The sequence below is a fragment of the Magnolia sinica genome, chromosome 18, assembly GCF_029962835.1.
Source record: "Magnolia sinica isolate HGM2019 chromosome 18, MsV1, whole genome shotgun sequence".
Classification (NCBI taxonomy): domain Eukaryota; kingdom Viridiplantae; phylum Streptophyta; class Magnoliopsida; order Magnoliales; family Magnoliaceae; genus Magnolia; species Magnolia sinica.
The window spans coordinates 17241537-17313625 of record NC_080590.1 but is presented as its reverse complement, the minus strand read 5'-3'; the positions used below and the strand labels follow the sequence as shown (position 1 = coordinate 17313625).

General features: G+C 40.4%; 3 protein-coding genes across 3 annotated transcripts; all 3 read left to right on the top strand.

The window, feature by feature from the left end:
• The first annotated feature begins 23452 nt into the window (after positions 1–23452).
• Positions 23453–24286, top strand: LOC131232548 (dehydration-responsive element-binding protein 1B-like). The gene has a single exon (XM_058228851.1). The coding sequence runs from the start codon at positions 23517–23519 to the stop codon at positions 24192–24194; it is 678 nt and encodes a 225-aa protein (XP_058084834.1). The 5' UTR covers positions 23453–23516; the 3' UTR covers positions 24195–24286.
• Positions 24287–48665: 24379 nt separating this feature from the next.
• LOC131232551 (dehydration-responsive element-binding protein 1B-like) lies at positions 48666–58966 on the top strand. Its single transcript, XM_058228854.1, has 2 exons — positions 48666–49465; positions 58382–58966. The coding sequence occupies exon 1, from the start codon at positions 48698–48700 to the stop codon at positions 49364–49366; it is 669 nt and encodes a 222-aa protein (XP_058084837.1). The 5' UTR covers positions 48666–48697; the 3' UTR covers positions 49367–49465; positions 58382–58966.
• Positions 57558–58966, top strand: LOC131232550 (dehydration-responsive element-binding protein 1C-like). The gene has a single exon (XM_058228852.1). The coding sequence runs from the start codon at positions 57618–57620 to the stop codon at positions 58284–58286; it is 669 nt and encodes a 222-aa protein (XP_058084835.1). The 5' UTR covers positions 57558–57617; the 3' UTR covers positions 58287–58966.
• Positions 58967–72089: the final 13123 nt, after the last annotated feature.

Below are 72089 nucleotides of genomic sequence, written 5' to 3'. Positions count from 1 at the left end.
TGAACCGATTGTCGATTAGCGATCGAGGTCAATTATCTTGACCAATTGTCGATTAACGATCAAGGCCGTTTATCGTGACCGATTTGCCGATTCTGATTATCGATCGATCCGATTGTCGTGACTGATTTGCCGACCCTGATTATCGATCGATCCTGATTGTCATGACCGATTTGTCGATTCTGATTATCGATCGATCCGATTGTCCTGACCGATTTTTCGATCCTGATTATCGATCGATCCTGATTGTCATGACCGATTTGTCGATTCTGATTATCGATCGATCCGATTGTCGTGACCGATTTCCCGATCCTGATTATCGATCGATCCGATTGTCGTGACTAATTTGCCGACCCTGATTATCGATCTATCCTGATTGTCATGATCGATTTACCGATTCTGATTATCGATCGATTCGATTGTCGTGACCGATTTACCGATTCTAATTATCGATCGATCTGATTGTCGTGACCGATTTGCCGATTCTGATTATCGATCGATCCGATTGTCGTGACTGATTTGTCGACTCTGATTATCGATCGATCCCGATTGTCGTGACCGATTTGCCGATTCTGATTATCGATCGATCCGATTGTCGTGACCGATTTACCGATTCTGATTATCAATCGATCCGATTGTCGTGATCGATTTGCCGATTCTGATTATCGATCGATCCGATTGTCGTGACCGATTTATCGATACTGATTAGCGATCGAGGCTAATTATCGTGACCGATTTATCGATTTTGATTATCGATCGATCCCGATTATCGAGGCCAAGTTTTATAGCCGATTTCGATTGTCAAGGTCGATTGTTTAGGCCGACTCCGATTGTTGAGGCCGATTCCAAGTGTCAATTCCGATTGTCGAGACCTATATGATGTATATCCGAACCGTAGTGGAGGCCTACTGCGATGTATTCATAGCCCATGGGCAAGGCCCATTGTGGTGTATTTGTGGCCTATGGGCAAGGCCATTGTGATATGTATTAGGCCCATGTTGTGTGACGCATTTGATGTATTCGTGACCCATGTGTAGGGCTCACATTTCATGTATTTGAAGCCCATGAGCAGGGCCTACTTATTGTGTATATGTGGCCCTTGAGTAAGGCCCATGGTGTTATATATTAGGTCATTGTATGAAGCCATCAGTCTACTATATATTAGGTTTTATGTGGGTCATTCCTTAAGGGTAATGCTGGTTAAATGTCCACATTGTCGAGATCGATTGTCGATGCCGGTTCTTGATACCGATTATGAGTATATGATAACATAGTATCATGATACATGCCCATACGCATCATCTGCATGTTTGTTATGAGATGTAATTGACCATTGCATATCCTGTATGGTAAGTTGTTCATGAGGCTTCCTGATAGGCGGAGTGCCCGACATGAGAGCACGACATGTGCAAGATTGATGCATGATTGGACTGTGTGACTCATGCATCTCGCATTTATGTGACATGACCACCGTACGCCCTAGCGACATCAGGGCCATAACCTCCACAGGTATTTTGTGGATGGCCAGATGGGATACCGAAAATCTGTCCTACATGGGATGCTATAGATATCCCTGGGTGAAAGTCCCTAAACCCTCTTGGTTCCAGAGGTTGCTCCAACGTCTAGACCGAGTGGATGCATGAGCGTATGAGGGCCATATACCGTTAGGCCGCGTCTCCCACTGTGTCGTGGTCGGTTGGAAGGGGGTACGGCCTTACCTGCCCGAGAGGAGGGGGCAATGCTAGGCTGAGTCTGACCAGCTCGAGGAATGGGTCGGCTATCGACGAGCCGAGCCCGATACTAGTAGGCGGATAGTGAGGTCTCTTCCACTCACCTTGTTGCGCGCGATGGGGCGGCAATCTGGTTTGGAGTGTAATAGACCCCGGTGATTTCCCATAGAGGAACCGTACTGATATGTGGACCTATTGAGCAGGCGTTGCATACTCATTCATTCATTCATTCACTATCCACTCGGGCTGGTGGTGCGCAACTATCTGTTACGTGTACATTCGCATGTCTAAGATTTCGGTTGGGCGCGCGACTAACCTGAGATCAGGGGTTTACCACATTGAGTCTGACTATCCAAATTTAGGTATGGGACTGGTTTGGATAGAAGTCCCTTGTGATGGACCCCGTGACCTACGATACTACGTACTATCATCCCGACTTCACACTCCAGTATGGTCATTCCATTCGCACCGCATGTCGCATTACATTCGCAACATATGGTAACTGGGGTTACTATGTTTATGCATTTATACGGCCTAGATACGACTGACAGTATTCGTGGACTCATCAGGATTTGCATATTGCATTTGCATCATCGGCATCTGATATTTGGCTTGCTATCTCCGCATTGCATAGCTGATCTGCATTGCTTCATCAGTATATGATATTGTTTTGATTATATTTCTGTATCGTATATTCTGGATAAGGCTGATGGTATTTATGGCCCTATCAGTAGGTTTTTGCATTACTCTAACATCATATCTTATCAGTATTTCTATTTATTCCATTACCTGATTCATGACATTGTATTGCATACTTGGCACTTACATTGTACACACACTTTCACCACCCTCTAAGCTTTTTATAAGCTTATGCACGATAGATGCGTGCAGGTGTTATTAGGTTGCAGCAGCGTTGAACTTGGAGCGTGCAATTGTCTTTTGGAGCTTTAATTTCGATATATGTATCCCTTTTAGCATTGTACTCAAATGATTATATTAGTGGATATGTGATGATGATGTTGTCTTTGTGAATTGGGTAATCTTGTGGTTATGCTTATTATGAGTTAAATGAACAAAAAAAAAATCCTCCTTGTAGCATCCCAAGATCGGAATCTGGCGTATAGACGTTAAGAGCCGAGAATGGGGTACTACGGAGGCTGTCGGCACCTAACTCGGCGATCGTGATTCTTGTGAATCCGATTACCGTGTTTGGGGCGTGATAGGTGGCATTAAGGTATGGTGGTGTACTTGACTTGAGTTGATGTGACATGTCGTAGAGATTCTCTTGAAATTCGCAACGCGCGGCGTTTCTTTGGAATGAACGCAGGCCCACATCTCCTGGCCTGGGTATTGGATCGATGTACGAGTCGTGGCGTTGGAACCGCAGTGATGGCGTGGTCGCTAAGGTATAAGTTTCGGATCGAGCCAACTTTAGTATGTAGGACTCAGCTTAGGATCGAGCATAAACGTTGGATATAGGTCGAGGGTTACAGGAATTCGACCGGGAGGATCGCAGAATCCTACGGAACGGTACGGTCTCGGATACGGGTCTTACAACTTACCAATGTAAAAGACCCGCTTCAATCATGGTATCACGATCCGCTAAGACTCATGAGCCGGGCATGGTGGTATGGGACACTGTAATCAAGCTGTTAGCCTATGCTGGGGTGACGAGCCTCCCCATAGTGACCAGTGAGTAACCCAAACTCGTCAGCTAAATATGGTGGTATAGGACACTGTATTCGAGATATCGACCTATGCTGAGGTGACGAGCCTCCTCGTAGTGACCTCGAGTATAAACTCTTGAATTTGCCTACCCATTATTTTTCATTAGGGGTGATGCCCTACAACTTGCCTATCGTATGTGGTTAATTAGCATTGACTATCCTAGATGGATCCTCCGATTTGGGTAAATGATATAAAGGGAGGTACCTTAGCTTTCCAAATCTGCTGTATGAATAAGCCTAATTAAGTACTTGGCTAACACGACCATGCACTACAATGCATATGCTTTGGCGAGCAAGTGCACATTTAGGGAGTTTGCCATGCCCGAATGGTTGATGAAGTCGCTTGAGGGAGCTTCGTACGAGGGCACGCATCATTACTGCATATTACCCCTGCATTAATAAGAGTAGTTAGGAAATGCTTGTTATACTGTTTTATCATTACTGCTTGATTGAATTGATAACATGTTAACCTTTACCTTATATTTCCATTGAGTTGATCACTCACTCCCACTCTGGGACGGTGTTTTAAAGCACCAACTAGACTCTGGTTTAGATGTAGGTGATGACGGAGTCTATGCAGCTGAGCTGGACTTTTTCGGCTATGAGGAGTTTCGTCACCGGGGCTATAGGGATATGGATTAGATGACATTACACTTTATCATTTTGTGAATTGATTAGTCAGACATTTACATTTTTAACATTTTGTATATTTTGAGACAGACGATGTATATATTCAGCCTGGTAATATAATCATACTCTGGAGGTTGTGAAACACGTACATACTTTATATATTTATCTTAGTCTTCAGTTTGCTTAACTATATTAACTCTGGAGTATGATATGCTGATTTAGTATAATCCCTCTCATGTTTAATGCACTAATATGGACAACATTTAAACATCATTATCTATGTTGCATAAGTGATGCGTTGGATCTCAGGAGTTGAGCTTTGCTCGACCCTCGAAATCCGGGGTATTACAATAACTATCTCGATTACTCTTATAATGGATTTGTGGTAATCTTTAAAAATGATATCTACCACCCTTAAAAAAAGTTCTAATTTGAACATTTTACCAAATATGCTTACTTAAAACAACAATTTTTTGAATATAATTTTATCCAAAGTATTTATTTAAAACAAGATTTGGAGCATAAAGAGCTTATTAGAATAGCTCATATTTAAAACCTCTTATTATATTTAGAATAGATATGCCAAAACAAACCCTATGTCTAATTTGGCGCGTCTACATGTATGTGTGAAAACAATTATGTTACGGAGAACAATATCCATTACTTCAATTCTGTTCCAATTTATAGCCAAAGCCTTCAATTTCATTGTACATCCCTGACTAGAGTGAAGACCTTTGTCTCCTCATATATTCATTCGACGGCTGTGTTTTAGATGGTGTATACGAGGGATGGTCTTGTGTCTGTTCCTTTGAAGTAGTTCATTTAATATGTATATATAAGGTCGAGCGCATAGAACCATAACATACGGTCGAGTCGTGTCTTAGTGTGAGCCGTTGGATGATAAAATTTTCAAAATATACAGTGGAAATGTCATCCCAAAAAAAAGGGGCAAAACTAGATAAATCGGAGTTATGCAATCCTGGGGTGCACTGCCGTCACCAATTGTGTGAGGTCTTCCATGATATATGTGTTATATCCATACTGTCTATCTATTTTGAGATATCATTTTAAGGCTTTACTGTAAAACTCAGGCAGATCCAAACCTCAAGTGGACCACGGCATATAAAGTGGGGACAATGATGCCCACTGTTAAAACCTTTCTGCAGCCCATCGTAATGTTTATTTTACATCCAACCTATCCATAACGTCACATAGAACTGGATGAAGGGACCAAACAAATATCATCTTGATCCCAAACTTTTGTGGCCCCAAGAAGTTTTCAATGGTAAGCGTTCAATCCCTACTACTTTCTATATTATGGTCCACTTGGGCTTTGGATCTGCTTAATTTTTGTGCTAATGTCCTAAAATGATTTTTTTTAATGGATGGACAGTGTAGATATAATACTTATATCATGGTGGGGCCACGGAACTTAGCAATGGAACACGGTCGGTGGCGTGTGGCACACCAGCCTTTCCGCTTCCCACGCAGAAGGGGACGTGGATTAGATACTAACAGGTTGAGTAGCGAGTCAACTATTGAAGTGACGTCACCAAGTTACGTGGGTTCCACTATGATGTATGTGTTAACCATACCGTCCATCCATTTTTAGATATCATTTTAGGGCATGGGCCAAAGAATGAGGCAATTAAAAACCTATAGTGGACCCCACCACAGAAAATAGTGGGGAGAGTGATTCCCACCGTTGAAACTATCCTAAGGCCCACCATAATGTTTGTTTGAAATCCAACCTGTTCAAAAGTTTAAAAAAAAGACATGAAATAAGAGAAAACATAAATATCAGCTTGATCTAAAACTTTTGTGGCCTCTAGAAGTTTTTAATGGTGGGCATCACTGTCCCACTATTTTCTATGTTGGGATCCACTAGAGCTTTGGATTTAACTCATTCTATGGATATTGTCCTAAAATGATCTCTCCAGATGGATGGAAAGTGTGGATGGTGGGGCCCATGGAGCTTAGTGACGTCACTTCCGTAGCTAGTCTCCCTACTCAACCTGTCAGTAGCTAATCCGCACCCCGCAGAAGGGAGCAGATTAGGTGCAGCCTCCGCCTAACCTAGGAGAATGCGTCCCTCATCGTAGGGCCCAACTTGATCTACATATTGTGTACCCACATGGCCCATCTATTTTGGAAGACAATTTTGGGTCCTCATTCCAAAAATAAAGAAAATCCAATTCTAAAGTGAACCATACTATCCAAAACAGTGGTGATTGAATAATCACCTCGCAGATAGCCTGTCCTCTGGATTGTATGGGAAGGAATTTTTATCTACACAAATAGGTGAGCCCATTATAATATTTATGAGAAATCCACCACGTTCATTCATTTTTTTTGTCATGTTAGGACGTGGGAAAAATAATGAGGTATATCTATAAATCAACCAGGCCACACAACAAGAAAATGTGAGCAGTTAAATGCCTACTGTTGAAACCTTCCTAAGGTCTACCATTATTCTTACATGCCATCTATACTGTTCACAGGGTCATTCTTACTAGGATGAACTGAAAATATAAAAATATTAGCTCAATCCAAAACTTCTGTAACCCACTAACGTTCACTAGTAGACATCCATTCGTCACTATTTCCTGTCGTGAAGCCTACGTGATTTTCGGATCTGCCCCACTTTTTGTCTCATGCCCTAACGTGAAATAAAAAAATTAAAAAAAAAAGATGGATGGTGTGGATTTCTCACAACATGATGGTGGGCCCTAACTAACTTCCTATGACAATAAGCTTCCCCGAGAGGTTGTCGTATCTTCCCGCGCATTTTGAATATTTATCATCCAACGGCCTCATCCAACGGCTCACCACTAAGACACGACTCGACCGTAAGTTATGGTTCTATGCGCTCGACCTTATAGTGTGTGTGTGTGTGTGTGTGTGTGTGTGTGTGTGTGTGTGTGTCTAACAACCTTTTTTTTTTTTTATAAACGGTGGGACCTACATCCCAGCATTTCCTATGGTGTGGCCCACTAGAGCACCGAATCTATCTCATTTTTTGGCACATGCCCCAACTTTAATAGGCAAAACTGATGAACGGTGTGGATTTCTCACGTCATTCCTGTGGAGCCCACTCTCTAAATAAAAAAATAAAAAAAAACAAGAGTGACATGCTGATGCACGTCACACCACAAACCAATCCACTTCCTCTCCACGACTCTCTCTCTCTCTCTCTCTCTCTCTCTCTCTCTCTAAGATGGGAATGCAGCTGCTGGCGCTAGCCAAACTCAAGCTACTAAGATCGGCGGCCCATGGGCCAGGGCTCGTACTATGTTCAATATTGGGGCTCTTCATCATCAAGATCCCTTTGGGTTCAACCATCTCCAGATCTTATGCCGACGTGGCATCATCCTCCATGTTTTTTTTTCCTTCCGAATGAGTTAGATCATCTTCCAAGGCCATGACCTCAGCAATGGCCGTAGGTGGGAGAGATTGATGAGGCTTGTTCGTGAGAGGGCCACCCATGAAATTTGACGGTCCTCCATCGATCGGTCAGATGAGGCTAGCCTGCATGAAGTCTCCATGATCGCTCTTTAGTCCATCGTAAATCTTATCCGATCGGACCAATTCTATCATACAAATCCATTTTTGTTCGTGATCATTACATTGAATCAAAGTTGTAGCAGACTTTGTTGTCTTGAGAATAATCCTACAAAAATTTATATCTATATCAGAGTATTTTATCATCACACCAGGTAGGTGATTTTCCCAATTGAAAAGACTGCATTATTATATATTTTCATTTCATTAATTATTTTTTTCGTATTGTTGATTTAAGACATTTAATTTTGGTTTTACATGATGTAGAATGCATTTATTCGATTTCTAATATGTGGAATAAATTCATTTGATTATTGTTAAATGCTTTTAATTATATTATAGGTGCTCTGCCCTGAAAGGACAATTATGTTATTTTGATACGGGTGCTCTACCCAGAGTTATCCCCGAAATGATCAGCACGGTACAGGTGCTCTGCCCAGGGTCATTCCCAAAATGATCGGCACGGGTGCTCTATCCTGGGCGATTCCCTAAAAGGACCAACACACATGAGTGCTCTGCCCTGGGTATTTACCCTAAAAGTTTATTCACTAGGTGCTCTACAGAGGGTCATTCCCTAAAAGGATCAACATTAGTGCTCTGTCGAGGATCATTCCCTAAAAGGATCAACACACATGGGTGCTTTGCCCTGGATTGAAACAAAAAAGATTTTAGATGACTGCATTATCTTATTTTGTTGTTATGAAAAAAATAAATTGTTATTGTTGTCATGTGAAATGCCAATTCAATACTTGTAATTGTTCCTATTTATTTTATTAAGTTTTATTTGTGTTAACGTAGAATTTTCAATTTTGGGAAGGATGTGACCCTATGAGTCGCCCTGCTCACACCCGTATAGACTGTTTTGCAGGGTTTGTATATGAATAACCCATTGGGCAAGATTGATGATTTTTTCTATTGTTCTATTTGAATATTTCTTAAAATTCAATACATTTTGTTATTATTTTTTTATGTAATTATAGGTTCAAGATTTGATTAGTGAACGTTATTTAATAACAATAATTATTATCCTTTTATTTGCTTTGATTTCATTGAAAATGCATGAAATAATGTGGGTTGCGATGTATATTTTATTTAAATACAACTCACAGTCCTGGAATTCGGGTTCGGGCCTAGCCAACTCGGGTACCGAATTTCAGGGCGTGACAAATTGGTATCAGAGCCTAGGTTTTAGATTCTCATGAGGACCTTTGATATATGTTACACTAATGGTTAGATTAAGCCTAGGCTAGAATCAATTTGAGGACCTATGATAGAGATTGAATTAGAGATCTAAATATAAGATTTTTTGCTTTTGTGAGAAAAATAAAATATGAACTTAAAAAAAGAAAAAAAAAAACCTATGTATCTGTATGACATCAAATATGATATTAATTAGGCTTAATATTGAACTAACAGCCCAAAACTAGTCCCTAAGAAATTTTTAAGAATTTTTTGCCTAGTACGGTGAGTTGGACCACAATAGTAAGTATAAAACACTTGAATTATAAAAAACATAACTAATTAATTATAAATCCATTTAAGGCGATTCAAAATCTCAGTTGTAGATTAACAAGTGTAGTTTTATAGAAAAATAATACAAAAATATAAATCTAAGTTTCTCGTATACCGATTTTAATTTATATGTATACTAGTTAGAAATCGTTTACTTCTGGGTAGACCTAATTATCCGAATTTTAGGATTTTTTTTTTATAAACTTTGGATTTAGCTGAAATTTTATAGAGATATAATAGACTAATAGATGCATCATTTTAAAAAGTTTTAGACCAATTCGATACTTGCAAATATCAGAAACATTAGTAGGAACAATATCCTCATAATCTGAATTTTTTGCACTACAACCTTAGTACATATCACCGCTCTTATTCTCTTGATCTTCATGTGTAAGTCTTTTAAACCATCTAATCTTCCTTGCAATCCTAAAAAGAATCTTTAATGTACGTATAATTTTTTTAAAAAAAATCCTTGTCTAATCAATGGTAGATTATATCTGAGCGATACGAGTCACAACACTCTATCATGAACGCTTGACCCGATGCCTTTAGAGTGGATCACTTGCAAATAGAGTAGATAGAACCTAAAGTATTTTTAGGTTGCTTTGTTTATACCGACCATGATCACACTTCTACATCGCTACTATTAAAACCTATTACAACTGTGGATATGAATACCATGTTATATGTCTATGCACGACCCCTTCCTCTTTGCCAACTGTAAAATCAAGGACTACCTAAGCAAGTTTATAGCCCACCTCCACAGAATGAGCTGCCATCCATGCACCAACGATCTCCACTATACTCTTCAGCGTAACCATCATCTCAAGATCACTTTCACCATATTTTCAAAAGTGCCGTGGTCATAATCGAGGTCACAACAATAAGGTCATCCACAAGACATTTTAGGGCCACCTCAACAACCACATTAACAAGTTAGACCACTCAACATCAACATACAAGCCTAAGGAGCCATGCGTCATGACCTCATACTCATAAATACACCCAACCACGACACCACTTTTAGACAATATAATTCAACTTTACAGGGACACACCTCGACAATACGACGATCCATCTCAAGGTTATGATGACTCATCACCACCATAGAACAACATGATGCAAGAGTGTGATGCCACTATATTACAATGCAAAGACTCAACGCACCAATAATAAATAAAAACAAATAATAATAATTTCTACAATTAGGCACCAAGATTCAATCTGGAGCAAGATCACACCAACCGTCATACAACAGATCAAGTGATTAGGCAGTGGACATTACCAACCCCGCACTAGGAGCCACAACATTCAAAGTTAAATGCAACATTCAGATTCACAACCATAACACTTAAAGACTCAACCGTAGGAACAGGTTCTCCATAGCCATACCGAGTATCTCAACAACAACCTTCGTTGTACACGTTGAATCCATACCAAGGACCACGTCGATAATCTCAATAATTACTTGAACCATATCAACAACGACAACAATAACAACATCATAGGTCTTCACGACACTCACATCAGCATAAGGATAAACTGCCACACCACCAGAGACTAAGCAAATTTCAACACACGGGTATGTCAGCCACCGTTTGAGGGAATGTCATTGCTAGAGGACGCGCCAACACCGACCGCACCATCTACAATGAGATTCGAGTGTTGTCGATAGTGTAGTAAATTACGAAGATGAAATTTGTTAAGGGGGGTAGAATGTAACAACCCATTTTTTTATAAACGGTGGGACCTAAATCCCAGCATTTCCTATGGTGTAGCTCACTAGAGCACCAGATCTATCTCATTTTTCGGCACATGCCCCAACTTTGATAGGCAAAACTAATGAACGGTGTGGATTTATCATGTCATTCCTGTGGAGCCCACTCTCTAAATAAAAAAAATAAAAAAATAAAAAAACAAAAGAGTGACATGCTGATGCACGTGACACCACAAACCAATCCACTTCCTCTCCATGACTCTCTCTCTCTCTCTCTCTCTCTCTCTCTCTCTCTCTCTCTCTCTCTAAGATGGGAATGCAGCTGCTGGCGCCAGCCAAACTCAAGCTACTGGGATCGGATCGGCGGCTCATGGGCCAGGGCTCATACGCAGTTCAATATTGGGGCTCTTCATCATTAAGATCCTTTTGGGTTCAACCATCTTCAGATCTTATGCCGACATGGCATCATCCTCCACATTTTTTTTTCTTCCGACTGAGTTAGATCACCTTCCAAGGCCATGACCTCAGCAATGGCCGCAAGTGGGAGAGATTGATGAGGCTTGTCTGTGAGAGGGCCACCCACGAAATTTGACGATCCTCCATCGATCGGTCAAATGAGGCTAGCCTACATGAAGTCTCCATGATCTCTCTTTAGTCCATCGTAAATCTTATCCGATCGGACCAATTCTATCATACAAATCCATTTTTGTTTGTGATCATTACATTGAATCAGAGTTGTAGTAGACTTTGTTGTCTTGAGAATAATCCTACGAAAATTTATATCTATATCAGAGTATTTTATCATCACACCAGGTAGGTGATTTTTCCGATTGAAAAGACTACATTATTATATACTTTCATTTCATTAATTATTTTTTTTTGTATTGCTGATTTAAGACATTTAATTTTGGTTTTACATGATGTACAATGCATTTATTCGATTTCTAAGATGTGGAATAAATTTATTTGATTATTGTTAAATGCTTTTAATTATATTATGGGTGCTCTACCTTGAAAGGACCATTATATTATTTTGATACGGCTGCTCTGCCTAAAGTCATTCTCGAAATGATCAGCACGGTACGAGTGCTCTGCCCAGGGTCATTCCTGAAATAATCGGCATGGTTGCTCTGCCCTGGGCGATTCCCTAAAAGGATCAACACACATGAGTACTCTGCCCTGGGCGATTCCCTAAAAGGATCAACACACATGAGTGATCTGCCCTGGGTATTTTACCCTAAAAGTTTATTCACCAGGTGCTCTGTCGAGGGTTATTCCCTAAAAGGATCAACAATGGTTCTTTGCCGAGGGTCATTTCCTAAAAGGATCAACACACACGGGTGCTCTGCTCTGGATTGAACCAAAAAGAATTTTAGATGACTGCATTGTCTTATTTTATTGTTATGAAAAAAATAAATTGTTATTGTTGTTATGTAAAATGCCGATTCAATACTCGTAATTATTCCTATTTATTTTATTGAGTTTTATTTGTGTTAACATAGAATTTTTAATTTTGGGAAGGATGTGACCCTATGAGCCGTCACGCTCACACCCGTATAGACTGTTTTGCAGGGTTTGTATACGAAGAACCGATTGGCTAAGATTGATGATTTTTCTTATTGTTCTATTTGAAGATTTCTTAAATTTCAATACATTTTGTTATTATTATTGTTTTAATGTAATTAAAGGTTCAAGATTTAATTAGTGAACGTTATTTAATAACTATTATCTTTTTATTTGCTTTGATTGCCTTGAAAATGCATGAAATAATATGGGTTGCGATGTATATTTTATTTAAATACAACTCACAGTCCTAGAATTGGGGTTCGGGCCTAGCCAACTCAGGTACCGAATTTCGGGGCGTGACAGTGTGTGTGCGCGCGCGCATGTGTGTATATATATGTATATGTTGTATCTAAGAATCCTTATACCAAAAACCTGTTTAAAACATGGTTCAAAAATGGTGCATCATTATTTATAATCAAGCACCTGCTGACCGGTCTTGTATGCACGTATAAGATAAGCACTCCGAGTATCTTCTTTTCTCCCACGTGAAATTAACTTTTACACTTTAAAAAAATAGCAGCATAGTTTTTTTAATTCATTCTTTTATGAAATACTCAAACAAATAGAGTGTGTCCTATTTTTTTCTACACAGGTGGGCATGGTCTATTTCAAAATCAACCACAGTACCCACCAGTGATCAATAAGAATCTTTTTGTTGAATTTCAACCTTTTACCGCTCTTTGTGCCACTATGCTAAGCAATTAGGTGAGGCCTTAGGTGATGTGACAATATTTCAGTAGGCAAAGTGTAATTGTCAAAGATCATATGGTAGGAAGCATGTTTCCAAGTTCTCATCATTTTCAAAGTGGTTCATTCACGTATACCCGATGAGGATTTTGGAATATATCCATCTGTCGCGAGGATCCACCAATTAGCACGTATACCGCAGGGGAACACGACATCACCTATTACGTGGTACAATGCTCCCCAGCTATCACTTCCCCCTTCTCTGAAGGGAAACGGATAGGCTACTGACCCTACCACTAGCCAATGGCTAGTGGTCGGTGTTATGTGGGTCCCATGATGTACGTGTTTCATCCATGCCGTCCACCCATTCCTCCGGATCATTTTATATTATGAACCCAAAAATGAGTTTGTTTGAAATCTCAGGTGGACCACACAGTATTGATTGAATTCCCACCATTAAAAACTTTTCAGGGGCCACAAAAGTTTTGGATCAAGCATTTTTCCCTTCATCCAATTCTGTATGACCTAATCAACAGGTTAGATGTGAAATAACCATTACAGTGGGCCCTATGAGTTTTTTAACTGTGGACATTCAATCACTACTGATTTTCCATGGTGTGGTCCATGTGAGATCTAGATATAACTCATTTTTTAGATCAAGCCCTAAAATTATCTTTCAAAATGGATGGACGACGTGGATAAAACACATACATCATGGTAGGGTCCACATAGCACAGACCACTAGCCACGTTGCTGACGGCAGCGTCACTAACCAAACCGCGTCCTCTGTGAAGCTGCTGGGCGTCCATATGGCGTGGTATTGCAGATGCAACAGGAAGCGGCTTGGCTGGTGTACCACGGACCACCGACGTCGGTACGTGTCGTGTGAAGACCGACGGTTTACCGCTCCTGGAGCTACGGTTCAAAGGAGATCAAAATTAGATAAGTCCCACGATGATGTATTTATTATATTCACACCGATATCCATCTGGATCGTTAAAATATTTGTAGGGATTGTTATAATGTTTATTTTCCATTTAACCCTGTTTCACATAGACATGGATGAAGATGAAAAACAAATATTATATTGATCCAAAACTTCTGTAAGCTTTAAAAGTGTTTCAATGGCAGACGTTCAATCCTCCGCTGCTTTTTACAGCGTGGTCTGTTTGATTATTAGAGCTGTCATATTTTTCTGCTAAGCATATTACTATAAGCTTGCCAAATGGACAAATGGTCTAGATATAACACATACCTCATGATGGGACCCACATAACTTGGTGACGTCAACGTACCAGCTAAGTCGGTGGTGTATGCTACACGCGCCACTCAATCCGCTTCCGGTGTCACAAGAAAGTCACGTGTGCTCATTGGTCGCACTTTCAAGCATACGGAAAATCGCTACACGCCACATCCCCACGTATGCAACGTGACTTGAAAACAAGAGTTAGTAAGATAGCTCCCGCGCCATTCAAATGACAGTATCAGTCAAAGATGTTGAAACTGGACAGCTGCTTTCACATTGCCTTATTACAGATGTTGTCACTCCGTTTGTTTTCTTATTACATTTGGTGGTGTGGGCGGCCATGCCTAAATCAATATATAACAACTTGGTTTAAACCGATTAACTTTGACCCAAGCATTGAAAGTTGCAGATACAACGAGTGTAAATGTATACCAGTAGAATATGAAATTATCAATCACTTATATTGTCACTTACAGAATTTTATATCGATGATTTGATATTTGAAGAGTAGATTTCTTCCTAAAAAGGTTGCCTTTTTGCCTTTTACTAGGAAGGACATTTTTGTATACAATACAAACTGACTTTTTTTTTTTTGTATACAATCTATAATTAAGAGTGATTGGAAGAATACGTCTGTTGAAAGAAATATTTGATATTGGATAAACATGCCGGTGTATAAATGTATACCTGAATTACAGCTAAAAACTATTGCTAATGAATTATGGCTACTCCTGGTATAAATTGAGATAAAAATATAGATTTGTTTTGTTTTGATTTGATTGATATGAGATGCCATGTTCTGCTAGTCCTTTAGTTATTTATAGATTTTTATTTTTATTTTTTTCTGAACCTATTCGTTTATATGTTTTTCTTCTTCAATCCAATGGTTAATATATGACAGTTGAGGAATCACCACATCAGCCTTCTAAATCCTTTGTACATTTCTTGATATGTGTCCCTTTGACCATTCCCCTTTCAGTCGACCACTTTATGCTTCCAAGCTTCCCGGCCGCCTCTTACCTTTCAACCGCTCGATCACACCTCTTGGATTCTCTGCAGCATTTTGTTTCATCTAGTCTATCACGCTTCCTGGATTTTCGACTGCATTTTGTTTCTTTTGTCTAACCGTGCTTCTTGGATTTTCGGCCGCATTCCGTTTTTTCCGCTTGATCGCACTTCTTGGATTCTCGGCCGCACTTTAAATTCCCTCAAAGATATGCCACAGGCTATCTCTGTCCCTACAATGACACAAGTTCATTCGTAATTGACTATTCCAAGAATGGTAAGAAATAAGGTACAATATTGCCTCTCATGTCATCTCACACTTGGTTTAAAAAAACAATAAATTCGACCATCTTGGTTGAATTCAGTCATCTTCATAAAAATAAAAAATCAAAATCAAAATCATCCATTTTGATCAAATTCAAGCATTTTGATCGAAAAACATCAAAGTCGATAATCTTGGTCGAACTCAACCATCTAAGTCGAAAAACAACAAATTCAGCTATATTAGTCAAATTCAGTTGTCTTGATTTTTAAAAAAAAACAAAAAAAAAAAACATCAAATTCAGTCATCTTGGTCGAAAAATATCAAATTCATTTATATTAGTCAAATTCGGTCATATTGATTGAAAAGCATCAAATTCGGCTGTCTTAGTTGAATTTGGTCATCTTAGTCGAAAAACATCAAAGTCGGTTGTCTTGATTAAGCTCATTCATCTTGGCAAAATTAAAATTAAAATAGTAAACTTGACGCAGTAATGGAGACTGTCGGTCAATCCATTCCTGAGAAGGCTTATGATAGGTTTAGGTAATAGTATGGCTGAGAACTTGGCATGCTTATTCTTAGAACAATTGCATGATTCGGTCACAATCCAATTGGTGTGGTTCAGGTACTAGTGGCAATTCCAAACTTACCTAGTTTTGTCTTTCACGATACGGTGGATTCTGTTGAAAATCAGTGGTTTAAAAATAATAAAAATTCAAATTCAAATTTTTCAAAATTTTGGGATTTTCCCGCCTAAATACTTTTTAAAATTTTTAAATTAAAAAGTACGGTGTGTGTGCTTTGTCCCACATCGGAAATGCAAAGAATAATTTTGTGGTTTATATGAGATGTTAAGAAGGGTATTCTTACTTGGAGCTTTTTGGAAGAGATGAAACATGGGTTGCGTGTTCCAGTGCTTCGCACTGGAACACACGCACGCATGTGCGCGCGCTCGCGCTCGGGCATGGGCATGGGCGTGGGCAGTGAGGCAGTGAGGCAGTGTGGCTGTAGTGGCGCTAGATGGCACACTTTCCACGAGACAGTGCGACCTCGGTGCGATGGGTCTGGTCAGAGCCTTAGGGCGGTGTGGATCTAAAATGTTGGAAATGAGCCTGGGTTTTATGGGTGACTGAGAACGGTCGGATCTTAAATCCGAAACGTCCAGCCGTTTCTTAAATGGATGGCTACCTTAAAAGCCACAATAGTCCGAAAACGGACAGGCCAGGATGATCCAACGGTCAGATCTACAGATCTAATGACCAGAAATGTCTGGGATTAATGGACAACGGCCAGAAATATTTTTTTAAACATTTTAAACCATCAAATACCATACAGCAACGGGTCTAAACCTAAGGCCTATATAAACTGGACCATTCCAGTCCGATTTCATCATCTCAACACACCATCTCTCCCATCAAATCAGATATAGTCCATAGCTTTATTTTAGAATACTGTTATCTTCTCCATCGTCTAAGTCTGCCAGAATAAATCTACTACGTTAAATTGTTCCATAGTGGACCTATCATGATTGATGCACGCTGGATCCAGATAAGGCTTGTCTTATCCTGGAAGCAATTTACCTGTAACCCATCAGCAATTGATAAGGGGGTGAATCACGCTTTAAGGACAGCGTATTTTATACGTGATTCAGCCTAGTGATAATCTTTATTTTTCTATTTTTTTTTGGTATATCCAAAAGAAACTTTTCTAACAGATTCCCAGGGAAATGTCGCCCCCCAAGTATACCATGGTTTCCTTCTACATGAATGACATTTCTGACCTCCTATTCTAGTCATTTAAACTCGGCATGTAGCAGAAAATTCCACGCTTCCCGTATTGTAGTAGGATGTATGTTCCGTCGTAAAGGAGGTGCTTGCGGTATTAGCTATACTAGGGGTATCAGTGTTAGACTTTTGAAAGAAGTAGTGTTAACCTATTGCTAAGGCACCATAGGTGATCTTTTGGCAAAGAGAACCATCATTTAATTCATGTTTTTAACATAGCTGTCCATCCATCTACCTAAAGCTTCAATCTGAACCCATGATTGTTTGACGATATGCTAAATTCCTTATCATATATCGATTATTCTATCTTAAAATATTTTAAGAGGATCAAACCGAGATGAGGATACCCTATTTGGGTTTAATGGAAATGATACTGGATTTGATAGAAAACTTAATTGCTTAGGTGCTTGATGAACCTATCTTTAGCTCATGATTTCTCAAGATTAATGCACTGATAAATATTCTAATACTCAGAGTCCCACTAGGCATGCCAAAAAATGTTGGCACTTGGTTTGTTTTTTGTCATGTGTGGTATGTGTGAGCGTGTCACAATTGATATAGTGACTCGTTTCAAACTGATCAACTTTGACCCCATGTGCCAAAATAATACGTCCAATATGAACATATATTACAAGAATATAAAAAGATCAATCACCTACTCAGCTACTTGCGGAATTTTGTAATGATCAGGCAGTAATCAAAGGGTGGGCTTCTTCCTCCGAAAGTGAGTTGGCTTTTACATAAAAAGACTTTTTAGTATACCTGTGCAATCAAACAAAAGTAAAAACTCACAAGCAACTGGAAGAATGCGTCTCTAGAAATAACTACTTAATATTGGATAAGGATCTAGTCCACGTATAAGCATAGACCTGTATTACAACTAAGAACTATCATTAAGAATTACCACCACTGGATTGTCGCTACTCCTATGATTAATTGAGATAAAAGATACATTTATTTTGATTTAATTGGTGTGAGATGCCTTATATTCTGCTAATCCTCTGACTATTTATAGATTTTTTTTCTTGTATACGTTTTTCTCCTTCAATCCAATGATTATGACAACTGAGTCGCCATGTTAGTTTTTTCGATCCTTCATTTCTTGGTGCGTGTCCCTCTGACCATTCTTCTTCCGCTTGACTATGTTTCACTGAAAACCACACTTCTTAGATTCTCGGCCATATTCCATTTCTTCTACTCAATTATGCCTCTTAAATTTCCAACTTAACTTCAAAAGTTCCCTCCAAAATTTGCAGCATGCTCTCCCTTTCTCTACAATGACACGAACGATTGAAATAGGGTACAACAACAGAATGAACTTTTGTTGTCCCTTTTTGCCCGCTTATAACCCCCTCTCCCAGTTGTTATTAGTGACCCCATATATCCACAGAAGTGCATTTAGACACATGGCCCACCCATGTCATCTATCTGGATTGTTCATTTATTCATCCCTCTCATCACATGAAACTTTTACTTAAAAATGCTGATTGTATGATTTAGTAGATGATTGGTCCATATTATACACGTGTATAATGAACTCTCATTTGAGGGAGTGGTGCACAAGTAAGAACACATGCAGACAACGAATATGTTTTACATGGATGAGGAGGCCATCTTTGGCATGTCAAGATTGCTTGCTAGCATGGCAAAGTGATCGCTACTTTCTCCACCACCACACCTTGGATGGTGGGTCTAATTGAGATGACGTTGAGATCGAAGCAGACATGTCATTGTGGAACATATCAATTTGATGAGGAGTCTTGTTGTGATGGTGTAGGGATGGGGTTCACCCCTTTTCTGTTTTATACTGGGTGGAACCCAAGTAGCTTAGGAGTAATGAGTTATATCTAGGGGTGTGCATTAAACCGATAAAACTGTGGAACTGGAACGGAACCAACCAAACTGTACGGTTTGGTTCGGTTATAGAGTGCACAGGTTCCAATTCTGGTTCCGAAAATCAAAGAACCGTTTAGTTTGATTCAGTTCTTAATCGATTTGGGGGTATGTAGAACCGAACCGTGAATCGATCCATAGAACTGAACTGTGGAACTGTAACGCCCTGGCCGAGTAAATACTCGACTCCCGATATCCCAAGTGCCACTTATGCTTTGCGAAAGCGGGATTTTATAATTCATTTCACCTGACATTTGAGCTGTTTATATAATTAAAATAGACTATGCGATGTACCCTAGAATAAATGTAAATTTTAATGCAAGTAAATCAACTATAAGTAAAACATGTCCATCCAGAGTATGGGACTACCGCTGATAAAAATATACAACCCAAAATTTACAAATGTGTTAACTATAAGATCTTATCGATGACTAACGGGCGTCCTACCTTGGCCCACTGAGCAACTGAATATATGAGGACTCCTCCTCTGAATCTATGGATGCCTCATCCAACTCGTCGAACTCTAGGGTGCCTGCATTTATAATAGGGTCTAGTTGGTATTTTAAAACACCGTCTTAAAGTGGGAGTGAGTGATCAACTTAGTGGTTCTATTAATTCTAAGTTATATATGTTATTGATTCCACTAGCACAAGTAATGATAAAGCAAATTAAACACTCAGTTCCTAAATACTCTTATTAATGCACATATATGCTATATAAGATGATGCATGCCCTCATAATCTAACACTCCCTCATAGTGATTCCAACTCCTTATTCGTAAATAACCAACACTCCCTCATCATGCGACCTCAACTCCTTAGTCGCCACATCTAACAAATGCAATGTGATGAGTATGTAATGCAGGTAAACATCCATTGACTTACATAAATGACAAATCATCAAGTCAAAGCTAAATCTTATATGATTTTTAAAGGAAGCTGTGAATAGAATGGGAGTGGGTTGTCCAAAAAGGAATCAACTAGATTAAATTTTCTAATAATTATTACCAATCATATCTCTCAGATGTTTAGAAATTTTAAGCGTCTTTGGTCTACCAAGATAGTATGAATATTTTCAGGATATACCCCAACTTAAAAAACATCAGTGAGGGGCTTCCAAAGTGCACCCCCCCCCCAAACATCATGCCCAATGCCCTTGCGATTTTTTCGACCAAAAATCCCTAAGCAATAATGGAAAAGAAATTGCTAATAGCTTTATTGAGAGCTAAGTTCAAATGAAGTCGAGTCAAAATTACCAAATATGTATTACATTTTTTAACAACTATATTTTAGGGGTCATAGGAGATTTGGATCAATATAATATCTGTTTTTCCTCTTCATCCGTGTTATAAACATATTAGATGGAAAATAAAAGCTCTACAAATGTTTTAATGGTGAGAATCGGTGTTCACACTACTATTTGTGGTATGGTCCACTTGAACTTTGGATATGATTCAGTTTTGGGATCATAATCTAAAATAATCTTGCTAAATGGATAAATAGTGTGGATATAATAAATACGTTATTATCGATCTCATGTAACTTTAATTTCATTCTAGTTTGAACCCTTCCTATAACATGGAAGTCGGGGAGGGTTAGTGGTCGTCTTCTTACATACTCACACTAGCTAGGTTGGTGGTGTGTGGCACATTAGCTGATCTGCTTATCTTACACCGAAAGCGGATTGGCTGGTGTACCACACACCAACTATATAGCTGCTGTAGGTAGGTGTCGTGCAAAGATAAGCATTGACACTCCTCAAGCTCCAAGTTGTACGAATGGTTCAAACGAGATCAAAGTTACGTTGGCCCCACAGTGATATCCAAAGATCATTTGGACCACACCACAAATATCAGCGGAGATAATGATTTTCACTGTCAAAAAATTCGTATAGCCCACCATAACGCTTGTTTTCCATCTAATCTATTCATAAGGTCAAAAAAAAAACCTTAATGAAGAGTAAAAACAAATTTCATATTGATTCAAAACTTCTGTGACCCCAAAAAGGGTTTCAATGGTAGACATTGAATCCCCCACTTCCTTTTGCAGTGTGGTCCACTTTATAGTTAGATCTGTCTTATTTTTCTTCTCCAGCCTTAAGATTAGCTCACCAAATAGATGGGCGGTTTGGATATAGCACAAACCTACCGACGCCAATACAGCAGCTGTATAGCCTGCATGAGGTACCCCAGCCAGTCCGCTTCCTCTTACACCCGGCCCGTGGGCTTTGGGATCCTCAACTAGCAAATCAGAAAATCTATGTTTTACTGCATCGTGTGATTGGCCAACATCATCATTAAAGCTATCAGGTTACTATATTACATGCACCAGTGTGATGATTTGACCGACTGCAAAAGCGATACCTCACTAATTGTGACATTTCTGGACACGCGATATCCCATGCATGCAACACGGTTTGGAAATAAAAATTAACGAGAGACCAACCCGGAAGTGCCCCACTGAAATTTCCTATTAATGCCTTTAACACGAAGTTATGTGCCCATGTGCCCGAGGCTTAGGTGGGTCTACTATGATGTTTGTTATAACAACCCTATCCATCAACTTTATTATCTCATTTTAGGAGTTGACGCCAAAAGTGAGGAAGATTCGAGAACCAAGTGGGCCGCACTGAAAGGAAAAGGTGGGTAGGAAAATTCTCCGAAACCTTCCTGAGTCAATAATGATGTTTACATGCCTTTTATACTGTATATAATGTCATTCCTACATGGTGAACTGAATAAAACAATGTTATACTGATTTAAAAAATTACGGGGTTCGACCAATATTTCAATCGTGGACATTCAATCCTCACGCTTTGAGCCCACTTGAGTATTAGATCTTGCTCATTTTTTATCTTAGGTTATAAAATGAGCTCACAGAACTGATGGTTGAGGTGGATTTCTCACAGAAATCAATGTGAGCCCACCTAGGTTCCCAGGGCAGGAGCTTCCTGCGAAAGGCTTTGGTCGAAAATCCGCATCCCGCCCTACCCGAAACGGATTGCCTACTCACCCTACCACTAGCCAATGGCTAGTGTTTGGTGCTCTGCCGGCCCCACCATGATGTATATGTTTTATCCATGCTATCCACTCATTCTTTCATATCATCTTATGGTATTATCCCAAAAATAAAGTTGATCCATTACCGTGTTGATTGATTGAACGCTCACCATTAAAAACTTCATGGGGGCTACAAAACTTTTGGATCAAGATGATTTATTCTTTTTTCCCTTCATCCAAGCTTGTATGACCTAATCAACAGGTTAGATGTCAAATAACCATTACAGTAGACCCTAGGAGGTTTTTAATGGTGGTTTTTAATAGTGGTCATTCAGTCACTACTGTTTTCCCATGGCATGGCCCACCTGAGATTTAGACCTAACTCATTTTTCTCATCAATCTCTAAAATTATCTTTCAAAATGGATGGATGGAATGGATAAAACACATACATCACGGTGGGGGTCCATATAGCACCGACTACTGGCCACCTGGCTGGTAGCAGCGTCACTAGCCAAAACGCGTCCGCCCCACCCATTCGAGTCTCAGTCAATCACGTACCTTGTCCCAATCCTTGTCACTTTCTGCCAGCTGATAATCCCTCGTACGTATGTCCACCTAAATGCATTTGAACACATAACCAGCCAATAGCATCAATCTGGGCCGCTAATTTCTTCAGCCCTCTCTTCACAGGTCACTTTTATTCAAAAGAAAATGAGGGGAATAGCTGAAAGTACGATCCAGATTATGCACAAGTAAGACACTGTTGCCGAAAATAAGGATAAGATATTAGACACCAGCGAGGGCCCAGGAAATTAAAAAAAGGTCTTTCAGTCAAAGACGGACTCTCATTCGAGGGAGGGTACACATGTAAGAACTTAGGCATATTATCGGTGCGCTTGCCCAGATCTCTACACGTGTCTACCAATCATCGAATCACCTTCCCTGGAGAAAATTGCTTTCCGGAGATGGACGACAAAACGTTTCAAGTCTTATCTGTACGCACGTGCATGTTGAAAAAGTTCCGGCCGCTTTGTACATAACGAGGCTCGGACGTGTGCGCAGCGTCTGCGCATACCCACCAAATTGGAAGCCGAACACCACTTAAAAAGAAGATAGCATTCCAAACACTCCCAAAAACAAAACCAAAACCAATCCAGCTTCAGTTTTCAACACTACTGCTGCTATCACTTCCCACTTCCTATGGAAACCTTCTTCAGCTATGACTTTGATTTCAACCCATATTACGCATCCGACAATTCGTCGACGTCCATCAGCAGCACCCGTTGCACTATCTCGGATGAGGAAGTATACGCCACCGTTGCAACTAGTGGCCCGAAGCGGCGGGCTGGGAGGAAGAAGTTCCATGAGACGCGGCATCCCGTCTACAAGGGCGTCAGGCAAAGGAATAGAGGAAAATGGGTATGTGAGGTGCGCGAGCCAAACAAGAAGTCCCGTATATGGCTTGGGACGTTTCAGACTGCTAAGATGGCAGCTCGGGCCCATGACGTTGCTGCATTGGCTCTTAGAGGACGAAGGGCGTGCCTCAATTTTGCTGATTCAGCATGGCGTTTGCCTGTGCCGGCGTCCAGCTGTCCTCGGGACATACAGAAGGCTGCTGCAGAGGCTGCGGAAGCCTTTCGGCCGTCCGAATCTTACAATGCTTCTAACGATGATGGTAATATAATGCCAGAAATTCCAACAGCCTCTACGGAGAATGTGTCTTACATGGATGAGGAGGCGATCTTCGGCATGCCAAGATTGCTAGCTAGCATGGCAGAGGGATTGCTGCTTTCTCCACCTACATTCTTTGGAGGTGGGTACCACTGTGATGAGGTGGAGATCGAAGCTGATGTGTCATTGTGGAGCTACTCAATTTGATGAAGAGTCTTGCTCCCTTGTTGTTATGGTGTAGGGATGGGGTCCACAACCTTTTATTTTTTAATATGGGGTGGAACCCAATTAGCCCATAAGCACGAGCTATATATATATAAAATATATTGTACCATACCTTTTATTTTGTGTGGGTCCAAATGAGCGCATCACGTGTACGAGAACTAAATTGTTATGCTTCAAAAATCTTCTTGATTAGCAATCATTTATCCCCTTAGTCACTACAAGAGTGAATACAAATCAGATGTACCATAACTTCACGGAAAGTCCATCCACCCCACAAGTGAGTCCCACCACATCCAGGCTGCGAATGGTGCAGATCATGAACTTGAATTGTCCAATAATGGCAGCAAATGGATGAACAGAAAAAAAAAAAAAGTTCAACTAGAAGGGTGGATAGTCCCCACATGATGGACAGATTAGATGTGATGCATACATCACAGTGAGCCCCACACATTGGCATTGCATGTGGGCCCCATTCCATCGTACCAGCACCGAGGGCAGATCTGTGTGGGGCCCACACCGTGATGTATCTGTTTATCCACTTCGTCCATCCTTTATCTTATATCATGTTGAGGTATGTTCCCAAAAATTAGTTAGATCCGAAGCTCTAGTGAACCACGCCAGAGATGAAAGCCTTTCCCATGAAGTTACTACGCAAGGATTCTTGGTGGGGCCACTGTGATATTTGTTAGAAATCCAACCGTCCATTCGTTAATGTGGATACAAAACTCAAAGGGGTCACACTAGAGGAAACAGTGGAGTTTTAGCGACCACCATTGAAATATTAATATGACCACAGTTTTTTATAGGTCCATGTTTCTTGTGTTTTCACATTATCCCAGTGAAAATGACCTTATAAACAATTTGGATGGCACGTAAACATCAATGTGGAGGCTAAGAAGGTTTCAAAGTAGGAATTCCTTTTCCTGCTGTTTCATCTTGTATGGTACATTTGAGTCATGGATACTCAGTAATTTTGGTCGCATACAATAAAATGAGCTTGGGTTAGATTTCTCATAAACATCATGGTGGACCCCACCTTGCATCCCTACCAAAGGCTTAAAATCTGCGTCCGTATTTGGTGTGGTTCACCAGAGCGTTGTATCTGCCTCATTTTTTGGCCTACCTTCACATGATCTGAGAAAAAAGGATGGATGGCTTGTATATACAGATACATCACGGTGGTCCCCTACACAGATCTGGTCAGACGTGGCTAGGTCAGACCGGCGGTCGGACGCAATTCGCTTCCGTCGCATATAACCGAAAGGTGGACCGTTCTGATCGTCCGTCCGTCTTTGCATGTGGGCCCCAGTGGTGCAACAGATCATCGTACGAACGCATGAGCCGCATAAACGCCACTTCTGGCCATCACAAGGCCACGAGTCGCCTTCTATTAGAAACATCCTCCTGATTCCCAGCTGGAGGATACCTAAAACCTTTTATGTAAAGTTAGTGACGTCCTTCATTGTCTTCAACGTTTTCAACGGTGAAACAACAACTGTTTAGTGGGGCCCACTTCAATGGCGGCCTCTGAATCTCATGTTCCCTATTCCTTTTCTTCTCACGCGTTTCCGCGGAAAGTAACTGTCAACGATCTCTATCATTTTCTTCGTGTTTACGACTAATTCGGTCTTCTCCAACTGTCAATAACTGGAAGTGAAAGCTACTCGCCTGAGTAGCACTGATTCTCCTCTTCACCAGGTATGGACTGGGCCCAATTCTAACTGGTCGGGTTTTAGTTTTTGAAATCGTTTAGAAATTGGGCTTGCTAAAAGTGGGGTTTCAGATTGAGTGGGCTTGGCTGTCTTGACCCAATTAAAACTGGATTGAGTGGGGTGCAGTTAGTGAGCATTGCTTGAACAATAGGCCCAAATCTGTATACGAATGCTCATGAAGGGATGGTCTGGATCTAACTATAAATACCCACAAACAAACAGTTTAGATCTGATCACTGAATATAAAAATAAATGGTTCAGATCTGATCACAAGTGATACATGAATAGGCAGTCTAGATCTGGCCTTAAAAAAGGGGTTCACAACTGATTTACCTGCATTGATCCACCATGATTGATGCACGGAATAATTAATGGATGGTCTATGAATCAGTTATAGAGATCATAAAAATAAATGATCATTTATGTATCAATTATGTAGATCATAAAAGAATTATGCACCTCACACCCTTTTTTTAAACATTTTCAATTAGACATTTTTCGCTCGTATCGGTTTGGAGCTCAAGACATTTATAGAATAGGGCAATGGAGTAACCTAACTAATCATAGGTTTATACTCTGTATAAACCCTGTTTTTAGAAGTGTTTAATAGAGTGCATGTCCAACTGAATTAATGTGACTATGTAACGTAGTCTAAGCGCACCACCCTGTAATATATTTGAATTAATCACAAATATAGTGTGACCCACTAATAAGTAGTTAAATCATCTAAATCGTTGATCATGTTGAGCTCACCTAATAAAAGTATTACATTGCTAACCAGCTTGCTTGTAAGAATACCCATTTACACAGTGCACATGTGTCAAAAGGGCACACATGTGAGGTTTGATCCATCTATTGTGTGGTCCTGACTATCGAATGTCCTTTGACAGTCCTAACTTCAATCTGACTGAATCACAACTTCAGTCTGACTGTATCCAATCAGATCCTATCCCTGGTCCTTGTAAACGCGACCCAGACCCAAAAAGAACTGCACCCAGCAGACCCAAAATCTGCCCAGGGATGGATACTCTAGGATCTAATTCTAACATGAATCGTTCACAGCCCTTTGCACGGGTGCTCCCATGCCCAAAATGGCCCGTTCTACATATCAGGTGGGCCACACATAGAATGTGGACTATTGGTCTAACTTAATTGTCCTACATTTTTCTTAGCACTCGATCTTCTGGCCGAACTAATGAGAAAACCAGCCTAATTTTTAAACTATGGGTATACAGGTGGGACCCACGTGGTCAATGGCCAAGATCTAAAAGACAACCAGTATACAAATTGGCCAGTCTAAGATGGCACCAAGAGATAAGTATCCGTTACTACACCGAGCCCAGCCCACTTCTATGTAAGTTGAGTTGTGACTCACCAGGGTGCATTACGCCAAAACTGCAAAAAAAGGACGGTCCAAAACCGTCTCAAATGACCAAAAAGAACGGTCATGGACCGTCGCAAGGGCCGTCAAATTTTAACGTGTCATATTACTTAAAGGACGGTCGAAAACCGTAATTTTTATTGACGAAAAAAGGACGGTCATGGACCGTCCTAAAAAAGGACGGCCATCGACTGTCCTTTAAAAGGACTGCTGTAGTCCGTCTGTTATGGGCCTTTAAAGGACGGTCATGGACCGTCCTTCAAAAGGACTGTCATGGACCGTCCCTTATAAGAGGGTCAATATACGCCTGTTACATCATCATATTCTTCTTGATATACACCTGTTATATAATATATTTCATCATATTCACATTCACATTCATCTAAACCTAAACTACGTAAATCCAACATAAACTACATTCATCTAAACCTAAACTACGTAAATCCAAATATAAACTACATTCATCTAAACCCAAACTACATAAATCCAACATAAATTACATTCATCCAAACACAAGCAATCTTATCCACATTACATTCATCCACACATAAATATATATAAGTTTAACATCATAACTAAAAAAAGAAAAAAAAATCAACAACAATTTTCTTTTTGTGTCTTTCACCTGAAAAAAATATTAAACCAACAAAACATTATAATTTAGAACCATGAAGAATTGCATAAACTTCTTCCAAAAAAGTGAGCACTTTTTAAAAATAAAACTGATCATTAAAATAGGTTCAAGTTTAGGTTTTAAGTTTTAGGTGTTAGGTTTTAGGTTTAAGTTCAGGATTAGGTTTTAGGTTATAGGTTATAAGTTTAGGTTATAAGTTATAGGTTATAGGTTAAGGTTTAGGTTATAGGTTTTGGTTTAGGTTAAGGTTTAGGCTTAGGTTATAGGTTTAGGTTAAGGTTTAGGTTTTAGTTATAGGTTATAGTATATAGGTTATAGCTTTAGGGAATTAAGAATAGGTTAAGGTTTAGGTTTAGGAAATCGGGTCCGAGTTCGGGATCGGGTTTAGGTTTGGGTTATCAAGTTTAAGTTTAAGTTTAGGTTAGGGAGTTGAGATTATGATTAGGTGTAGGTTTAGGTTCAAGGATTTGAAAATACATTTCGATTTTAGGTTTAGGTTTAGGTTTTAGGCTTATGTTTAGGTTATAAGTGCAGATAATAGGTTTATGTTTATATCAGGTTATAGGTTAACGTTTAAGTTTAGGAAATCGAGTTCGGGTTCGGGATCGGGTTTAGGTTTGGATTAGGAAGTTGAGATTAGGATTAGGTGTAGGTTTAGGTTTAGGGATTTGAGAATACATTTAGGTTTAGGTTTAGGTTTAGCTTATAAGCAATAGGTTTTAGGTTTAGGTTTAAGTTATAGGTTACAGGTTTAGGTATAGCTTTAGGCTTAGGTTTAGGTTACAGGTTTAGGTATAGCTTTAGGCTTAGGTTTAGGTTACAAGATAAAAATTTAGGGAATTGAGAATAGGTTAAGGTTTAGGTTTAAGAAATCGAGTTCGGGTTCGAGATCGGGTTTAGGTTTGGGTTTTCAAGTTTAGGTTTAGGTTTAGGTTAGGGAGTTGAGATTAGGATTAGGTGTAGGTTTAGGTTTAGGGATTCGAGAATACATTTAGGTTTTAGGTTTAGGTTAAGGTTTAGGTTTAGGTTTAGGAAATTGAGAATAGGTTAAGGTTTAGGTTTAGGAAATCGGGTTCGAGTTCAGGATCGGGTTTAGGTTTAGGTTAGGGAGTTAAGATTAGGATTAGGTGTAGATTTAGGTTTAGGGATTTGAGAATACATTAAGGTTTAGGTTTAGGAAATCGGGTTCGGGTTCGGGATCGGGTTTAGGTTTGAGTTTTCAAGTTTAGGTTTAGGTTTAGGTTAGGGAGTAGAGATTAGGATTAGGTGTAAGTTTAGGTTTAGGAATTTGAGAATACACTTAGGTTATAGGTTTATGTTTAGGTTATAGGTTATAGGTTTAGGTTAAGGTATAAGTTTAGGTTTCGGTTTAAGTTATAAGCAATGGGTTTAGGGAATTGAGAATAGGTTAAGGTTTAGGTTGAGGAAATCGGGTTCGGGTTCGGGATCGGGTTTAGGTTTGAGTTTTCAAGTTTAGGTTTAGGTTTAGGTTAGGGAGTTGAGATTAGGATTAGGTGTAGGTTTAGGTTTAGGGCTTTGAGAATACATTTAAGTTTTAGGCTTATATTTAGGTTATAGGTTACAGGTTTAGGTTAAGGCTATAGGTAATAGGTTTAGGTTAAGGTTTAGATTAAGCTTTAGATTTAGATTTAAGGATTTGAGAATACATTTAGGTTTTGGGTTTAGGTTTAGGTTATAGGTTACAGGTTTAGGTTTAGGTTTAGGTTTATGCTTTAGGTTACGGTTTAGGTTTAAGTTTAGATTATAAGCTATAGGTTTAGGGAATTGAGAATAGGTTAAGGTTTAGGTTTAGGAAATCAGGTTCGGGTTCGGGTTCGGGTTTAGGTTTGAGTTTTCAAGTTTAGGTTTAGGTTTAGGTTAAGGAGTTGAGATTAGGGTTAGGTGTCGGTTTAGGTTTAGGGATTTGAGAATACATTTAGGTTTTAGGTTTAGGTTTAGGTTATAGGTTATAGGTTTAGGTTAAGGTATAAGTTTAGGTTTCGGTTTATGTTATAAGCAATTGGTTTAAGGAATTGAGAATAGGTTAAGGTTTAGGTTTAGGAAATTGGGTTCGGGTTCGGGATCGGGTTTAGGTTTTGGTTTTCAAGTTTAGGTTTAGATTTAGGTTAGGGAGTTGAGATTAGGATTAGGTGTAGGTTTAGGTTTAGAGATTTGAGAATACATTTCGATTTTAGGTTTATGTTTAGGTTATATGTTATAGGTTTGGGTTAAGGCTATAGGTTATAGGTTTAGGTTAAGGTTTAGGTTTAGGTTTAAGGATTTGAGAATACATTTAGGTTTTAGGTTTAGGTTTAGGTTATAGGTTACAGGTTTAGGTTTAAGTTTATGCTATAGGTTATAGGTTTAGGTTAAGGTTTAGGTTAAGGTTTAGTTTAAGTTTAGGTTATAAGCTATAGGTTTAGGGAATTGAGAATAGGTTAAGGTTTAGGTTTAGGAAATCGAGTTCGGGTTCGGGATCGGGTTTAGGTTTGAGTTTTCAAGTTTAGGTTTAGGTTTAGGTTAGGGAGTCGAGATTAGGATTAGGTGTGTGTTTAGGTTTAGGGATTTGAGAATACATTTAGGTTTTAGGTTATGTTTAGGTTATAGGTTATAGGTTTAGGTTAAGGTATAAGTTTAGCTTTCGGTTTAGGTTATAAGCAATTAGTTTAGGGAATTGAGAATAGGTTAAGGTTTAGGTTTACGAAATCGGGTTCGGATTCGGGATCGGGTTTAGGTTTTGGTTTTCAAGTTTAGGTTTAGGTTTTGGTTTTCAAGTTTAGGTTTAGGTTTAGGTGAGGGGGTTGAGATTAAGATTAGGTATAGGTTTAGGTTTAGGGATTTGAGAATACATTTAGGTTTTAGGTTTAGGTTTAGGTTAAAGCTATAGGTTACTGGTTTAGGTTAAGGCTATAGGTTATAGGTTTAGGTTAAGGTTTAGGTTAAAGTTTAGATTTAGGTTTAAGGATTTGAGAATACATTTAGGTTTTAGGTTTATGTTCAGGTTATAGGTTATAGGTTTAGGTTTAGGTTTAGGTTAAGGTATAGGTATAGGTTTTAGTTTCAGTTTAGGTTATAAGCAATAGGTTTAGGGAATTGAGAATAGGTAAAGGTTTAGGTTTAGGAAATCGGGTTTGGGTTCAAGATCGGGTTTAGGTTTGGGTTATCAAGTTCAGGTTTAGGTTTAAGTTAGGGAGTTTAGATTAGGATTAGGTGTAGGTTTAGGTTTAGGGATTTGAGAATACATTAGGTTTTAAGTTTAGGTTTAGGTTATAGGTTATAGGTTATAGGTTTAGGTTTAGGTTTGGTTTTGGTTTTGATTTAGGTTATATATTATAGGTTTAGGTTAAGGTTTAGGGAAAGGTGGTTTTGATTTAGGTTATAGGTTATAGGTTTAGGTTAAGGTATAAGTTTAGCTTTCGGTTTAGGTTATAAGCAATTAGTTTAGGGAATTGAGAATAGGTTAAGGTTTAGGTTTAAGAAATCAGGTTCGGGTTCGGGATTGGGTTTAGGTTTTGGTTTTCAAGTTTAGGTTTAGGTTTAGGTGAGGGAGTTGATATTAGGATTAGGTGTAGGTTTAGGTTTAGGGATTTGAGAATACATTTAGGTTTTAGGTTTAGGTTAAGGCTATAGGTTACAGGTTTAGGTTAAGGCTATAGGTTATAGGTTTAGGTTAAGGTTTAGGTTCAGGTTTAGATTTAGGTTTAAGGATTTGAGAATACATTTAGGTTTTAGGTTTATGTTTAGGTTTAGGTTTAGGTTTAGGTTTAGGTTAAGGTATATGTTTTGGTTTCGGTTTAGGTTATAAGCTATAGGTTTAGAGAATTGAGAATAGGTTAAGGTTTAGGTTTAGGAAATCGGGTTTGGGTTCAGGATCGGGTTTAGCTTTGGGTTATCAAGTTTAGGTTTAGGTTTAGGTTAGGGAGTTTAGATTAGGATTAGGTGTAGGTTTAGGTTTGGAGATTTGAGAATACATTAGGTTTTAGGTTGAGGTTTAGGTTATAGGTTATAGGTTTAGGTTTAGGTTTGGTTTTGATTTTGATTTAGGTTATAGGTTATAGGTTTAAGTTAAGGTTTAGGGAAAGGTGGTTTTGATTTAGGTTATAGGTTATAGGTTTAGGTTAAGGTATAAGTTTAGCTTTCGGTTTAGGTTATAAGCAATTGGTTTAGGGAATTGAGAATAGGTTAAGGTTTAGGTTTAGGAAATCGGGTTCGGGTTCGGGATCGGGTTTAGGTTTTGGTTTTCAAGTTTAAGTTTAGGTTTAGGTGAGGGAGTTGAGATTAGGATTAGGTGTAGGTTTAGGTTTAGGGATTTGAGAATACATTTAGGTTTTAGGTTTAGGTTAAGGCTATAGGTTACAGGTTTAGGTTAAGGCTATAGGTTATAGGTTTAGGTTAAGGTTTAGGTTAAAGTTTAGATTTAGGTTTAAGGATTTGAGAATACATTTAGGTTTTAGGTTTATATTCAGGTTATAGGTTATAGGTTTAGGTTTAGGTTTAGGTTAAGGTATAGGTTTTGGTTTCGGTTTAGGTTATAAGCAATAGGTTTAGGGAATTGAGAATAGGTTAAGGTTTAGGTTTAGGAAATCGGGTTTGGGTTCAGGATCGGGTTTAGGTTTGGGTTATCAAGTTCAGGTTTAGGTTTAAGTTAGGGAGTTTAGATTAGGATTAGGTGTAGGTTTAGGTTTAAGGATTTGAGAATACATTAGGTTTTAAGTTTAGGTTTAGGTTATAGGTTATAGGTTTAGGTTTAGGTTTAGGTTTGGTTTTGGTTTTGATTTAGGTTATATATTATAGGTTTAGGTTAAGGTTTAGGGAAAGGTGGTTTTGATTTAGGTTATAGGTTATAGGTTTAGGTTAAGGTATCAGTTTAGCTTTCGGTTTAGGTTATAAGCAATTGGTTTAGGGAATTGAGAATAGGTTAAGGTTTAGGTTTAGAAAATCGGGTTCGGGTTCGGGATCGGGTTTAGGTTTTGGTTTTCAAGTTTAAGTTTAGGTTTAGGTGAGGGAGTTAAGATTAGGATTAGGTGTAGGTTTAGGTTTAAGGATTTGAGAATACATTTAGGTTTTAGGTTTAGGTTAAGGCTATAGGTTACAGGTTTAGGTTAAGGCTATAGGTTATAGGTCTAGGTTAAGGTTTAGGTTCAGGTTCAGATTTAGGTTTAATGATTTGAGAATACATTTAGGTTTTAGGTTTATGTTTAGGCTATAGGTTATAGGTTTAGGTTTAGGTTTAGGTTTAGGTTTAGGTATAGGTTTTGGTTTCGGTTTAGGTTATAAGCAATAGGTTTAAGGAATTGAGAATAGGTTAAGGTTTAGGTTTAGGAAATCGGGTTCGGGTTCGGAATCGGGTTTAGGTTTTAGTTTTCAAGTTTAGGTTTAGGTTTAGGTGAGGGAGTTGAGATTAGGATTAGGTATAGGTTTAGGTTTAAGGATTTGATAATACATTTAGGTTTTAGGTTTAGGTTAAGGCTATAGGTTACAGGTTTAGGTTAAGGCTATAGGTTATAGGTCTAGGTTAAGGTTTAGGTTTAGGTTTAGGTTTAGGTTAAGGTTGAGGTTTAGGTTATAGGTTAAGGTTTTAGGTCATAAGTTTAGGTTTAGGTTTAGGTTAAGGTTGAGGTTTAGGTTATAGGTTAAGGTTAAGGGTATGGTCCCTGCAAATACAGATATAAACACGGCCATCCGACACAAATTGCCAGGCCCTTCCAATGCTGTCCATAAAAAATGGACAGCTTCATCATGGTCATAATAGCGGTTCCCTCTTTCCAGGGAACCCCGCTCTTCCGGATAGCTCCGACGCACATCCAGGTCTGCTCCATCAATTTCGAGTTAATACATAAACACGGCCTGTCCAAATGGTCAGGCCACTCCAATGTTGTCCATAGGAAATGGACAGCTTCATCATGGTGATAACAGCGGTTCCCACCTTCCAGGGACCCCCGCTCAACATCCGGATAGCTCCGACGCACATCCGGGTCTGCTCGATCAATTTGTATTAAATACATAAACATGGCCTGTCCAAATGGCCAAGCCACTCCAATGCTGTCCATAGGAAATGGACAGCTTCATCATGGTCATAACAGCGGTTCCCACCTTCTAGGGACCCCCGCTAAACATCCGGATAGCTCCGACGCACATCCGGGTCTACTCCATCAATTTCGAGCTAATACATTTAAAAACAACATAATTATATCTAAAAGCATCTGGATACCTGGAGAAGGCCTCCCATATTCGTATTGTTGGTTACTCATCCCTTTGTCTATAAGCCACAATCGACCAACACTTTCTATTGTTACCTGTACTCTGAAACCAACACAAATATAACTGGGAAACAATATAAGGAATAAGAAAAAATCAAGAAAACATTTACTAAATAAAAATTTTCCAATTTATCAGTAAGGTTCAATTTATTAGTCAGATACATCCAGCTAGACCAAATACTGCTTCTTTTTTTCTAGATTGAAACAGGGTAGATAGTTGATGATCTTTTCATATATAACCAATGTGACATATGGAGAGATGGACTCACAATTATGCCATGTGCCTCACTCAGACATCTCCTAACAAATTTTCTTTCTAATACAACAAAAAAGCTCATCACTTGTCCATCCTCTATTCATGAAACAAAATGAAGGTTCTTCTTGAAACAATGCTGGGTTTCAAAATCAATTTGAAAACACTATATATAAGCGTGTTTTGCATAAATGATAAAAGCCATATATATAAGATCTTGATGTCACCAAAGAATATATCAAAATCAATTTGAAGGCATTATGGATAAGTGCATTTTGCAGATAAGTATGATAAAAGGGTGTGAAATACTTACAGAGACTGTCCAGACATCACACGAACATATCATACTGCCATCCATAACGAATATAACAAGATCTGGTTTCTACAATATCAAGGAACTTAAATGTGATATAGATAGCATGTTGGCAACCAACATAAATGAATAAGAGTGATAAACCTTTAGAATAAGAAAATGAATACCGTTGCTTCAGACACTTGGTGCATTTCTTCAAACAGAGCCGCTTCCTGTTTGTGGTGTCCACTTGTGTCTACAATTATCAGATCACAATTTTCCTTCTTAAACCGTTCTACACCTTCTGCTGTAATTTTTACAGGGTCTGACTCCATGTAGCTGTGGATACAGCACAAATGATTTTTTATGTGAAAATGTTAGGGAAAGCACAAAATGAAACAAGCATTGTTATGTAGACATAAACATATTTTATCTGACCAAAAGACGAGCAGCACTGGCAGCATTAACAAATTTGGAACTAATGTACAAATTTGGAACTCGTTCAGATATTCCAGGACCTAAATCGGGTTTCACTGTGATGACCCATTCTCCATGGTTGCTTTTGAACTCATACCTATGATTCAAAATTTTTAAGGCATCAGCACCGAAAAAAAAAAATCACATTCAATTTTTATAAGGGAGTCATGATAATAAATAATAATACCACACTGCCACTGCTGTGTATATTTCATGAAACAAAATAGATACACCTAGATAGGGGATGGCCCTAACTAACCCCTCAATACAAAGCTATATAATGAAAAAAAACAGACCTCTATGCACAACCGCAACACTTGGATCCCTAAAAAATCAAACATCAAAGGATCAAGAGAATTGTAGCTTCACATGTACAACATGCAAGCACAGTAGCTCTCAAAGATCCCCATAACTTTCCAGCTATTTTTCTTGGGATCCAGGCCGGGTTAAATATTTCATTTAAAGCAAACAAGGGCCTTTTTTGTTCAGGTCCTAACAGTGTTCCAGACAGAATGTACAGCAAAGCTAAAGAACTTGAAAATAAAGACACTTGACCAGGATCTCCATGAACCAATCGGATTCAGATCAGTTTGATGAAGGAAGAAAAAGTCACACTGTGATGTTAAGAAAAATCTTGCAACTGCTGATTACATCACATTTGTATGTATCCAGAAAATAGCATCTTGAACAGGACAACCATGCAATTTTTTTTCTTGTATTTACAGAGCAATTCGTAAGAATGCAGATAGCCATGCAATTTTTCTTATATTTAGAGAGCTTTGAGAAGGCAACGCACAATCACATGTCTAGGTCATCTGAGAAAACCATCAAGGGTGCCTGATGTTTGGTGATCAAGTGGGTCAAATCATCAGGTAGAGTGGTAAAGCAATTGATGGTGTCAAAAATTGCCCAGTCCACATTAAATGAACATGTACACTGATGAGTTTGGTGACTGTTTTATACCAAAATCTACCCAATGCCTCTGAAAGCAAAGAGATCTCAGGTCCATTTAGACATTTGACTGAACATTCGATAATTCCAGGGGTCTGAGGAAATGAGATCCTCTTTCCCATTCTTTTCAGTATTGTGGTGGAAGGTTGTATTGTAAACAATGCTATGACTGGTCATGTTCGATCCATTTCTGCTGTCCTATCAGTTGCCTCAATGGATAGGTACCTCCTTTTTCTTTTTCTTTTTGAGAAATGAAATTTTCATTGCTAATTAGAAAAAAGAGAAGAAGAAGAAGAAGAAGAGCTAACTCAAGATTCTACAGTTTGATTCAGCAGTTCTTCATGGGGACAAAAAACAGCTCAAATCTCCTTGCTTGCAACAAAATCCAATCATATCAGGGAAAACATGAATAACCAACAAGAAAAACAGCGTATTAAGAGAACCACGGTTCATTTTTTAACCAAAATCAATCAAGATATTAACACAAGTGAAACCAATCAGCAAAATCTGTACTCATTTCCTTAACCAAGGCAATAGAATGAGCAAGGAACGAGTATACAATAGCAGAAAATCAATATCATTTGCAAATCCTCATTTCCTACAACAAAATCCTTGGAAACAGTGGTAAAGAAAAAGCAATGTAGGAAGTACATGCTAATGTGGCATGCTACATCAGCTGACTGCATCACTGGTCCAATGGGCTTTGTTTTTCTCTTTGCACCCAATAAGATTTTATATGTATTTTTATTTCGTTCTTAAAGGATGAATAACAAAAAAAACATTGTACAGTTCTCAAAATGTCTGATTGGTTAAGACCTAGTACACTAAATCTGTGTATGCTTCTTGTTACAGTATTTTGTAGATTGCATTGAAACAATGTCGCAAAACTCACTGCCACTTCTGCTTCAATGAATTTCCAACAAATAGTATACCCTGTTCGTCATGTATGATTTCAATGTATTGCTCCCAGCATTGCCAAGAACAGGCAGGAGGAATACAATCTTGGAACAGTCAGCTCAAAGATACTATGCATGAGCACATATCAGACAAATTTCTGCAGAAGTGCTTGTACAAGTTCTACATCTCTATTAATGTCAGATCCGAAATGTGAATTACATAAACTGAATTTTAGAGTGTAATCCAAGTTCATGTAATTATAAGATATGAATTAGAGATCGACTAAAAAGATATGAATTCATTTTAAAGTGGAACCCAAACAGGTCCTTAGAATTTACATTCAAAAAATCCTCCAGTCTTTTTCCTATTGTGCAGGAGAACCATCTATGCACATAAAATTGCTGGCAACTATTTTTTTTTTTTTTTTGGTGTATTAAAATCCTCTCACCCCAAACAGGTGACTTTCCTCCCCCAAATGCCAACTGTAACTACGTCACCTGTAACTTACTTACATTTTAGAAAAGTTACAGGCATCCAAACAGGCCCTTAGTTGCATTCTGCTTCAACTGATCAAAAGCACCAGCTCTAATTTTTGGGATAAAGCCCTAAAATGATCTGTAAAAATGGATGAATGGCATGGATAAAATATATACATCATGGTGGGGCCATAGATCATGGTGGTGCTGCAGACGAAATCGGATTGCATACTGAGTTACTCAGTACGCTCTTATTGTACTGAGTAAACTCAGTAGGGCCCACCTTAATCCCAAAATCCCTAAATCCCCATATCCCAAAATCCCTAAGGGCCCGTTTGGCCGGTCGGATTGGAAGGGATTGGATGGTATTGGAAAGGATTGGAAGTTAAATCCCGGGATTGGCCTGGCGTGCCAAACAGAGTCGTGATCTAATCCCAATCCCATGGGTCTTAAGAAAATCCACTGACAAAACCATTATTACCTTTAAATCCCATCCAATCCACCCTAATCCGTTCAAATTTGCCAGGGACGTGTTTGGCTCCAGGGATTGGAAGGGATGGGAAGGTTTAATCTCGGGATTGGCCGGGCGTGCCAAACAGACTGGATATAGCAATCCAGTGATATAGCAATCCCATGGATCTCAAGACAATCCACTGACAACACCATCATTACCATGCCATCCACCCTAATACCATTCAATCCCTTCTAATCCACCCGGCCAAACGGGCCCTAAATCCCCAATCCCCAAATCCCTAAATGCCCAAATCCCCAAATCCCTAAATCACCAAATCGTTTCAATCGGTCTTGAGATTGAGAGAGAGAGATACCTCATGTGGATGTACGAGAGAGAGAGCACCGAGAGAGACAGAAACAGAGAGAGGGCGCGGTGGAGAGCGGACCGAGAGAGAGAGAGGATGCACATGAGTGAGAGAGGGCGGCGAGGAAGGGAGGGCGGCGAGGGAGAGAGAGAGAGAGAGAGAGAGAGAGAGAGAGCCCTCGCCGAGGGAGGGCAGGGGTGAGAGAGAGAGAGAGACAGAGAGAGAGAGAGATGAGGGAATGTGGGCGCGCGGCTCTTTTGAGCGTGCGCCCAAATTTGGGCGAGATTGGACGGTGCTCTGTGGGCCCCACCATGATGTATGATTTTCATCCATGCCGTCCATCCATTTTTACAAATCATATTAGGCTCTATGCCGAAAATTAAAGGGAAATAAATCTCAGGTGGTCCACACCACATGAGAACAATAGTAATTGGATATCCACCATTAAAATCCTCCTAAGGCCACTGTACTGTTTATTTGACATCAAATCTGTTGATTTGGTCATCCAGGACCAGATGAAGGGAAAAAACAAAAATAAGCTTGATCCAAAACTTTTATGCCTATTGATCATATTTTTAATGGTCGACGCTCATTCAACACGTTTCCTGTAATGTGGTCCACTTGAGATTTGCATATATCTCATTTTTGGTCTCATAATGTAAAATTATCTGTAAAAATATATGGACAGCATGGATGAAACACATACATCGTGGTGGGAGCCATAGAGCACTGAACACTAGTCATTGGTTAGTGTCAGGGGAGTAGTCAATCCGTTCTCAAGCGTACAGAGTAAATCCTATGGGGGCCACCATAATTTATTTATTTTATCCACTCCATCTATCCATTTTGACATGTAATTTTATTACATAAGTTCAAAAATGAAACCTATAAAAATCTGAAGTGGACCACATCATAGGAAATAGTATAAACTGAACATCTACCATTAAAATAATTTGTAAGGCCATCGAAGTTTTGGATCAAGTTGATACTTTAGTTTTCCTTTCATCCATGTATTTGTGATCTATTGAACAGGTTGGATGACAAATAAAAATCATTGTAGGCCATAGGAAGATTTCAACGGTGGAAATCATTATTCCTAATGTGTTCCTGTGGTATGGTCCATTATATCCACGTCATCCATCTGAGAGAGAGAGAGAGAGAGAGGATAGAGAGTGAGTCTCTCTTACGAGCGGTCATGGGTCACATGGTCTGTGCTCTGTGGGCCCCACCATGATGTATGTGCATGTTTCATCCTTGTCATCCATCTATTTTTCATTTTATTTTATGGTATGAGACAAAAAATGAGGTATATCCCAATCTCAACTGGACCACATTATAAGAAACAGTGTTGAATGAGCGTCAACCATTAAAAACCTTTTGGGGGCCATATAAAGTTATGGATCAATCTGATATTTTCTTTCCCTTCATCTAGGCCTGTATGACCTAATCAACAGATAGGATGTCAAATAAAAGGTACAGTGGGCCTTAGGAGGGTTTTAATGGTGGATATCCAATCACTATTGTTTTCATGTGGTGTGGTCCACCTGAGATTTATATATCCCTTTCATTTTTAGTATTTTGCCCTAATATGATTTGTAAAAATGGATGGACAGCATGGATGAAACACATACATCATGGTGGGACCCATAGAGCACCGACCAACATCCAAAAACGGTTACTCGCCTCGAACATATTTCGTATGAGAAAGATATTGGGCAAACAAGATTGATTAACAATTTGAGTGAATTTTGATTTAAACATCTGAAGTTATTTACTTTTCAATCTTGATCAGATTGTCCAAAAACAATTAAAGGTTGTTCATAATATCAAAAATATATAAATGAATAGAAAACACAAACATCACTTGATCCAAAACTTCTATAGCCACCAAGAAATTTTAAATGATAGAGGTTCAATCACACTATTTCTGTGGTGTGGTCCACTTGAGCTTTGGATATGCTTCTGTTTGTTCTTTAGACCTCAAATTATCTGTTAACATGGATGAATGGAGTGGATAAAATAAATAAATAACGGTGAACCCCACAGAGTTTACTTTGATAAAGGTAACGAGTAATTCACTTAAATGTAGTGAAGAAAGGTTTCCTTAAAACATTCATAATCGTATATTGGGCCTGCCTAAATGTGATTCACATATCCAACCCACTCATTATGTGTGTCCCACTTGGATGAGGGGTCAGACCAAGTTTCAACCGCATCCAAAACTCATGTGGGCCCCACCAAGTGCTTTTATATTTTTTAGGATGTCTTCACATAGTTTTAAATGGTATGGCCCACTCGAGTTTCGTTTACCGATGATTTTTGAGATATCTCATAACTATAAATGGGACACATCAAATCCACGATGTTGATGTTCGACACACATCATGATGAGGCCCACAAAACTTACTAACATCAATTCTTAGGTTCTCACAAGGTCAGTTATAAGTTGGGTCACAATTTTAACCAAAATATTTGGCCCATTTCACATGTCTAGTTCATTCACTCTATTTTACTAATTAATTCTCAATTTGACTAGTTACTCGCCTCAATCAGGCTACATATATATGAGAAAGATATTGGGCATACAAGATTGACCAACAATTTCAGTGAAATTTGATTTAAACATCTGAAGTTATTTACTCTTCAATTTGAACTGATTAGATTGTCTAAAAACGATTAAAGGTTCAATTAGTGGATGTGCCTAATAATTTAGTAATTTTATTTTTCACAAATAAATTTAACATTTTTTTCAATATTTATATATATTTTCTCTATTCACTAAATATCATTTTTATTATAAATAAATTTAACATTTTTTTTTTACAAAATTTAGTTTTCTTTTTAAAAAAAATATATATTTTTTTACAATTTGTCAATTTTTTCACAAATTTGTTTAATTTTTTAAAATTTATTTTTCAAAATATTATTTTTTAAATCTCACTTTTGTTATAACTTTTTAATTTTTCTTGTCAAAATACAAAATCTGATTGGTGGACTTGGTATGATTTGATGGATGTCGGTCGTCTTTTTTTTTTCTTTTTCTTTTTAGATTCCATTTGGCTTAAACTATATTCCAATTCCTTTTTAATTAATAAGCAGCTTAAACTATATCTAAGCTGTGCAAGTTTACATCTCATTGCTTTGGAAACGAGTTAATAGCCGAAAAATGATAACATGAGAATGGCCTATACTAATGTATGCATTTGGTATCAATTCTTAATGTTGGCAACACCTGACATACATGTACCTCTCCAAAGGTCACACTGATTGAATGATCTTAACTATCTGAAATTGCCGTTGGATTAATTTGGACCATTTTCTTTTTGACTATCCTGAAGAACATTGACTTGTACTATTCTTTTTAAACATCTATATGCTTCAATCTCCTTTGGTCTGCACTTGTGTTGAAGGGCACATCTATTATGTTGGGTAGAACACTTATTTTAATATCACAATGATTGGATAATCTCAACCATCTGATATTACCGTTGAATTTAGACTATTTTCTTTTTTACCAAGGTATTGAGGAACTTTGATTTGCACTCCTCTTTCTTAAACGTGTATATTTTTTTTTAACCTCGAGTTAACACTCTTCTTCTTCTTCTTTTTCTTTTTTCTTTTCACGTTTACATGTTTTTAATCCCACCTTGTGTATTGTAGGCCACATCCATTTAATTTGGTATAGATCCTTTTTTTTATTCAATTTTTCTTGTCAAAATACAAAATCTAGTTTTCTTTTTTAAAATATATATTTTTTTACATTTTTTCAATTTTTTCACAATTTTGTTTAATTTCTTTTTTTTTTTTTCAAAATATCATTTTTTTAATCTTACTTTTGTTATATAACTTTTTAATTTTTGTTGTCAAAATACAAAATCTAGTTTTCTTTTTTTAAAAAAATATATATTTTTTTACAATTTGTCAATTTTTTCACAATTTCATTTAATTTTTTAAATTTTCTTTTTCAAAATATCATTTTTTTATCGAAATCTTGTTATATAACTTTTTAATTTTTCTTTTCAAAATACAAAATCTAGTTTTCTTTTTTAATATATATATATATATATATATATATATATATATATATATTTATATATATATATATATATATATATATATATATATATATATATATATATATTTTACTATTTGTCAATTTTTTCACAATTTTATTTAATTTTTAAAATTTTCTTTTTCAAAATATTATTTTTAATCTCACTTTTGTTATATAACTTTTTAATTTTTCTTGTCAAAATACAAAATCTAGTTTTCTTTGTTAAAACATTTTTTTTTTTTACAATTTGTCAATTTTTTCTCAATTTTGTTTAATTTTTTAAAATTTCTTTTTCAAAATATCATTTTTCAAATATCATTTTTGTTATATAACTTTTTAATTTTTCTTTTCAAAATACAAAATCTAGTTTTCTTTTTAAAAATATATTTTTTTTTTACAATTTGTCAATTTGTTCACAATTTTGTTTAATTTTTAAAATTTTCTTTTTCAGAATATCATTTTTTAAATATCACTTTTGTTATACAACTTTTTAAATTTTCTTTTCAAAATACAAAATCTAGTTTTCTTTTTTAAAAAATATATTTTTTTACAATTTGACAATTTTTTTTACAATTTTGTTTAATTTTTAAATTTTTCTTTTTCAAAATATCATTTTCTTATCGAAATTTTTTTTTTCAAAATTATCAACTTTATTAAAAGTTCTTAATTTTTATTTCAAAATCTAAATTTTTTTCTTAAACATTGTTAGTTATTTTTCTAAGCTTTTTAACGTTTTTTTTTTCGAAATTCATAAATTTTTTTTTTTGTTTTTAATGTTTGAGTTGAGCATTAGTCTAATGTAAACGGTCTTTGACAGTCTCAAATAACCACAATAAGACGGCTAAGGACCATCTCTAATAGAGAGGATCATTGACAGTCTCAAATAGGGACTGCTAAGGACCGTCCCTAATGCAGGTTATTTTTCGCAGTTCTAAATTACAGGAAAAGACGGCCAACGACCGTCTCTAATTGAGACGGTCCTTGACAATCTCAAATCACCAGTAAGAGACGGCCAATGACCGTCTCTAATAGGGACGGTCTTTGACCGTCTCAAATTCCAGCATATAAGACGATCAAGGACCGTCTCTTATTCTAGACGGTCAATGGCCGTCTTTTATCTGCAGTTAACGACGGTTTTCGACCGTCTCAAATGATTTGCAGATGTTCAAAATTTCAAGACAATAATAAGGACGGTCAAGGGCTGTCTAAAAGTTTAGAGACGGTTTACAGCCATTTCTAAAGTCTTTAAACCAAGCAATTTTAGAGACGGTCCAGAACCGTCTCTAAATCCGTCATTTTTTCCCATTTTTCACGTAGTGGTGGAGGGTAACTTGTGGTATTGGACCAGATCAAGTATGACCACGTTCAAGTGGCATAAGAGTTGGAATATTAAAACCATGAGCATGACTATCCTGCTAGATCATTTTTAATGTGTCTTGGGCCGGCCCAATATACAACTGGGCTTCATAAGCCTAGGCCATCCTACATCTCAGACTCTAATCCTAGTCGCATCCTAACATGTCATCTGATCTCGAAAAATGGGTGGACGGTGTGGATATAGCCCACACATCATGGTAAGACCTACACAACTTGCTAACATTGAGTAGAATTGGTACAGGACCCAATGCAATTCCATCTAATCTATTCCATGCTTTTCCATTCTTACCAAACATTGAGTAGAATTGGCACAGGACCAAAAGCAATTCCATCGTACCTAATCCCATCTAATGCCATGCACCAAACGCCCCGTTAAGAAGAGGGAAGTCGGTTGGAAGGTCCCATTGTGCAACATCAGCATCAAAGGACCCTTGTATCAGCATCAAGTGTCCATGAGTTCTTGGAACCTCCCTGTGATGGGACTAAGGAGGAGATACCTCGAGAATCTTCCTCATCGATTGGACATCTTGACCAATCGGCAAGTTAGGACCGTACTATGTGATTAATTTCTGCTATATGATCCGTTCCAAAGATGTCCATTATTTTGGGCGGTCAGGATATGGTGCACATGTACAGTGGAGGAGCCAGCACGTAGCTGCAGGACTAATTCCCAGCAACCCACTCAGATAAACGGTAGGCACAAATATCATCTGATACAAAACTAATGGACCCTACAAAATTTTCAATGGTGGCCGTTCAATCCCGCTTTTTTCTGTCGTGTGGTAAACATGAGTATTGGATCTGACCCCTTTTTAGATATCTGTCCTTTTGTTGTCTTGTAAAAATGATGGACGGAGTGGATTTCTGACGGGCATATATGTGGACACCAGACAGCTTCCGACTACAGCAACTTCCCATGCTCCGGGTGCACAGGCAACGTCATATCATATCCACGATGCTGCAGTGGCTTTCGAAGCATCCCACGGATGCCGGATGGCAGCTAATACCTTGCGCCCGGTAATAGCAAATTCCTGTACGGTGGACCTTTCCGCATTTGGAGAAGTCCGTGCACGCGGTGCTTCCCAAGTATAGGACGCGATTTAGGAATAAGAAGGAGAAAGCGTTGTCACCCATCTTAGATGGGCAGTACTAGTCAATCGGATGGAAATTGGACAGCTGATTTCATATATTTTCCACCTAGGATATAGAGGTGTACACGAGGTGAACCTTGTTCGGTCAGCAGCTCGGGCCATTTCAAGCCGAGTTTAAGGTTCCGCGGTATTTTCTCAAACACATAGAGTACACCTTCAATTTATCATGGAATGTAAAGCAACATTAACATTAATTTCCAGGCATTTCATCCAACAGTCCGTTAGCAATATAAAAAATCAAAATACAATGGTATTTGTTTCATATTTATACATTCCTCACCACTAGCTGACACTTCGTTGAGTCATTTCATCAAATAGTTGCTGAGCAACATCAATGTCTAAATAACCGACTCACCGATCTGGATCAATCCAAGTACGATTCGAGTTGGGGTTCGATCTAAGTTAAGTCAAGATCCCGTAAGGTTAAACTCGGCTATAAATTTTTTCAAACTTAAAAAATCAGCTCGAACGCATTTTTGAACCGAGTCAACTCGAGCTTTTTCAAGTCGAATCAATATTTTTGAGTCAAGTTAAGCGAGCAAATTGAGCTAACTCAGTTCATGTACAACTCTATTAGGATGTCAGTTTTCTCCTTCTTTAAGGCTTTTAAGCAATTGTTAAATTTTAGACACAATGAGTGAGGACCCAATGTGGTGGCCAGACTATGTGAGGCCACCATAATGTATGTGGTTTATCCATGTTCTCCATCTTTTTTCCAACTCAATTTAGGATATTAGCCCAAAATCAAAGCATATCCAAGGCCCAAGTGGACCACACCATAAGAAACAATTGGGATTTAACACCTACCATTGGAAGCTTCTCGGGGATCATAAAAGTTTGGGGTCATGCTTATGTTTATATTTTCCCTTCATTTTGACCTTATGATAGGCTAGATGGAAACTAGCAATCAGAATCCTTTAGGATTCCTGTTTATCGCAATGTGATTGGGCCACATTATCACATACTGCATTTAACGCAATGTGGTTGGGCCACATTATCACATACTACATTTAATGTAGTAGATTGGAGTTCTGGATCGATTCATGACCATTTTGATAGCAAAATTAATATTTTTGAAAGTCTCCATGATGCTTTTGCATGAGTACATCTTGGATCTGCCAATTATGTTATGGTTGGAATGCTCCTTATGGTGACCTCAACGAATCGGCCTATTTCTTGCGCTAGCAATTGAAGTATTTTGATGTGAAAGGAAGAATGAATGCTTTCCGTGCACGACAGAAAGAACTCAAGAATTGCTTTTTAATAACTAAAGTTTCTCTCCTTTTTTAATATAGTTGAAGTTTTTTTGAAAAGTGCTGACAGTATCAGTGATGATGTGAGCTAATAACAATGTAGGGAAATGGAGAATCCCTGCATTGGAAACTAAATATTACTTTAGGCTCTAAAAATGCTGCAATGGACGTCATCATTCCCACTAATTCATATGGTATCACCCACTTGAGCTTCCAATATGCTTCATTTTGAGTTCACGCCCTAAAATGAGCTGGAAGATTGGATGGGTGTGTGGATAAAACCCATGCATCACATTGGGACCTACACAGCCAGGTCACCAAGTAATCCATGTCCAGAAATTTCTACCAAATTAGGACACCCTAATTATGATCTCGACCGCTCAATTCCTCATCATTATATGCCACCTTAGGAAATTAGACTGGATGATCAAGATCTTTTATCGATATGATTAGAGTTAAATCACAAACAAAAAAAAAAAAAAGGAAACAAAAAACAATTTAAATAGATAAGGATTAGATCCAAGCAATTTATCTATTCCAGGGAATCAAATATTAGCAATCTAGATGAATGTTCCAGATGAATTAAAACTAGCCAATAGGTTTCTATGCTAAATGATGATTAAATAAACCTTGAACTATTGCTGACAAACCCGTTTATATGATGGACCAGCCTGATTTCTGGTAGGGAACATTTTTTGAATGGATTGGATGGCAAAACCAGTATTAAAAAACAGTGGTCTCGTACACTTTCGGTATGTGGGCCCCAATCCATTGGCATTGCATGTGAGCCCCAATCCATGGTACCAGCGCCGATGCCATCTGTCTATGGGAAAAATCCATCCATTCAGCTTAAGAAATATAGTTTAGGAAACAAAACGTGGACAGTTCTGATCATCCATCCGCCTTTGCAAGTGGGCCCCAGTGGTGTCACAGATGATCCTAAGTAAGCATAAGCCACATAAACGCCTCTATTGTCCGTCATAAATCCACAAGCCCCTTTTATATAATTTCAGTGACGTCCCTCCTTGTCTTCAACGTTTTCAACGGTGATGGGAAACAGCTATATATAGTTTAGTGGCCCACTTCAATTGGCGGCCTTCGTATGGAAGCGGATCGGCTGGTGTACCACACACCAGCTATATAGCCGGTGTAGATATGGGTCGTGCGAAGATGACCGCCAACGCTCCTCGAGCTCCAAGTTGTACAAACGGTTCAAAGGAGATCAAAGTTACATGACCCCATAATGATGTATTTATTATATTTACACCGTTCATCCATTTTTTGAGATCATTTTAGAGCATTATACAAAAAATGAATCAAAATTCATAGGGCCCACCATAACATTTGTTTTACATTCAATTTTTTAATAAGGTCAAAAATACATGAATGAAGAGGAAAAAAGAAAAAAATCTTATTGATCCGAAACCTTTGTGACCCCCAAAAGGGTAACAATGGTATCCGTTTCAATCCTCCGCTGCTTTTTGAGGTATGGTCCACTTGATATTTACATCTGTCTTATTTTTCTTTTCAAGCATTAAGACTATCTTTCCAAATGGATGGACGGTTTGAAAATAACACATACCTCATGATGGGACTCACGGAACTTGCTGACGTCAAAACATAGGCTGTATGGCTGGTGTGTGGTACATCAGCAGCCAATCCGCTTCCCCTTCGTATCTCCTATGAAATGGTCCTTTTCTTCTCACGCGGAACCGCGGAGAGTAACTGTCAACTGTCTCTTTCATTTTCTTCATGTTTACAGCCTATTTCGGTCCATCCCTCTTTTATCCAACTGTCAATAACTGGCAGAACTTGCCTCCGTTGGTGATATGATTTCTAGATGTGAAAGCTACTCGTGTGAGTAGAAGTCGCTCTCCTTTCCAACGGGCTGGGCCCGATTTTAATGGGTTGGGTTCCAAGTTTTGAAACCGTTTCGGGTTGGCTGTCTTCACCCAGTTAAAACGGGGTCACGTGAGGTGCAGGCAGTTAGCTTTGCTAAGCGGCGTGCAAGTAAAAGACCCCATTTACGTCGTGCACATGTGTCAAAAGACCACACGTGTGACATTTGATCCATCCATTGGGTGGGCCCAACCATGCGAATGCCCTTATTTGACACACACCCAGTCCTTCCTTCATCTCAGACTCATTCCCTAATCCTACTCGAACCACAGCGAGTAGCAATAGCAGCACCAACATACGTCATCTGAAAAGGAAGAGCGAAGTCGGTTGGAAGCACCCCTTGTGCAACGTAAGCACGAAGGATCCTCGCGTTGAAAAGACCATCCAGCTATTCGGAGACAAACTGGTGCCACGTCCTTCATACGAGCCAATGCAAAGTCTGTGGGCGCCCAGGCTGGCATATGGATAAGACTCCGCGTACGCGTAGAAAGCTCAAATCATGGGCATGTCCCACCAAAACATATAAAAGCAGATGGTCACTCCACTCCTTTAACAAATTCTACCCAAACCCAATTCAATCCACACACTTCCTAAATATACATGGCCTCGTTCTTCAGCTGTGATTACTCCGATGTCCATACAAGCTACACATTAGAGAGTTCACGGCCGTCGACCACCATCTCTGATGAGGAAGTCTACGCCACAGTGGCGACCAGTCCACCCAAGCGTCGGGCCGGGCGACGGAAATTCCGTGAGACACGGCACCCAGTGTACAAGGGCGTCAGGCAGAGGAACGGCGGCAAGTGGGTCTGCGAGCTGCGCGAGCCGAACAAGGGGTCACGGCTGTGGCTCGGGACGTTCCAGACCCCTGAGATGGCTGCCCGTGCTCACGATGTTGCCGCGATGGCTCTCAGGGGCCGATCGGCCTGCCTCAATTTTGCTGACTCTGCCTGGCGCTTGCCCGTGCCAGTGTCCGCCAGCGGCAAAGACATACGGAAGGCAGCGGCAGAAGCTGCCGAAGCTTTCCGACCTTTAAAATCTGAGACGGCTTCTGGCAGCAGTGACACAAGTAAGGAGAAGAAGTCGATGCCTTTGCCACCGGAAAATCTGTTTTACGAGGATTATGAGGTGGATTGCGGCATGGCGGGATTGCTTGAGAGCATCGCAGAGGGATTGATGGTTTCGCTGCCTCCGATCCACTTAAGTGAGTCCCACTGGGATGACGTAGAATGTGATGCTGACGTGTTGCTGTGGAGTCACTCCATTTGAATAAGTTCCAGGGCAGGCTCGCTGTTCATGTGTGCCAAGTGCGCACCGTGTGAATTGCGCGAGCCGATCGAACACGGCGTCATGGCCGTGGATTGGGAGGTTCGAGAACCCTGAAATGGCCGCCCAGGCCCATGATATCGCTGCGAGGGCTCTCAATTTCGTTGAATTGAATAGGCTCTTGCCCTTGCCGGTGTCTGGCAGTGCCCAAGACATACGGAAGGGAGCAGTGGAAGCTGCTGAAGCTTTACCACATCTAAAAATCTGAGACGGCATCCGGCAGCAGTGATACAAGTCCGGAGGAGAACTCAACGTATTCACCACCGGAGAATGTATTTTACATGGACGATGAGGTGGATTGCGGCATGCCGGGATTGCTTGAGGACATGGCGGAGGGATTGATGGTTTCGCTGCCTCCGTGCCGCTTAAGTGTGTCCCACCGAGATGACGTAGAGTGTGATGCTGATGTGTTGCTTCGAGCGGCTCCGTTTGATTAAGTTCCATGGCAGGCTCGCCCATCGCGTGTGCCGAGTGCGCACTCTGCGCACTTCTCATTTGAAGAAAGGGTTTATGAAAATCCGTTGGGCGCACTGACGTCTTGGATGCACGGCTCCAATCAGTAGATGTTGTTTTATTATTTGTACGGCTGGTCTCCGCTTATTTGTATATGAAATAGAACAGCAGCATTTACATACCAGTAACGTGCTTTTGGATTAATTACCATGTGTCTTGGGAAATTTAATTTAAAAGAATAATAATAATAATAATGAGAAGAAAAAAGAAAATATTAGAAAATTGGGGAAAAAAGGACTATATGATCGTAGAGCATTCCGTTGGACAGGTGGGGAACATCCAATCAATGTTTTATTAGACCATCATCAATGGGCCCTAAGTCTGTTGAAAACAAAAGATTGGGGTTCAAGGTTCATAGACATTCCCTCTGAAGATAACCCATCTTTCTCTTATAAGAAAATGGTGAGCGGATTAGTTCCTTCTTGAGTTCTCCCATTTGTCCCATGGAGAGTTCCTTCTTGACTGTGCCAGGCTTGGCTCAATCAGGAAATCATAGTCTTTTCTATCTTGGTTCTTTCCTTTCAATCATTGTTTGTGCCCTCCTCTCCTTTTTGTTATGGAGGGGTATCAGATCCTTTTGTTTGATCTCTTTTGTAAAGTTCCCCACATATGAAAAATGCACACAGCCTGGGCCTCTCTCTCTCTCTCTCTCTCTCTCTCTCTCTCTCTCTCTCTCTCTCTCTCTCTCTCTCTCTCTCTCTTCTTCTTCTTCTTCTTCTTTTTCTTCTTTTGTAATGGTTAGCGGATTCGATCAGATAAGGATGGCACCCACACATACAAACATTCTCAAAACATGCTTCAAATTAGAGTATTGAACTATCTCATTCACCACCAATACAACTTTAGTATATAGATAATATCAATACATATTAGATATAGTAATGAATATAGAATGTTACACCTATTGTGATGCTTAGACACTTTCCAAAAGACTTTGTACCATATATAAAATAGAACATTACTTGGAAATATTGATGCTAAGATCTATTCGTCCCTATTAGCCTGTTGTATACCTACAAAGCTAAGTGACAATGGGAGCCTTAGTTGTAGGAGGGGATCATTTCATGCCTAAGTTAGAATAAGCATACTTTGAGTCTAATTGAATTAGGGTATTAGTGCATACGTTTTACTGTATGTAGGATTCTTATTTATAAATTTTCAAGACCTCTTCCCTGTATGGTAATGAGTCTGCTGTGTAGATACATATCACATATGGAGTTCTCTAGATATATGGCGCTTATCTCGGCATGATTCTTGGTAAAAATCTCGAGGAGGTAATACATCCCATATATGGAGAGACATCTCCTAATGATTGGCATCCGAGGAGGTCATGGTAGATAGCCAAAGCTATCCTCTAAGTAGTTTTGGTCAAGGTCATGTAGAACGAGCTTAGTTCATGATCAAGGTCGAGGTCGAGTTCTTTGATCAAGACGGTGTCCATATATGTCCCTTGGTCACGATAGTGAAATATTGACTAGGTGACTAAGGCCACCACTCATAATGTCTGGATTAGTCGTGGGGGTTGTGGTCGGCACTTGGGGCCGAGTTCTTTCCCGATCTCTCATCCAAGCTTTTTGCCTCCAATGCTTTCATCTAATTAGAGTTAGTTCAATATGTGACTCTAATTTTATACATATATAACAACACTCTTTTAAAAAGTTATAAATAATTTTATTTTATTTTATTTTAAAAAAAAAAAAAGAGCCATATTAAAAATCCATATGCTTTCACTCCCTCTCATGTGAAGTTGATTTTTAAATACAACAATGAAAAGAGGGATTCATTTACATTTTTTTTTCTTCTAAACGGGTAAGAGTGATCTCTTTAAAAATCAATAGGTATCCACCTCTAGTTACTGGGAGTCTTCTTGTTGAATTTTCATCTCTCATTACTTCTAGAATAGAATTCGGATCCTCTTATTGCCCCAAGCAAAAAATCTTACTTAGGGCAATCTAAATTGCAGCAGCTGACAATGTCAGTAATAACATGAAACACTCAGGATGTAAGGAAAATCCTTCTTTTATTAAGCCTTTATTACATGTCTGCCAGGGCCGCCTAAGACCATGCTCCCAACATAATTTTGGTATATGATCCATCTGCCGTTGGTTCCACTAATTTTATAGTTGGGATTTGATGCAGACGTGCCATAGGACCACCATATCACCATAATTACGGGATGACGCTAACCGGCCATCAATTCCCATCCCATGAAGCTGCTCGCAGAAGTTCATGTCTATCAGTTGATCCCACTTTACTGCCACGTGAAAGGTCTATACACGTGATGTTCCCCACGGATGCAACAAAATTAAAAATTAAGAATTAATGAGAGAGTGACCTGCCCATTCAACGGCCAGTATTTGTCAATCATTACCTCATCACAGAATATCCTTTTGCCGTCCCTTCTGCCTCTTGTTAATCCCAAGTTCAACCGTTAGTGAGTAGTGACCCCTAATGTCCACCTAATGCATTTGGACACATGGCCAGCCCATATCATCAACCTGCATCACTCATTTCTTCAGCCCTCTCTGCACAGCCTGCTTTGTTTATTTATTTAGAAAAGGAACGTTGAGTACTGTATGATGTAATAGATGAACGGGACCCATACACATGTATGGACGCTGTTGCGGAAATAAAGTATAAGATAGTAGACAAAACTGAGAGTCGAAAAAATAGTGAAAGTTTCTGTGTCGGTCGCAGAACTCATTTGAGGGAGCGATGCACGTAAGAATTTCAGGGCGTGTTTGGATTCACGGTTTCGAGTGTATAGTATCGTATTAGTGGGGTTGATGAGACCTGTCCCTCATTTGGAAACGAACGGTGGGCGACGCATTCAACGCGCGTTAATACGCTCGAGAACCACTTTGCATCATCGATGAGATTGTACCGCGCAACCGGCCGGACTTTTAGTCAGACGTAAACAGGAAGAAAGTATTTTCTTCTTTCACTGTGTTACTGGTAATGCCCAGTATGACCGTCTTTTGATAAATTCACACCGTCCATCATCTTCCTCTCGAGATTTAAAACATGAATGGTGAGCTTTGATCATCCAATGATATGGCCCATTGAGACAATCAAGCTGAAACAACAGTCGAACAATCTTCTTTTAATCATTGTAGCGATCATGAGGAAGTACATGGCCATGAAAGGTCAACATATTTTTGATGGGTTTTTCTCTCTCTACCTGATGAACGGTTCAAATCCACCTTTCACTGCATGATGGTGGCTCATAACAAAAAGACGGAACCTCTGTTTCGCATACGTCGACTCTGTGAAGTTTGGTGGCCCATTTATTGAAGCTTCTTGGAAAATCCACTCCGTCCATTAGATTTATGACAAAAAACCATCCGGAAGGGAGTGCTTTTGGAGTGAAATCAGCATAGCCCATGAGGGTGTTTACTCCGCCATCCATTTCATGTTTAACGGTTGAGATTCTGCAATAGTTTACATAGAAACAAAAAGACACCTAGGCAAGGGTAATGCCCACCCTCTAAAGTGAAGGAACGACTTAGATCATTCAACGGAACAGTGAGTAGGCCCCACTACACGCACGTATATACATCGTGTGGCCCTTATCCGATCGTTTCCAAACATTGATCTGACATGAAATTGTATACATGCTAGAGTAATATGTCCTATCCAAACATTGGTTAGTGACACGTCTCCGCTGGATGTATTCTGAATATCGCCCAACGTATACGTGAACAGTACCAGACTCGATCCAACTCAGTACCGAGCCCAGCATGCCTGACCTAATCCGAGTCTGGGTCAGGCCTGGACTGATCTGGACCGAGTTTGACCCGGTTAGAAGTACTAAGTTGGGTCGAGTTGGCACCGAGTCGGATCGAGAGATGATGGAGGGATTGGAGAGAAAGAGAGAGTTTGGGATTGGGTTGGGGTTGGGTGTAGAGGGTAGGGTTAGATATAATTAGAAATTAGGTTTATATATATACAGAGAGAGAGAGAGAGAGAAAGAGACCCGAACCCAAGTCGAGTTGAGTTTTGGATCAAGTCAAGTGTGATCGGAACAAGTTACGGGTCAAGTCGGGTAAACACGACTCAGTTTGAGTTCGGATTGGACAAATCCTACTCGGTTCGGACCAACTCACCCATTCGGTTCAGGTTGAGTTGGACAAGTCCCAATTGGATGACATGGAGATCGAAGCTGACGTGTTATTGTTGAGCTACTCAATTTTAGTACGTCTTGTTGCTATAGTTTAGGGGCCGAGCCCACCCTTAAATTTTTTCATAGTGGGTGGGACTTTTTATTTCCTGCTGGTGTAAGGCTAAAAGACCCCATCACTTGTGAGATAGTGAAATCATTACATTTATTTTTCTTTTCCGTTTCTTATTTTTTAAAAAAGAAAGATAAGACATTAAATATCAAGCGATTAATCTTCTTGATTGGCAGTCAGTTGCAACTCTTTACAAAATTGCCCACATCCAATGTACATGCTCCCTGCGTATACAACACGATTAAGGATTCGAAAGCGGGTCCACCCATCTAGATGAACAGTATTGGTCAATCCAATTGAAATTTAACAGCTGGTTTCATACAAGGCCCACCTACGATGTCAATTTTATCTTTCTGCCTTGTTTTAATGCCTTTTTGCAAGTTTCGACACTTTCTAGAAATTTCAAACATGTATGTGTGGCGATCTCTATAGTGACCCGACTCTATGGGGGCCTAATGTAATGTATATGTTTCAACAAAGGTCGTCTACCCACCTTTTCAGTGATTTTATGGTGTGAGTCTAAAATTAAAGCATACCTAAGGCTCAAGTGGACCTGATGTAGAGCGGGTCACGGACAATTTCATGGTCAAGATGGATCAGAAAAGGCCCAGTCGACAACAGAAGTGATTCAGACCGTCGGACTTTAGATTAGGCGTATCTCACAATCCGGAATGAATTATCGGAAGTAAGATATATGATTTTGACGTAAAACAAGCTACTTTAGCCGCCCAACCCTGTTATGCTAGGTTACGCAAGCCGGATTTGCAAAATACCCCCGGATCTTTTCCTATTTTAATTTCGTTTTTAATATAAGTAGTAAGTTTTAGTTTGATTATAACTCTTCATCTGTCAGGCTTTAAGAGTTACACCCAACATGAAAAGAGCTTAGAATAATTAGGAAAATAGCTTGGTAAAGCCAAATAGGACACTTACTATTTTTGGCAGAAAACCTTGTGCATTAGTAGACATCACGACCATCTATAAATAGTAAGTTTACTATTTATAATAGGTAGAAAATTGTAGGAGTTTTAGTTGTAGTTTGCTTCCGATTTCTCTCACATTACTTGGTATCCCTATTTAAAGGTCATTGTGAACTCGTTTATTTCATTCATTAATCAATTTTGAATTTTATAGAATTTATTTTATATTTTGCTTGTTTTCTTTCTTGTGGATTCGAGAAGCCTCTGTGAGAACTCCAGAGAAATTCTGTGAATTCAGAATAGTTATCCTCTTGAGGAAGACAATGTTCGACCTAATCACGTTCATCCCTCCGTCAGGACCACACCACATGTAATAAGTGAGAATTTAACACCTAGTGGACCACACCACATGTAATAATGGGGTCATAGAAGTTTTGGATCGCGCTGATGTTTGTGTTTTCTCTTCATCCAAGTCTGTTTGACCTCATGAACTAGTTGGATGGAAACTAAATATTACTGTGGCCTTCTGAAGGTTTCAACGGTGAGCATCATTGTCCTCGCTTTTTCTATAGCGTAATCCACTTGAGCTTTGAATATGCTTCATTTAGGACTCATGCCCTAAAATGAGTTGAAAATGGATGTACAGTGTGGATTAGACACATTAATCACTGTAGGCCTCACACAGTCCAGTCACCATCCAATCCATGTACATAAATTTACACCAAATTAGGACACGTTGATCATGATCTGGACTGCTCATTTCTTCATAATCATCTTAGGAAATTAGATTGATTGGATGATCAAGATCTCTCATTGATATGATTGGAGTTCAATTGCGAAAAATAAGAAAAAAAACAAAAAAAAAAAAAAAACTATTTGAATGGATAAGGATTAGATCTAAGCAATTGATCAATCTGTGGGAATCAAGTATAGGGAATCTAGATGAATGGCCCACATGAATGATTAGACAATCAAAACTAGCCAATAGATTTCTAAGCCAAATGATGATTAAATAAACCTTGAGCCATTGTACACGTTAAAGTCCTCTCATTGGACCTATCATATATAGCTTCCTAGCTGACCAACCTGTTCATATGATGGGCCACCGTTGAAAATGGAGCCTAAGACCTCTAAAATCACTTGGTGTTGACCATTTGAGTATCGGAACAGCCTGATTTCTGGCAGGGAACATCTTTTTAATGGATTGGAACTTGAATAGCGTTCTTCTTCTTTTTTTAACATCGTGGCCGTACAACATCAGAAATATTTTTAATGGTGGGTGTTACCATCCCAACTGTTCCTGTGGCGTGGTCCACCTAAGTTCTGGATTAATCTGATTTTTGGATGCCCAGGTGGACAAGAGTAGACGAAGATGATGGACAGATTAGATGTCATGCACACACCCCAGTGAGCCCCCCACACTGCATTGCATGTGGGCCCCAATCTATCGTACCATCGCCGAGGGCATACGTCAATGGACAAATTCATCCCATCGTAAGTTTCTTAACGTATCGTGGCAACCAAAACGTGGACGGTTCTGATCATCCAACCGTCTTGCATGTGGGCCCAGATGTGCAAAGATGACCCTACGTAGGCATAAGTGGCACAAACGGCTCTGTTGGCCATCATAAATCCACAAGGCACTTGTATATAACCTCAGTGCCTTCAACGTTTTCAGCGGTGATGGAAAACAGCGTCAGTTTAGTGGGCCCCACTTCAATTAGTGGCCTCTGTATATCCTGTTTCGTATTCCTTTTCTGCTCACGCGTTTCCGCGGAAAGTAACTGTCAACTTTCTATTTACAGCCGATTTCGGTCTCTCTAACTGTCAACAACTGGCAAAGCATGCCTCCGATAGTGAGATATTTGTATCTGTGAAAACTACTAGAACTCAAGTCTCCTCTTCGATGGGTATGAGCTGGGCCTAATTTTAACGGTTCGTGTTCTACTTTTGGAACCGCTTAGAAATTGAGCCGGTTAAAAACTTGGATTCAGTGTGAGTCAGGTACGCTGTGGTCAGGTTGGGTGCAGTTAGAGAGCTTTGCTAAGCGGCGTGCATGTAAAAGAGCCTATTTATGTCATGCACATGTGTCAAAAAGGCACACGTGTGAGATTTGATCCATCCATTGGATGGTCCTGACCATGCGAATGCCCTTATTTCTTTCATCTCAGACTAAGTCCCAAATCCTACTTGAAACACAGCGAGTAGCAATAGCAGCGCCCATATACGTTATCTGAAAAGGAAGGGCGAAGTCGGTTGGAAGCTCCTATTGTGCAACGTAAGCACAAAAGATCCTCGTGTTGAAAAGACCATCCAGCTATTCGGAGACTAACTAGTGCCACGTCCTTCATACAACCCAATGCAAAGTCTGTGGGCGCCCAGGCTGGCATATGGATAAGACTCCGCGTGCGCGTAGAAAGCTCAAATCATGGGCTTGTCCCACCAAAACATATAAAAGCAGCTGGTCACTCTACTCCTTTAACAAATTCTACCGAAACCCAATTCAATCCACATCCTTACTTAATATACATGGCCTCGTTCTTCAGCTGTAATTACTCAGATGTCCATACAAGCTACACATTGGAGAATTCACGGCCGTCAACCACCATCTCTGATGAGGAAGTCTACGCCACGGTGGCGACCAGTCCACCCAAGCGGCGGGCCGGGCGAAGGAAATTCCGTGAGACACGGCACCCAGTTTACAAGGGCGTCAGGCAGAGGAACGGCGGCAAGTGGGTCTGCGAGCTGCGCGAGCCGAACAAAGCCTCACGGCTGTGGCTCGGGACGTTCCAGACACCTGAGATGGCTGCCCGGGCTCACGATGTTGCCGCCATGGCTCTCAGGGGCCGATCGGCCTGCCTCAATTTTGCCGACTCTGCCTGGCGCTTGCCCGTGCCAGTGTCCGGCAGCGGCAAAGACATACGGAAGGCGGCGGCAGAAGCTGCTGAAGCTTTCCGACCTTTAAAATCTGAGATGGCTTCTGGCAGCAGTGACACAAGTAAGGAGGAGAAGTCGATGCCTTTGCCACCGGAAAATCTGTTTTACGAGGATTATGAGGTGGATTGCGGCATGGCGGGATTGCTTGAGGGCATCGCAGAGGGATTGATGGTTTCGCTGCCTCCGATCCACTTAAGTGGGTTCCAGTGGGATGACGTAGAATGTGATGCTGACGTGTTGCTGTGGAGTCACTCCATTTGAATAAATTCCAGGGCAGGCTCGCTCTTCATGTGTGCCAAGTGCGCACCGTGCGAGGTGCACGATCCGAACAAGGCATCATGGCTGTGGATTGGGAGGTTCGATGTCGCTGCGATGGCTCTCACGGGCCGGCCGCCATGCCTAGATTTTATCGAATTGGGCCGGTTCTTGCCATGGCCAGTGTCTGGCAGTGCCCAAGACATACGGAAGGGGGCAGTGGAAGCTGCTGAAGCTTTACGACATCGAAAATCTGAGACGGCATCCGGCAGCGGTGACAAAAGTGCGGAGGAGAACTCGACGTGTTCACCACCGGAAAATGTATTTTACACGGACGATGAGGTGGATTGCGGCATGTCGGGATTGCTTGAGAACATGGCGTAGGGATTGATGGTTTCGCTGCCTCCGCTTAAGTGTGTCGAGCCACTCTATTTGATTAAGTTCCAGGGCGGGCTCGCCCATGGCGTGTGCCGAGTGTGCACCGTGCGCCCTTCTCATTTGAAGAAAGGGTTTATCAAAATCCGTTGGGGGCACTGACGTCCGGGACCTATGGCTCCAATCAGTAGATGTTGGATCTTCTGCTTCTTTCTTTTTTTTTTCTTTTTCCTTCTTTCCTGTCTGTAATGCGGGTCTCCGCTCGTTTGTACGTGAAATAGAACAGCAGCACATTATGAGATTAATTTTATGAGCCCATTGTGATGTGTCATGAAATCCACTCCAACCATAACATGGGCCATCCCATGTCACGCTTGGGGCCAAAAAATTGGGCTGACTGATGGTTCAGATGAGCCCCACTAAATAAAACAGTTGTAATATTAAAAACATCTATGGTTGATTTTAACAAGGCCCACCATGATAATTGTGTGAAATAAGCTCAAATGCCACCATGGGAAATGGTTTGGAGGATGCGCATCTCCCAATCATGTGGTCCACCTGAATAATGGATGGGGATAGTTTTTGAGCCCTACATGTAAATTTGGGTTATGTAACTTGTTATAAGTGAAATGAGACTAACCCAATAGAAATAAAATAAAGGGATTATAGAAATTCTCCAGCGAATGGAGTATCGATCCGACCTCAGGTGCCGACCAATGACTTTGGAGGTTGGCCTTGTTTGTTAACGTTAAAAGATGACTTCGACCTCAGGTACCTCAATTCTACTATGCTTATTGTGAGTTTATTCACCTGACTCATGCATCGGAGGGTCTCTGCCCTTAACCGGCATCCTCAACATCTTCTCTTGTTCTTCATTAAATTGCAAGCACTCAGCGGCTTACAAGAGATGAGGCTGGATCGACCACATTTTAGTATCAACACAACTCATAGCCTAAGTAAATTTTGAAAATACAAGTGTTGAGATGTGGAACCACATCTGGGGGCCGCACGACTGGTCGTGGGCCCTGCTCGATCGGTTGTGGCCCCTGCTCGACCAGTCATGGATTGACACGACTCAAAGTCCAGCGAGCATAAGTTTTTTGGTTACGAGATGCTCGACCGGTCGTGGGGTCCGCTAAACCGGTCGTGCAGTCTGCTCGACCGGTCGTGGTTACGCAGATTCGTTTCCGAATCTGATGTGGATTGGGATTTTTGAGTCGCCTTTCGCTAGGGTGCGAAAGGAAAGTTGCCAAAACTATAAATTGGGGTTCCTACGGCTATTCTAGGGTGAAGGTGAATATTGGGGAGTTATTCTAAGGTATGGGCAAAGGGTTTTCTCTATATTTTCAAGGGAGGGGTTAGTATATTGCCTTGTAATCTTCGTTATTCTTCATAGTGGAAGTTTGCATCCGTGATTTTTTACCCTAGTTTGAAATTTTTTCACATATATCTTATCTTGTGGTTTGTTTGGATTGCTTTGATCTGTTTCTAGTTTATATCTTCTTGTTTATCGTTTGTGGGTGAGACTTGAGATTGGATCTCGATTCACTGCATTGTTGGTTTGCTGCGCAACAACTGGTATCAGAGCTATTGGTTTAGTTCTATTGGGAGTGACGACGGAAGAAGGGAAAACTAGAATTGAGAAGTTTGATGGTTCAAACTTTGCCTTCTGGAAGATGCAGATGGAGGATTATCTGTATCAGAAGGACCTCCATATTCCTCTAGGAGGAAAAGAGAAGAAACCAGAAAATATGACAGATGATGAATGGTTTTTACTGGATAGGAAGGCTTTAGGAATGATCCGACTCTCTATGTCTAAGATTGTCGCCTTCAATATATCCAAGGTAAAAATGACAAAAGAATTAATGGAAGCCCTAACCACCATGTATGAAAAACTCTTTGCGTCCAATAAGGTTCATCTTATGAAACAGCTATTCAACATAAAGATGTCAGATGGTGGGAGCATGGCTGAACATCTAAATGAGTTCAATACAGTCACGAGCCAGTTAGAATCCGTTGACATTATTTTTGAGGATGAGGTCAGGGCGTTATTGATCTTATCCAGTTTGTCAAATAGTTCGGATGGTTTGGTGATTACTATGAGCAATTTTTCAGGGTCGACAAAGCTGAAATTTGATGATGTGGTCGGTCTAATTCTCAGTGAAGAATATAGAAGAAAGGTATTAGGAATCTTAGAAGATTCAAGAAATGCTCTAAACGTTGAAGGAAGAGGAAGATCGCTGAATAAAGGAGGTAATAAACACAGACGTTCTAAGTCGAGGAAGAAGTCCAAGGGACCGAAAGGCAAAGACGGGTATTGGTATTGTGACAAGAAGGGGCATATGAAACGTGATTGCAGGGCGCTCAAGAAACAAGAAGGAATCTTTCAAAGCGGGAAGGATTCAGTGAATCTATCTGAGGAGAGTGACACAGAGGCGTTGATCTTGTCTCTTGATGCGAGGAATGAGTCTTGGGTTATAGACTCGGGTGCTTCGTTTCATGTCACCTCATGTAAGGAAGTTCTGCGTGATTATGTGTCAGGTGACTTTAGGAGAGTCCACCTGGGTGATTGTTCACACCCCAAGTGCAGGGTTGTGATGTAGTAATAAACTCGGTAAGACCGAGGTCGAATCCATAGGGACTGAAACCTGTACGTTATCTGAAAATAACCAGATCTAGAACTAGGCTAAGATGAAATCTAAACCAATTGTGATTTGAGGAATAATGGTGAAATATTGATCTAAACTTAAAGAATTCAGAGAAAGGGAACTAGGGATTCAGAGGATCCACTTGTAGAGATCAGGGAGATCTTATGCCTGCTTCATGGATATTATACTGAACTTACTTGATATAGTTTTCAAGAGATGAAAGGTATACGAATTAGGTATGATTCCATCACAAATCCATGCCTAAGAGACAAGGTAAACAACAGAACTTAGACCAATCCATAACCAACTAAAAGATGTATGAGTGTTAAGAAGGATTCCATCATCCAACCATGTCTATGAGACGATGGCGAACAACAGGGTTTCCGAACATCAAAATAAAAGGAAAGGAATTATTCAAGCCATCACAGATCTACTGTAATTTAAATCACAATAAACCATTAATGACTAAAAGAATTTCTTAAATCAAAACAAAGTCAATCAATTCAATTCAAATCAAACCTGTAGAAGCTCCCATCATGCCACAAGCTTCACCTCTTAACCCTAGCTAAGAGGTTTAGCCTAACATAATCATAGGAAAAAAAAGAAAAATAATGAAAAAATACATAAAAAAATTCTAAAACTTCTCTCTCCGCCTCTCTTTCTCTATCTGACGTCCCCTATTCAAGCATACCATCTTCTCCACGTTTGGAACTCTTTTTATAGCTTTTGGAGTGGTGGAAATCGGATTTGGGAAGATATCGCACGTGCAGCGAAAGCCTTTTCGCAGCCAAGTTCAGGACTTCATAACTCTCGCGTTCCTTACATTATTTCTGTAAAATAGCGTCTCTTGGAAGTGTTTTGGCTGGCCTACATGATGGACGGTTCAGATCTGCCATATGATCAAAGATGGTGGGCCACAACTGCTTGGAAAGTCCGATTTCGCGGACGTGCGTAGCCTTTCGCACGTCCGGCGCTGACGTGATCGGTGGGCCCCACAGAGGTATTTTCTGAGAAATCCACCCCATCCATTGGATTCAGGACGAAATTTCGATCAAGAATGGGTGGTTTTGAACGTCCATTGACGTGGAATCAGAGAAAAAATCACCCAAACATCAATTTAAACGTTGCAGGGCAGTCCACTTATGGCCTCTGTATCGTGCACGTGTGCTTGCATGGGTCCAAAAGTTTAGCATGGGTTTGAAGAACTCATGGCCCTCTACAAGATGGACAGCTTGGATCATTCACTAGGACAATGTGTGGGGCCCACTGGCGTCCGCAAAACGGCCAACATCCGTCCGTTACGCTGCGTTAAAACGGAAATTGTCGTTTTGGAAGAAGACGCAGGTCAGCGCTGCTGACCCGTCTTACACGGTTCGGTGCGGCTCGGGTACGTGTACACCTCATGTACACATGCTGTATATACGGGGCCCACTGTAATGTATATGCAAGATCTGATCCATCCATTTATTTCCTCATCTTATTTAAACTGCCAAGACCAAAGTTGAGACAGTTCCAGATATCAGGTGGGCCCAAAATCAACGGTTTATGGGCTGATCTGTCAATTGGGGTACTTCCATAGTGAACCGAGGGCTGAAATTTGATATGTACGGTTAATTTATGGCCCTCAGGCCATGTATGAAGTTTTGAACCAATCAGATGGCGAGAACTATGTGATCTTACATTTTTCACCAATTTCGAGCCTCTTTAACGTGAATGGCTTGATTTCCTCGGATCCCTGGTGTGTAATTCCATCGATCTTGGTCCCCTGGAGTCCGTCCCTTGCCTTGGGTGTCATCAGAGCGTTAAATCCATGGTTTAAGCACCCTTTTTCAGTTCATGCTTGTAAATACACTCTGCATCACAAACACGATTAAATCAGGCTATTAAACGGTATCATGCTTGTAAATCCATGCAATAACTGGGTCTGATATGCAATATTTGACCCTCAACAGTGATGATGAGCCGTGCAATATTATTAGAAAGAGAGACATTCATGTCAATCAGAAAGACGGAATGGTTTTGAAATTGAAGGATGTCAGACATGTACCAAGTTTAAAACATAACTTGATCTCAGTAGGGCAGTTGGCTGATACCGGTAATGTGACGACCTTCACTAGTGATTCCTGGAAGATTACAAAAGGTGTCTTGGTAATATCTTGATGCAAGAAGGAAGGTACTTTGTACATGGCTTCAGGATCGTATAGTTCACTCGTAATCGCATCAACTGGAGTGAATGGGCAGTTATGGCATCAGAGGTTGGGACATATGAGTGAAAAATGGATGAAAGTATTATTGTCAAAAGGAAAGCTACTATGGTTAAAGTCTATTGACTTGGAATTCTACGAGGACTACGTGTATGGCAAGCAGAAGAGGGTAAACTTCAAGAAGACGGGACGCGCTCCAAAGACACATATATTGAATCTTGTATGTGTGGGGACCGACACAGGTATTATCTCTTGGTGGGTCACGTTACTTTGTTTCCTTTATTGATGATACTAGTAGAAAACTGTGGGTCTATTTCTTAAAACAAAAATCTGATGTATTTGATGTATTTAAGAAGTGGAAAGTTATAGTAAAAAACGAGACAGGTAAAACAGTAAAATGTCTCAGATCTAATAATGGGGGAGAGTACTGTGATAAGAGGTTTGAGGAGTATTGTGCAGCAAATGTAATCAAACAACAGAAAATGATTCCAGGGACACTGCAACAGAATGGTGTGGCTAAGCGCATTAACAGGACCATCCTTGAGCGTGCCAAGAGCATGAGGTTACATGTAGGGTTGCCCAAGTTTTTTTGGACAGATGCTGTGAATAATGCATATCTCATCAATAGAAGTCCCTCATCACCATTGGATGGTGGGCTACCAGAAGAAACGTGGACTAGGAAAGAAGCGAACATTGCACATCTCAGAGTGTTCAGTTGCACTTCATATGTTCACATTGATCCAAAGCACAGAAACAAACTGGATGCGAAGTCCAGGAGGTGCACATTTATAAGCTACGGGCAGCATGATTTTGGCTATAAGTTTTAGGATGCAGAAAATAGAAAAATCATCAGAAGCAAGGACGTAGTCTTCAATGAAAAAATAATGCATAAGGACAGTGTGTAGGAAAATAAGGGTAAGAAAAAGGAATTCGTAGAGTTGAAAGGTTACCGGACATTGGTGTTACAATACCACAGGATGATCATACACAGAAGCATTATGAGGTAGAGCCGCATACACCAGTTGTGAGGAGGTCTACTCGGGAGAAAAGACCCACGGTCCGATACTCACCCTCCTTACATTATCTACTGCTGATAGATAATGGTGAACCAGAGTGTTTTGAAGAGGCATTACAGTCAGATACACGGATTAAGTGGAAGCAGGCCATGGATGATGAGATGGACTCTCTTGAGTCTAATCGTATATGTCATTCTACCTAAGGGTAAGAAAGTTCTTCATAACAAGTGGGTTTACAAACTGAAGGAGGAACACGATGGTTTGAAACAGTACAAGGCTAGATTGGTTGTGAAAGGGTTTCAACAAAAGGCAGGTATCGATTTCACTGAAATATTTTCACATGTGGTGAAAATGTCTACAATTCGCATGGTCTTGAGTATAGTGGCTACATAGGACTTACATCTAGAGCAGCTAGATGTTAAGAAAACCTTTATTCATGGGGACCTTGAAGAAGAGATATATATGCATCAACCGACAAGATACGTGGCACCAGAAAAGGAGAACAAGATGTGCAGATTGAAAAAGAGTCTATATGGCCTGAAGCAGGCCCCGAGGCAGTGGTACAAGAAGTTCGAAAGTTTTATGTCAAGAAACGGTTACAGGAGATGTCATGCTGACTATTGTTGCTATTTGAAGAAGTTTGATACGGCATACATCATCCTTCTTCTGTACGTTAATGACATACTTGTGGCCGGTTCAAGCATGAAAGACATCTCAAATTTCAAAAGATAGCTGTCCAAAGAATTTGCCATGAATGATTTGGGAGCTGTAAAAGAAATCCTAGGTATGAGGATAAAGCGTGATAGGAAAAACAAGAAACTGGTTTTGTCACAGATAGAGTACATAGTCAAGGTACTTGATCGATTCAATATAGGAGGTGCTAAGCCAGTTAGCACCTCATTAGCCAACCACTTTAAGCTATCTAAGGAGCAAGGTGCAAAGACACAGGAAGAACGGGAGTATATGGTTAAAGTCTCATACGTGTCAGCTATTGAGAGTCTCGTGTATGCTATGGTGAGCACGAGGCCAGACATTACTCAAGTAGTGGGAGTTGTTAGCAGGTTCATGAACAACCCCGAGAAGGAACGTTAGGAAGCTGTGAAGTGAATCTTCAGATACCTGGTAGGTACTAAGGATGTAAGACTGTGTTATAGTTGATCGGAAATCAAGCTACAAGGCTACGTGGATTTAGATTTGGCAGGAGATATCGACAGCAGAAGAAGCACTACAAGTTATGTTTTTTCTCTGGGTAGTGCTACAATCAGTTGGGTCTCTCAGTTACAGAAAATAATATCTATCAGTACGACAGAACTAGAATATGTTGCGGCTACAGAAGCGTGCAAGGAGATGGTGTGGATGCAAGATTTCATGGAAGAGTTGGGTAAGAAGCAAGCAGATTGCAAGCTGTACAGTAACAGTCAGAGTGCAATACACTTGGCTAAGAATTCAGCCTTTCATTTAAAGACCAAGCATATTGTCATTAGATATCACTTCATACGTTCGTTACTAGAAGATGGATTGATTGCTCTGGAGAAGATTCATATAAGTGAGAATCCTACGGATATGTTGACCAAGGCAGTCACACGAGAGAAGCTGAAGCTCTGTTCAGCTTTGATTAGTCTTCAGGCTTGAAGACGAGGAAGTGGTACACTCCAGATGAAGAAGACAAAGTTTTATGGCGATGTATCTCCAAGTGGGAAATTGTTGAGATGTGGAGCCACATTTGGGGGCCGCACGATCGGTCATAGGCCCTGCTCGACCAGTCGTGGCCCCCGCTCGACCAGTCGTGGACTGGCATGACTCAAAGTCTAACGAGTATAAGTTTTTTAGTTATAAGGTGCTCAACTGGTCGTAGCCCATGCTCGACCGGTCGTGGTTACGCAGATTCATTTCCGAATCTGATGCGAACTGCGAATTTTTGAGTCGCCTTTCGTAAGGGTGCGAAAGGGAAGTTGCCAAAACTATAAATTGGGGTTCCTAAGGCTATTCTAGGGTGAAGGTGAATATTGGGGAGTTATTTTAAGGTGTGAAAGTTTACATCCGTAGTTTTTTTACCCTAGTTTGGGGTTTTTCCATGTATATCTTGTCTTGTAGTTTGTTTAGATTATTTTGATCTGTTTCTAGTTTATATTTCTTCTTGTTTATCGTTTGTGGGTGAGACTTGAGATTGGATCTCGATTCACTGCGTTGTTGCTGTGCTGCGCAACAACAAGATGATGAGGCCATCCTAAAGGAACAATCCTTTAACATATAGCAAATGGAAAGTGATATGTGTCAGAAAGGGGTTTGCAAGCAAGGGCACCTAACGGAATGTATTTATGAAAGTCGGCTCAAAATTTTAGCCCCAAACCTAACATAAAATGGTACATGCAATAGGCGAATTCGACGAAAACAACAAGGTACAGCCAAAATGCTGCACTTCCCGCACCTTAATACCAACATTGTATGCACATATAAAATAGAATGTAGCTATAGAAAAGAAAAGCCATATAAAAACTCCATTTATTTCTCCCCTTTAAGGCAAACTTTTGCAATTGGAAAGGAGAATGAAAATACTAAGCAATTTATTATTACTATTTAAATACTTCAAATAAAAAGATTTTTGTATACATGTTTTTCTAAACGGGTGGGAGTGCTGTTTTTCAAAATCAATCTCGGTACCCACCCCTGGTCAATGAGAATCTTTTTAACTGAATCGTGACCTTTTATTACATTTTATTTACGCATCTCTTATGTCTGCCACAGCTAATTGGGACCGTACTCCCACTGAAAGTATTGTTTCGGATTTGGTGCACGTGTAACGTAGGGGCTAACCCGTAATTACGAGATGATATTCAACCACCAATTCCCCCTAACTGAAGGGAAGCTGCTGGGGCCTGAAACACTTGTAGCCATTTGCAGAAACGACAAGGGTTGCTGAAAGGTATATCTAGTCAGCTATCCTACTTTAATAGCATACGGGAGGTCTCTACACGCGATGTTTCCCACGAATTGCAACACGTTTAAAGTTTTAAGAATTAATAAGAGAGAGGCCCACCCATTCAACGGATGGTATCCGTCAAATCATTTTGAAATTGGACAGCTGGTTTCACATTGCGTCATCACAGAATGTCTGGTTTCACATTGCGTCATCACAAAATGTCCTTTCGTCGTCCCTTTCTGCCTGCTGATAACCCCCTCATTCAACTGTTATTAGTAACTCTGATATCCTGGACAAATGCTTAACCGTATCATCAATCTTAACCACTCATTCTTCAGCCCTCTCTTCACAGGCCATTTTTTATTTTTATTTTTATTTTTATTTAAACGCTGATTGTATGATCTAATAGATAAACGGTCTAGATTATGCAAATGTAAGCCATTGTTGCTGTGAATAAAAGATACGATAGCAGACATAAGTGAGAGCATGAAAATAAAGAATCTTCTTGAGTTAATGACGGGGCACTCATTTGAGGTAGCCGTACAAATATAAGAATTTAAGCGACGAAAAACAAAGTCGGTCCGTTGATCAGTGCCGTCAAACTTGCACGAGAAAAATGGGCGGTTCAGGAAAAAAAATTCTAACGGTCTGGTTTCAATTGTACATGCGTGGCTTTCTTATTGGTGTTGTACGTATATTCATGGTGTGCACTACCTGATGAACGGTTCAGATCTCTGCACGTATACTGGCCATCATGTAATCACCATCCCTGAAGAAAGTCTTCTCGGAGGGAAGCGGATTGGCTGGTGTACCTCACAACAGCTATATAACTGCTGTATTGACGTCAGTAAGTTATTTGGGTCTGATGACATGGTATGTGTTATATCCAAACCGTCCATCCATTTGGCGAGCTAGTCTTAAGGCTTGAGATGAAAAGTAAGACAGATATAACTATCAATTGGACCACACTGCAAAAATCAGTGGGGGATTGAACGTGTACCATTGAAATCCTTTTTTGGGTCACAGAAGTTTTGGATCAATATGACATTTTTTTTTTCATCTTCATTTAGGTAATTTTGACCTTATGAACATATTAGATGTAAAATAAACGTTATGGTGGGACCTAAAAATTGTTCAACAGTGAAAATCATTATCTCTGCTGCTATTTATGATGTGGTGCAGATGAACTTTGGATATGATTCAGTTTTTGGATAATACTCTAAAATGATCTCTAAAAATATATGAACAGTATAGATATTGTTGATGCAAATGTCCGGTTCCTCCTCTTGGATCTTCGTGTACCTGCACAAAAAGGGGACAAAGGAGACCCTGACTTGAGCAGGGGACCCTCCGATGCCAAAGTCAGGCCTGGATTCTGGGTCTAAGAGTATTGAGGAGCTTTTTAGAGAGAATTTTTTTCGTACCTTTCAGGGTGATCGGGGTCCCTCTTTTATAGCTGCTGGGGCATTTAATCGCACGAGGATTCTCTTCCTGATATTGTGCGCGGGATCTTCTCCTAGTATCCCGGGGATTTGGGTCGTGCCCATCTGGAGCCTTCATCCGATTCCGTGAGCTTCGGGGTTGGAGATCTTATCCCAAGATATCCGGGATGAGGCTTGATCTTGCGATGGCCGATCTGGTAAGGTGGTCCGCACGACGCATGCCCGGAGTGCGGATGAGTCATCCGAACTGACTCAACCTTTGTCGTCGGAACCGACTCAACCTTTGTCTCGATTTTGCGAATCATGCCTCGGGTTTGGCACATTCTTAGGCGGCCGAGGCATTAAGTCCGAATCTACGGACTTATATCTTTTGTTCCCAACAATAACCATCCACATTTTGACGTGTCTTTTTTAGGTTACTTAGGAGTAGCGAGTTTTGAGTCGGTTCACAACCCAGTCCGAGACAGTAGGTGGTGATTTAATGCGTTCCATGTCGCCTTTGACGGGAGGCGGTTCGGTTCCTGACATCGCATGCGCCGTCAGCCGTCAAATCGCTTATCCCGCCAATGAGGGTTGGACACGTAGCAAGGGCATTATTATCGTCAGTCGACGAGCGCCACGTGTCGAGTGGGGGAATCGATGCAGGCGTCGAATCATTTCCTCATTAATTACTCCCGCCGTATGGCAATCTTATAAATTGGTGGGGGTCCCGCATTTTGAACTTCTATTGTCATTCCTACTTTCCATTCCCTTTAGAGCCTTCTCAGTCTTTCATCTTCTTCCTTTCCTCTCTCTTAACTGTCAGCGCTTCCTTCCGCCATTTCCGTTTTCCTTTCTCCCTCCGGTGAGTTTCTCCTTCCTCTTTATTAGATAATAATGGCGGATAGGGGTTCTCGAAGTCCCCAGGGGGGAGCTTCCGGAGACGAAGGCGAAGCGCAACGTTTTTGGAATGTTGCGGAATCGCCTTCCTTACTGACGGAGATAGCAGTGAATGTCAACGCTGCTTTTCTATCTGAGAGAGTTACTGAAGTTCCGGCGAAGCGCCCTGCTTCTGTCGTTCCTTCTCGTGGTGGGTCGTCTTTATTAACCCGCCCGGGAAGGCCTAACTTCCTGAGGGACATGGAGGAAGATGAGGAGGAAGAAGATGAAATGTTGATTGCCGAGGGAACCTCCGATCCAGTTCCTGTCGATGAACCGGCGCATGCCGAGTCTGAAGGAGAAGGATCGGGGGAAGATTTAAGTGGTCCGGTTCCCTCAATTTTAACTGAGGCGGACTTAGACAGAATCCGAATCGGGTATCATATCCCCGAGTCGGTCATCACCTATCTCCCCCGTCCAAATGACTTGCCGGATCACCCTCCTGCTGGGGCGGTCGTCATTTACCAAGTGTCAATGCAATGCGGCTTACGTCTGCCCCTTCAGGCCATTGTCCGGGGAGTACTGTCTCGAATTCGGATTGCCCCGGGGCAGATAGTCCCGAATGGGTGGAGGAACTTATTCGAGTGTGCGGTGTTGTGGGACGAGATGGAACAGCCACCGCTTACAGTCGACGAATTTCTCCACCTGTATCAAGTGCGGGTGAATCCGAACTACCCTGGCTTCTACGTCTTCGCTGTCTGGCGAGGCGGAGGCGGTTCCCTGATCACTGACCCTCCCACTTCCAACAAACATTGGAGAGAGCGTTGGTTTTGGGCATGTGGTCGCTGGGAGATGGATGAGTTCGGGCCCTGCGAGGCCCGTGTTCCTCGGACATTCCAGAGGGCAGGTGACTTGGGTTTTCTCTCTCTCGTCCCTTTTCATTTTTTGTAATATTATGAGTCTGAAGGACTTGTGTCCAGCAGATATCCCGAAGAAGCGGCCGAAGCTCGGCTCCAGTGTCTCGGCTCGGATCAAAGAGTTGAGGACGTTGGACCCGGCAGCTAGATCTTGGAAGGAGCTTTTACAGCCGGAGCGCCTTCATCTTGCAGGTCTAGATTCGGAAGTCACAAGTAACTGAAAATGTATCTTCTGAATTTTCCGAATTTCCCCTGACTTACTTCATTTTCTTTTTTCTTTTTTTTTTTTTATAGATCTGCCCGAAGCCCGTCCTAACCTCAGGATTGTTCCCGAGCCGGCTCCCTCAGAAATGACTGGAGCTCGTCCTCCCCTTAGGGCGGTCACGAAGTTGAAGGCTCCTCCGCGGTCAGCTCTTCTGTCGGAGCCTCGGCCGCCTAAGAGGCAAAGGGCGGTGCGGAAGGAGAAAGAGTCGGCGAGTTCTTCTGCCCCTCCCGTCGTCGTAATTCCCGACCCAGAAGAAAGGGCTGAAGAAACGGCGGTTGCTGCCTCAGAACCTCAGGTGGCACCCGACTCGGCAAACGTTGAGACGGACGTTCCGAGACGGGAGGAAGAGACCAGGGCCGCGTCTTCCAGAGGGGAAGGTGAGACGAGGACCGCATCCTCCAGAGGGGAGGAGACGAACCAGGAAGGGTCGTCTGTCCTGCAGCAAGTGATATCGGGGATGGTTCCCTGGGCCTTAGCCCACGGGGGCGAAAGAGAGTTCGTGAGGCTCTACAACGCCCCGTCATCGCAAACCGTCAGCCATGCAGCAAGGGTGCTTCTTGAACTCGCTCCCTGCTTGATTAAGGCCGGCAAGGAGCTATCCTCGACTCATCGGCTGCAGACTCTTCTGTCGGAAGCCGAAGGGCGACGCGAGGAGGCCGAAATCCGAGTCGGTGTCCTGACAGGCGAGGCGGCCCTCGCCCGGAAGGCTGCCGAAGATGCTAGAGCGAAGGCGGCTTCCTCCAGAGGAGCCTTGGACAAAGCGAGGGCAGAGGTTGCTCGGGTACTGGCCCTTCTCTCCGAAGCTGAAGAAGAGAACCGGCGAGTTCTCGCAGTTCATGCTTCGTGCGCAGATGAATTAGCTCGGGCTAAGCTTGAAGCGGCAGAGCATATTCGGCAGGCCGACGAGAAGACTCGGGAGGCTGAGAAGGCCAGGGACCAAGCCGTCCAAGCTTTCCTTGAGTCGGCGGAGTTCGAGGACGAGAGGGACCGCTTGTTCCAAAGCGGATATCTGGAATGCGTCAAGGATATAAAGAAATCTTTTCCTAACCTTGACCTTTCAGAAATCGAGGGTGGAGCAGCCTCGGAATCCGAGAACCCAGACGCCGCTGCTGAAGACACTGCTGCTGGGGACGAGGCCGGTGCATGAGGACAGTTACCAGGGCC

Excerpts from the sequence above, each read along its gene's own strand:
- LOC131232551 (XM_058228854.1), top strand. The coding sequence starts at position 48,698 with ATGGCCTCGTTCTTCAGCTGTGATTACTCCGATGTCCATACAAGCTAC.
- LOC131232548 (XM_058228851.1), top strand. The coding sequence starts at position 23,517 with ATGGAAACCTTCTTCAGCTATGACTTTGATTTCAACCCATATTACGCA.
- LOC131232550 (XM_058228852.1), top strand. The coding sequence starts at position 57,618 with ATGGCCTCGTTCTTCAGCTGTAATTACTCAGATGTCCATACAAGCTAC.